This window comes from Delphinus delphis, chromosome 3 (genome assembly GCF_949987515.2).
Source record: "Delphinus delphis chromosome 3, mDelDel1.2, whole genome shotgun sequence".
NCBI classification, from domain to species: domain Eukaryota; kingdom Metazoa; phylum Chordata; class Mammalia; order Artiodactyla; family Delphinidae; genus Delphinus; species Delphinus delphis.
Genome location: NC_082685.1, coordinates 6,278,490 through 6,331,041, shown reverse-complemented (window position 1 = coordinate 6,331,041; position 52,552 = coordinate 6,278,490). Strand labels below are relative to the sequence as shown.

The 52,552-nt window shown below is 47.6% G+C and overlaps 1 protein-coding gene across 1 annotated transcript; it reads right to left on the bottom strand.

Annotated features, from left to right (window-relative positions):
* Nucleotides 1–21,071: 21,071 nt before the first annotated feature.
* ACSBG2 (acyl-CoA synthetase bubblegum family member 2) lies at nt 21,072–51,811 on the bottom strand. The gene is made up of 13 exons (XM_060007555.1): nt 51,650–51,811; nt 47,847–47,935; nt 46,892–47,012; nt 44,525–44,611; nt 39,674–39,823; nt 34,820–34,996; nt 30,321–30,502; nt 29,955–30,188; nt 27,519–27,736; nt 25,535–25,674; nt 25,200–25,446; nt 23,773–23,948; nt 21,072–21,502 (listed from the first exon to the last, which is right to left on the bottom strand). The coding sequence occupies exons 1-12, from the start codon at nt 51,794–51,796 to the stop codon at nt 23,875–23,877; spliced, it is 1,866 nt and encodes a 621-aa protein (XP_059863538.1). The 5' UTR covers nt 51,797–51,811; the 3' UTR covers nt 21,072–21,502; nt 23,773–23,874.
* Between the last annotated feature and the right edge of the window lie 741 nt (nt 51,812–52,552).

Genomic DNA, 52,552 nt, shown 5'->3' with positions numbered 1-52,552 from the left:
CCTGATGTCATCCCCTACCCCAGCCTTCCACAATCTCAGTTAAACGGCAGCTCCATCCTGCAAGTTGCACAGGCCAGAAATCTCAGCCATCCTCCGCGCCTTTCATTCTCTCAGACACCCGATCCGTCAAGGCTCTGCCTCCAGAATCTGAGCGCTTCTCATCCCCTCCCCCACTACCATCCAGGTCCAAAGCATCTTCATCTCAACCTCAACTATGTTTCCACCCGGTCTGTTTTCCCTGAAGCCACAGAAGGGCGCCTGTGAGCACCTGAGTCAGGTTCGGTTCTGGGCTGCCCACAGCCCTCCAGGGCTCCCTCGGGGTAAAAGCCCCAGGTCCTCCCCTCACCTGCCCCCGCAGCCCACAAGGCCGTGTCCCCTTCCTGCCCTCACCTTCTCCCACTCCCCCACCCCCTCACTTTGCTCCAGCCAGAGTGGTCTCCTCTCTGTTCCTCCAACTTGCCAGCCAGGTTCCTGCCCCAGGGCCCTAACACTGCCCCATTACCTCTGCCTCGAGCACCTTCCACCAGATACGTAGCACCCTCCCCCACCTCATTTAAGTCTTTCTTGAAATTTCTCTCTCATAGAGGTTCTCCTTGGCCACCATATGTTAAAATTTCAAACCCCAGCCCTGACTAGTCCACCCCCTTCCTGTTTCAGTTTTCTCTGGATCACTGTGTACTCACTGGATACTTTATTATGTTGACCGGACAAGCCCCTGGAAGTCTCTTATGCCCTGTCTGAATCTGGAAAATGGGCATTTATTCATTGAACACACACCTGAGGGGCCAGTGCTCTCCTAGATCCTGGGGCCCACGTGGAACAAGGCAGTCCAGCCCCTCGCCCTATGGAATTGACCAACTAAACAAATAAATGATACAACCATGGTCGCAGGGGGCCAGTAGGGCCGGGCAGAAAATTTTAAAAGGGTGTGTGATAGAGAGTGAGTCTGGGTGGTGAGTTTGGGGAGTCAGGGTGATCAAGAACGACCTGGCCGTGGATGAGAGTCGCTGGAGAAGAGACATAGTTAATAACAGCCAGTGTAAGAAGAATAATTAATGCTAATGCAATGCTTCGTGTGCCAGGAGCTATTTTTTAAAAAATAATTAATTAATTTATATTTTAAGAAAGACTTCCTGAGTCTTTTGTCTTTTTTGTTTTTAATTTTTGGCTGCGTTGGGTCTTTGTTGCTGCGTGTGGGCTTTCCCTGGTTGCGGCGAGCGAGGGCTACTCTTCGTTGCGGTGCGCAGGCTTCTCACGGTGGTGGCTTCTCTCGTTGTGGAGCATAGGCTCTAGGCGTGTGGGCTTCAGTAGTTGTGGCACGTGGGCCCAGTAGTTGCGGCACACGAGCTTAGTTACTCCGCAGCATGTGGGATCCTCCCAGACCGGGGATCGAACCCGCGTCCCCTGCATTGGCAGGCGGATTCTTAACCACTGAGCCACCAGGGAAGTCCAGGATCTATCTGCTATGCGTAAACTCACGGAATCCTTGTAGCAAATCTTTGTGCTAGGTGCTATTATACATTTTAATATATTTATGTAAAAATGCCAGTATAAGAAATACATTTTAAATTTAAACTATAAAATGGATCTGTTCACATATAAATTTAAAAATTTTAATATTATTTATATCTATCTATAATACCCCATTTTACAGATGGGGAAACTGAGGCACGGTGATGCTAAGTAGGTTTTTTTTGTTTTGCTTTTTGTGGTACACGGGCCTCTCACTGTTGTGGCCTCTCCCGCTGCGGAGCACAGGCTCCGGACGCGCAGGCTAGGCGGCCACGGCCCACGGGCCCAGCCGCTCCGCAGCACGCGGGATCCTCCCGGACCGGTGCACGAACCCGTGTTCCCTGCATCGGCAGGCGGACCCTCAACCACTGCGCCACCAGGGAAGCCCTGTTTTTTTGTTTGTTTGTTTGTTTGTTTTGCGGTATGCGGCCCTCTCACCGCTGCGGCCTCTCCCGCAGCGGAGCACAGGCTCCAGACGCACAGGCTCCAGACGCAGAGGCTCAGCGGCCATGGCTCACGGGCCCAGCCACTCCGCGTCATGTGGGATCCTCCCGCGCCAGGGCACGAACCCGTGTCCCCTGCATCAGCAGGCGGACTCTCAGCCACTGTGCCACCAGGGAAGCCCCTAAGTAGGTTTTTTTTTTCCACAAAAAAATCACACGAATTTAATGTACACATGTTGATGAGCGAAGCTAAGTGATTTGAGCAAGAATACGCGGGTAGTGGTGAAGCTGAGATTCAAACCCACGAATTCAGGAAGCCTTAAAGAAACCGGCCAAAGACACAGAGGGGAACGAGGGACCTGTGCGGGAGGGAAGAAATGGTGCGCAGGTGCAGGAAGGAAGGAGCAGTGCGCAGGCGCAGCAGGGACGAAGCGGCGCCAAGGAGTGGCGCGCAGGCGCAGGAGGGGAAGAGGGCGGTGCGCAGGCGCAGGAGGGCACTTTGAGGAAGGCCTGGTTAGCGCGCTGCCGTTCCTCGTGGTACCTGATGTGGGCTAGCAGGTGCCAGAGTGTTCCTCTGCTTGGAGCCAACCGCTATGTAGTTGGCGTACTTGATGGCCGTGCCAGAGACCACCACAGTGATGGGTGCCTCTCTGACGAAGGAGACCTCTTGCCAGCAGGTACACCCCGCCATCCCGCTTTGTGGTTCAACGGCGGTGGTGTGAGGGCAGGCCCAGACCCCAGGTAGGTGAGAAAGACGGGGGAGGACGGGCACAGGGGCGGGGGTGTGGCACTGATGGTGTTACCAAGCAGGGATCTTGGCTTCCTTAGTCTACAGAAATTGAAAGGAGGCGTGAGGAAGATTCAGGCAAGGCTTTATTGCGGCCCCTGCTGCAGCAGGAAGGAGCAAAAAATAAGTCACAAGTTCTCTTGCTTGCTGGTTCCTTATATGGTGTGGGTCCAGGGGTCGGGCGCGAGTGGTGGCTCAGGCGGTCGGCCCACCCGCTTCGTGGTGCTGTGAGGGGTTTTGGTCTTTTTGTATCTTGTTGTTTATAATTTGCCCCACCTGCTTATGCACGCAGTTTTTAGTCCCATATGGCTTCCTTGTATTTTGTTGCTCAAAGAGAGGTGTGTCCAGGTGCAGGCACTGCAGCAAAGGGTCCCAGGTCCCAGCCTGTCTCAATGCAGGCAGAGAAAGTCGAGGGAGAGTGGGGTGAGGGGAGAGGCGTGAGGGATACAGTGAGAAAGACAGGGGCTCGCTGATGGCGAAAGGACACAGGGACAGGTGGACAGACAGATGCACTGGCCCAGAGAGCAGAGGACAGCAGCAGACCCACCAGCAAGCAGGCAACTCAGTCCAACTGTTGGTCCTCTAGACCCCTCCCCTCCGGGACCAGGCGCCTCTGACAGCGAGTGACCACCTGCACACACACAGACTCCCAGCCTAGCGTCCAGGCAGAGAAACAGTGTCCCCCTATCCAAAACAAAAAATCTTGACTGGACCTCAGGGATCCCAAAGCCGGCTCAGAGACCCTGGGTCGCCTCTGCGGGGCCCAGCCCTCAAACTGGTCTGTCTGGGAGCCTCACCAACCACAGCCGGGGCCCAAGGAGCCCGCCACCACTGGCTTTCATTACTGGCGGGTGAGGTCTCTCCTTCGTTGAGCTCAGCATCTTGGGCGAGGACACGGTGTCCAGGTGACTTTCACATCTGTTCGCACTTGTCTGCGGGGCACCTGGTCCCTGGGACTGGGCAGACAGATACTCATACAAGCAAGGTTGCAGCAGAGTGGAGGGCGGGGAGTGACCAGCGATGGGGAGGCACTGGGCTCCCCCCGGATCACGGGGTGGTCGGGGAAGGCTTCTCCGAACAGTGGGTAGGAGTTGACCAGGCAAGGGGAGCGAGAAGCATCTGAGAAGAGAGTGATGTGACGTAGACGGTTGGGCTGGAGGATAAGGAAAAGTGGGTGGTGTGGAAGGAAATGAGACAAGACAGGGGGTGCGGGCCAGATCACGTGGGGTCCTGTTGGCCGTGTTAGTAAAGAATTGTTTTCTGGTATTTTCGGCGCCCTCCCCCCAACAACCCACGTGCAGGGATCCATCCCTGGTGGAAGCTGAAAGAGCTGGGCTCCCAGCCCCCGCCTTCCACCCACAACGCACTTTCACCCCTCTGTCTGTGGGTTCCGCAGCCCGCATCCATCCTGGCAACACAGCCTGCTGCGCCTTGGCAGAGGCCAGTGTTGGGGGCAGGGGTCCACCCAAGAAGCCCCTTCACCCTGTGCCCCTACAGCCCATGGTTCCCAAGGTGACAGTCTCCAGGGAGGAGCTGGTGGCAGAGTCTTGGGTTCCAGTGTGAAAGCTAGAGGGATTCCAGAGTCACTGCTCAGCATTCATTGTTGGCTTTCAGAGAAGGAGTTCACAAGGGAGCCTGAAAAAGAGTAGGGGGATGGAGGAGGCAGGCTCGGAAGGTGTGATGTCATGGAGGCCAAAGAAGCAGAGGGTTTCCAAAAGCAAGGCAGGGTCAGCAGGACCCAGGGCTCCCAAAAGGTCAAGGACTTTGAGTCACTGTGCCTGGGGGTTCATGAATTCATTTGCCCACCAGGCATGATCTATAGATAGTCTCCTGTGTGTGTACAGCTGCATTTTCAAATATTGTTGGATGCTGTTGAGATTGATAAACTAAGAAATCATTTAAAAGCCTCTCTGGTTCCTCAAAAAATTAAATAGAATTACCGTATGACCCAGGAATCTTATTTCTGGGTATATATCCAAGAGAATTGAAAGCAGGGACTGGAAGAGAGATTTCACACCCATGTTCACAGCAGCATTATTCACAGTAGCCAAAAGGAAGCAACCCATTGTCCGTTGACAGATGAATGGAAAAACAAAATGTGGTCCCATGGAATGTTATTCAGCCTTCAAAAGGAGGGAAGTTCTGACACATACTGTGATGTGGATGAACCTTGAGGATATTATGCTCAGTGAAATAAGCCAGTTGCAAAATGATACATATTCCACTCTTATTATGTACTTAAAATTAGTGGCATTCATGGAGACAGGAAGTAGAATGGTGGTTGCCAGGGGAGAGGGGGTGTGGGGAGTTGTTTAATGTGAATAGTGTTTCAGTTTTGCAACGTGCACAATGATCTAATCTACTTAATCACACTGAACTATGTATTTTTAAATGGTAAATTAACATGAAATGGTAAGTTTTGTGTTTACCACAAATTAAAAAATAAGTTAAAAAAAAAGCCTTTCTGGGCTTCCCTGGTGGAACAGTGGTTAAGAATCCGCCTGCCAGTGCAGGGGACATGGGTTCGATCCCTGGCCCAGGAAGATCCCACATGCCGCGGAGCAACTAAGCCCGTGCGCCACAACTACTTAGCCTGCGCTGTACAGCCCCTGTTCTGCAACAAGTGAAGCCACGGCCATGAGAAGCCCGTGCACCGCAACGAAGAGTAGCCCCCGCTCACCACAACTAGAGAAAGCCCGTGCACAGCAACAAAGACCCAACACAGCCAAAATTAAAAGCAAATAAATAAATTTATATATATATAGAAAAGCCTTTCTGAACTTAGTAGCCTGTCATTTCTTAAAGAACAGCTGTTAAGAGAACAGTGAGGCCAGGATGAGAACCGTTGAGAAAATACATGTATTTCTCTACTGAGTTTGAGCATTTTTTGTACAATATAATCAGCTATATGTATTTCCTTTATGCAGGATAAATATTGAAAAGTAAGTAAAAAAATACTGCTGAAGATATATGCTCATCTCTGTAAAAAAAAAAAAAAAGCCGATATGTTTTCAGAAATACATTGACAGTGAAGTGTCTAGTTATAATATTAACAGAAAAAACCCCAGCTTTCCCATATATCAACACTAACCACCTAGAAAAAGGGAGAAATCACATCCACGATGGAAACACAAACTATAAAGTAGAATTAAGTTGACCAGAAATTATACGAGATAATTAAAGATAAAATTATTAACATTTAGGACATTCCCTGGCAGTCTAGTGGTTAGGACTCTGTGCCTTCTCTGCAGGGGGCATGGGTTCAATCCCTGGTCAGGTTACTAAGATCCCACAAGCCTTGGGATGCGGCCAAAAAACAAAATTATTAAGGTTTACTAAAGAAAAGACATGAATAAATTGAAAGAGACATCATATTAATGAATGAGAAGGCTGGATCAACATTGTAGAAGTTATTCTTCCACAGATTAATCAATATAAATGCCATTTCATTAAAAATCCCAACAGGAATTTTTATGGAACTTAGGTTGGTTTTAAAGTTTACATAGGGGGACTTCCCTGGTGGTCCAGTGGTAAAGAATCCACCTTTCAGTGCAGGGGATGCGAGTTCGATCCCTGGTTGGGGAACTAAGTTCCCACATGCAGTGGGGCAACTAAGCCCACGCACCACATCTACTGAGCTCACATGCCCTGGAACCTGTGCACCACAACTAGAGAGAGAAAACCCGCATGCCACAACTAGGGAGAAGCCTGCACAGCACAACGAAAGATCCTGCACGCCTCAATGAAGACCCCACGTGTGCTTCAACTAAGACCCGATGCAGCCCCCCCAAAAAAAAGAAAATAAATAAATATTTAAAAAATAGTTTACATAGATAGTAAATTGCAAGAAAAAAATAACAAAAGAGGTCTTGTCCTGCCAAAATCAAAACACCTTATAAAGCTATAATCATTAAAACAGCATGAAGGACTTGTAATCAGAATATACAAAGAACTCTTGTAAGCCAACAATAAAAAGACAAAGAACTCAGTTCAGAAATGGGCAAAGAATTTGAATGGACGTTTCTCCAAAGAAGATATGCATATGGATATATGTGGTACATCCAGGTAATGGAATACTACTCATCCATAAAAACAAACTATTGATATGCACAAATGAACTTATGCTACCTGAGAGAAGCCACTAGGACAACCACTACTGCCTGGAGGATGATGGATCCCAACCCCATTCTAACAGTCGGAAGCTAGAAAGCTAAAAACTGTATTCCCCAGAATCCCATGCAGGGAAATTTCTGGACATAACTTGGGTTCTGCTAATCATGACTGATTTGGAAGTGCCACAGGGAGAGCCAGGTTGGTTGCCAAGGTGCTTCTGGGGCCAGCAGCAGTGGCATCAGCTTTCTGTCTTGGCCGGCAGTTTCCTGACTCAGCGGCCTCTTGAGTATAAGCAGTTTTCCTGGTCACAGCAGATACAGTGTGATTCCACTGTCAGCTGCTGTAGAGATGATGGAGCCTTCTGGACTGATGAACTAGGGCTTGTTTTCGGAACATACTCTTCCAGCCCCACCGATGATTTTTTTTTTTCAGATTTAAAAAAAAAATTTTATTGGTTTATATTGGCTGCATTGGGTCTTCGTTGCTGCATGTGGGCTTTCTCTGGTTGCAGCAAGCGAGGGCTACTCTTCGTTGCGGTGTGCGGGCTTCTCATTGCGGTGTCTTCTCTTGTTACGGAGCATGGGCTCTAGGCTTGCGGGCTTCAGTAGTTGTGGTGTGCGGGCTCAGTAGTTGTGGTGCACGGGCTTAGTTGCTCCATGGCATGTGGGATCTTCCCGGACCAGGCATCGAACCCGTGTCCCCTGCATTGGCAGGCAGATTCTTAACCACTGTGCCACTGGGGAAGTCCATCTCCCAGATTTTTTGAGCTATGATTTACAAACTGTAAAATTCACCTCTTGTAACAGTACAACGACTTTTAATAAATTCATACAGCATGAAACCATCACCACAATCTAGTTTGGGGACACTATCACCCCAAAAACTTCCCTTGTGCCTGTTGAGATCAGTCCTGCTCCTAATCCCAGCCTCAGGAAACCGCTGATCTGTGATCTGTCAAGGTAGTTTTCCCCTTGGTAGAAATTTCACATAAATGAGATAATACAACATTGTAGTCTTTTGTGTCTGGCTTTCTCTACTTAGCACAAGTTCATTCGCATGTATCAATAGTTCATTCATTTTTATGGTTGATCAGTATTTCATTATTTCGATGTATCATGTTTATCAAGTCAGCAGTTGATGGGCATTTGGACTTTTCCACAGCATTTGGTGATTATGAATAATGCTGCTACGGACATTCATGTACAACTTTTTGTGTGTGAATATGCTTTCATTTCTTTTGGGCATATATAGGAGCTGAATTGCTGGGTCATGTAGTAACTCCATATTTAACATTTTAAGGAATTTCTAAACTGTTTTCCAAAGTAGCTGTGCCATTTTACATTCTCACCAGCGATGTGTGAGGGTTCCAGTCCCTCCACATCCTCAGCCACACTTGGTATTATCAGATTTTTTATGTTAGCTGTCATAGTAGGTGTGAAGTGGTGTCTCGTTGTGGTTTTGATTTGCGTTTCCCTGATGGCTCATGATGTTGATCGTCTCCTCATGTGTTTATTGGCCATTTGTATGTTTTTAGAGAAACGTTCATTCAAATCCTTTGTTCATTTCTAAGTTGAGTCATTTGTCTTTTTACTATTGAATTGTAAGCGTTCTTTGTATATTCTGGCTACAAGTCCTTTAGCAGATACATGATTCTTAAATACATTTGTCTTCATTTTCAAAGCTGACATTTGTTTGACAGTATAGTTTGAAGGGCAAGAATTTTAAATTTTGATGAAGTCCAGTTTTGTCATTTCTTTTATTTATCGTTTGTGTTTTGGTGTCATGTCTAAGAAATCATTACCTAAGCTGGAACATAGAGAGTGGCATTGACAAATATACACTACCAAATGTAAAGTAGATAGCCAGTGGGAAGCAGCCGCATAGCACAGGGAGATCAGCTCGGTGCTTTGTGACCACCTAGATGGGTGGGATAGGGTGGGTGGGAGGGAGACGCAAGAGGGAGGGGATATGGGGATATATGTATATGTATAGCTGTTTCACTTTGTTATACAGCAGAAACTAAAACACATTGTAAAGCAATTATACTCCAATAAATATGTTAAAAAATGAAATAAAATGTGGTTTATTTAAAGTGTATAAAATTTGAAGATACTGTCATAAAAATTACATACTAAATGTGAAAAATCAAAAATTAAAATTATTTTCACATTTGTTTTCAAATATTATCTTTTTTCCAAACTGTTGAAAATTATTTATAAAATTAAAAAAGAGTATACAAATTGTAATTAACAAATACCAAATTTTAAGTAAAATAATAATAATAAATAAAAAAGAAATCATTACCTAATCTGAGGGCACAAAGATTTTCCCTTATGTTTTTTTCTCTCCCAACACTTTTGTAGTTTTGGCTTTTATATTTTAGGTGTATGATACATTTTGAGTTAATTTTTGTATATGGTATGAAGTAAAGGTCTTAAGTTTTCTAAGTTATTTATTTATTTGCGTATTATCCAACATTGTTTGTTGAAAAAGCTATCTTTTTTGCATTGAACTGCTTTGACAACTTTTTTTTTTAAATATGGTTGATTTACAATGCTGTGTTAGTTTCAGGTGTACAGCACAGTGATTCAGTTATACATATATTTTTCTTTTTCATATTTTTTCATTATAGGTTATTAAAAGGTATTGAATGTAGTTCTCTTTGCTATACAGTAAATCCTTGTTGCTTATCTATTTTATGTATAGTTTGTATCTGTTAATCCCATACTCCTAATTTATCTCTCTCCCTCTCCTTTTCCCCTTTGGTAACCTGTGCATCTGTTTCTGTTTTGTATATAGATTCATTTGTATTATTTTTTATTTATTTTTATTTTTTGATGGTTCATAAATATTTATTAAAATTCAAAGTTGGAGAATTCCCTGGTGGTCTAGTGGTTAGGGCTCTGCGCTTCCACTGCAGGGGGCACGGGTTCAATCCCTGGTGGGGGAACCAAGATTCTACATGCTGTGCAGCATGGCCAATAAATAAAATAGGCTTTAAAAAAAATTGAAAGTTGTTTCCTCTCCTATCCCATGAGCATCCATCCAGCTGCCTGTCAACTGTTAAGATGCATGACTGCTGTCATAAATGCCCTTTGCTTAAAACTTCTTGCTCCCTGCGTTGTAGCCAGTACCTCTCTTGACACCTTTATATAAAAGATATCCAAAACTTGCACCCCAAGCAAGCCATCCATGGATAAAAACGTGTATCCAGGATCAAAAAGTTGGCCCGGACAGGTCAACGATTCAAGTCCACCCCTTCAGCTTTCAGCTTAGTACCTACATAGTGCTTAACTTCCTGCATAGTGCCTGTTTGCCCATGGATACAGCATTAAGCTTGTGCTTTAAGACCCCAGCAGCAGTTCTCATCCCTTTGGTACACAACTGTCCACCAGAAGCCATCAAAAGCCACATTGCATTCATGCCTGGGACCCATGCCTGGCACCGTTCCAAGAGCCGTCTCATACCTTCTAAAGCTGTATTATTTTTTAGATTCTACATAAAAGTGATATAATATTTGCGTTTCTCTGTCTGACTTGCTTCACTAAATATAATATTCTCTAGGTCCAACCATGTTGCTGCAAATGGCAATATTTCATTATTTTTTATGGCTCAGTAATATTCCATTATATGTGAGATGTGTGTGTGTGTGTGTGTGTGTGTATACACACATGTATATATATATATATAGTCACATCTTATTAAGCCAATCATCTGTTGATGGGCACTTGCGTTGTTTCCATGTCTTGGCTGTTATAATTAGTAGTGCTATGAACATTGAGGTGCCTGTATCTTTTTGACTTAAAGTTTTTGTTTTTTCCATATATATACCCAGGAGAGGAATTGCTGGATTATATGGTAGCACTATTTTTAGTTTTTTAAGGACTCTCTATACTGTTTTCCACAGTGGCTGCACCAATTTACTTTCCTACCAACAGTGTAGGAGGGTTCCCTTTTCTCCACACCCTCTCTAGCATTTGTTATTTGTAGACTTTTTGATGGTACCCATTCTGACCCGTGTGAGGTGGTACCTCATTGTGATTTTGATTTTTATTTCTCTAATAATTAGCGATGTTGGGCATCTTTTCATGTGCCTGTTGACCATCTATATGTCTTCTTTGGTGAAATGTCTGTTTGAATCTTCTGCCCATTTTTTTGGATTGGGTTGTTTGGGGTTTTTTGACATTGAGTTGTATGAGCTGTTTGTATATTTTGGGTATTAACCCTTTGTTGATTGCATTGTTTGCAGATATTTTCTCCTATTCCATAGGTTGTCTTTTCGTTCTGTTGATGGTTTCCTTTGCTATACAACAGCTTTTAAGTTTGATCAGGTTCCATTTGTTAATTTTTGCTTTTATTTCTTTTGCCTTGGGAAACTGATATAAGAAAATTTATGTCCCAGAATGTTTTGCCTATGTTCTTTCTGGGAGTTTTATGATGTCCTGTCTTACATTTAGGTCTTTAAACCATTTTGAGTTTATTTTTGTATATGGTGTGAGAGAGTGTTTTGATTTCATTGATTTACATGTAGCTATCCAGCTTTTCCAACACCACTTGTTGAAGAGACTGTTGTTTCTTCATTGTATATTCTTGCCTCCTTTGTCATAGATTAATTGACCGTAGGTGTGTGGGTTTATTTCTGGGCTCTCTATTCTGTTCCATTGATCTATATGTCTATTTTTGTGCCAGTACCACACTGTTTTGATTACTGTAGCTTTGTAGTATGTCTTAAGTCTGGAAGGGTTATGCCTCCAGCTTTGTTCTTTTTGCTCAGGATTGCTTTGGCATTTCTGAGTCTTTTGTGTTCCCATATAAATTTTAGTATTATTTCTTCTAGTTCTGTGAAAAATGTCATGGGTATTTTGATAGAGATTGCATTAAATCTGTTGGTTGCTTTGGGTAGTATGCCGATTTTAACAATATTAATTCTTCCAGTCTAAGAGCATGGGATATCTTTCCATTTATTCGAATCATTTTCAGTTTCCTTTATCAGTGTTTTACAGTTTTCAGTGTATAGGTTTTTCTCCTCCTTGGTTAACTTTATTCCTAGGTGGGCTTTTTGTTTTTGTTTTTGACACGATTTTAAATGGCATTGTTTTTTTTAAAATTTTCTCTTTCTGATATTACATTGTTAGTGTAAAGAAATGCAACCCCATTTCTGTATATTAATCTTATATCCTGCTATCTTGCTCAATTCATTTATTCTAATAGTTTTTGTGTGGAGACTTTGGGGTTCTCTATATATAGTATCTTGTCATCTACAAATAGTGAGTTTTATCTCCTTCCTTCCCATTTGGATACCTTTTATTTCTTCTTCTTTTCTGATGGCTGTGGCTGGGACTTCAAATTCTATGTTGAATAGAAGTGGTGAGAGTGGGCATCCTTGTCTTTTTCCTGAATTTAGCAGAAACGCTTTCAGCTTTTCACCATTGAGTATTATGTTGGTTGTGGGTTTGTCGTAAGTGGCTTTTATTATGTTGACATATGTTCCCTCTGTACCCACTTTGGTGAGAGTTTTTTTTATCATGAATGCATGTTGAATTTTGTCAAATGCTTTTTCTTTGTCTATTGAGATGATCATGTGATTTTTGTTTTTACTTTTGTTAATGTGGTGTATCACATTGATTGGTTTGCATATGTTGAACCATCCTCGCAACACTGGAATGAATCCAACTTGATCATAGTGTATGATCCTTTTTGTGTATTGTAGGATTCGGTTTGTTAATATTTTGTTGAGGATTTTTGCATCTGTGTTCATCAAAGATAACATCCCGGGGGCTTTCCTGGTGGCGCAGTGGTTAAGAATCTGCCTGCCAATGCAGGGGATACGGGTTCAAGCCCTGGTCTGGGAAGATCCCACATGCTGCGGAGCAACTAAGTCCATGTGCCACAACTACTGAATCCCACGTGCCTAGAGTCCATGCTCTGCAACAAAAGAAGACACCACAATGAGAAGCCTGGGCACCGCAACAAAGAGTAGCCCACGCTCGCCGCAACTAGAGAAAGCCCGCACCCAGCAAGGAAGACCCAATGCGGCCAAAAATAAATAAATAAAAATAAATTTAAAAAAAAGATAATGGCCTGTAATTTTCTTTTTTTGCAGTGTCTTTGTCTGGTTTTGGTATCAGGGTGATGGTGGCTTCATGGAATGAATTTGGGAGTCTTCCCTTCTCTTTAATCTTTTGGAGTAGTTTGAGAAGGATGGGTATAAGTTCTTCTTTTATGTTTGGTAGAATTCCCCAGTGAAGCCATCTGGTCCTGGGCTTTTGTTTGCAGGGAGTTTTTAAACTACAGATCCTATTTCACTTCTAATGATCTGTCTGTTCAAATTATCTGTTTCTTCTTGACTCAGTTTTGGCAGGCTGTATGTTTCTAGAAATTTGTCCATTTCTTCTAGGTTGTCCGGTTTGTTGGCATAAAACTGTTCATAGTATTCTCTTGTGTATTTTTGTTGTTGTTGTTGTATTTCTATTGTATCAGATGTTACTTCTCCTCTTTCATTTCTTAACTTATTTGGGTCCTCTCTTTTTCTTCTTGGTGAGCCTGGCTTGAGGTTTGTCAATTTTGTTTATCTTTTCAAAAAAACCACCTCTTGGGTTTTTTTAATCTTTTCTGTTTTTTTTTTTGATCCCTATTTTATTTATTTCCTCTCTGATCTTCATTATTTCCTTCCTTCTGGTGACATTAGGTTTTGCTTGTTCTTTTTCTAATTCTTTTAGGGGGTAGTTTAGATTGTTTATTTCAATATTTTTCTTGTTTCTTGAGGAAGACCTGTATTGCTATGAACATCCCTCTTAGAATTGCTTTTGCTGCATCTCACAGATTTTGTAAGATTGTGTTGTCATTTTCAATTGTCTTTAGATATTTTCTGGTTTCTTCTTTGATTTCATTGTTGACCCATTGGTTTTTTAGCAGCATGTTGTTTAGTTTCCATGTGTTCATTCTTTTCCGGTTTTTCTTTCTGTGGTTGATTTCTAGTTTCATACCACTGTAGTCAGAAGATGCTTGAAATAATTTCTGTCCTCTTAAATTTGCTGAGGCTTGTTTTGTAACCTACTATGTGGTCTCCTAGAGAACATTCAGTGATCACTTGAAAAGAATATGTATTCTGGGTTTTTTTTTCTTTTTGGATGTAGTATCCTGTAGACATCATTTAAGTCCAACTGGTCTATTGTATCATTTAGGACCTCTGTTGCCTTATTGATTTTCTGTATGGAAGATCTGTCCATTGATGTCAGTGGGGTGTTAAAGTCTCCTACTATTATTGTATTCCTGTCATTTTCTCCCTTTATGTCTATTAGTATTGGTTTTATATATTTAAGTGCTCCTACGGTGGGTGCATATATATTAACGAATGTAATATCCTCTCTTGTTTTGGTCCTTTTGTCATCATATAACATCTTCATTGTTATTCTTTGTGGACTTTTTTTTTTTTTTTTCTGTACGCGGGCCTCTCACTGTTGTGGCCTCTCCCGTTGTGGAGCACAGGCTCCGGACATGCAGGCTCAGCGGCCATGGCTCACGGGCCCAGCTGCTCCGCGGCATGTGGGATCTTCCCAGACCGGGGCACGGACCCATGTCCCCTGCATCGGCAGGTGGGCCCTCAACCACGGTGCCACCCGGGAAGCCCTGGACTTTGTTTTAAAGTCTATTTTGTAGCCAGGTCATGGAAGCAACCTAAATGCCCATCGACAGACGAATGGATAAAGAAGATGTGGTACATATATACAATGGAATATTACTCAGCCATAAAAAGGAATGAAATTGGGTCATTTGTAGAGACGTGGATGCATCTAGAGACTGTCATACAGAGTGAAGTAAATCAGAAAGAGAAAAACAAATATCGTATATTAACGCATATATGTGAAACCTGGAAAATGGTACAGATGAACCGGTTTGCGGGGCAGAAACTGAGACATAGAAGTAGAGAAAAAACGTATGGACATCAAGGGGGGAAGGTGGCAGGGGTTGGGGGTGGTGGCGTGATGAATTGGGAGATTGGGATTGACATGTATACACTGATGTGTGTAAAATGGATGACCTGCTGTATAAAAAAATAAAATTTAAAAAAGATAATAAAATCTATTTTGTCTGATATGTATATTCTACACCCACTTTCTTGTCATTTCCATTTGCATGAAATGTCTTTTTCCATCCCTTCACTTTTTTTTTTTTTTTTTGGCTGCGTTGGGTCTTCACTGCTGCCTGCGAGCTTTTCTCTGGTTGCGGCGAGCGGGGGCTACTCTTCGTTGCAGTGCATGGGCTTCTCATTGTGGTGGCTTCTCTTGTTGCAGAGCATGGGCTCTAGGCACGCGGGCTTCAGTAGCTGTGGCATGGGGGCTCAGTAGCTGTGGCTCGCAGGCTGTAGAGTGCAGGCTCAGTAGTTGTGGCGCACAGGCTTAGTTGCTCTGCTGCATGTGGGATCCTCCCAGACCAGGGATCGAACCCGTGTCCCCTGCATTGGCAGGCAGACTCCCAACCACTGCGCCACCAGGGAAGCCCCCCATCCCTTCACTTTCAATCTGCGTGTGTCTTTTGCCCTTAAGTGGGTCTCTTGTAGACAGCATATTGTAGGTTCTTGTTTTATTATCCAGTCTGCCACTCTGTGTCTTTTGATCATAGCATTTAGTCCATTGGCATTTAAAGTAATTATTAGACACAGACGTAGAGAACAAATGTATGGATACCAAGGGGGAAAGGGGTGGGGTAGGAGGAATTGAGAAACTGGCATTGACACATACACGTTATTGATACTATGTGTAAAGTAGACAACTGATGGGAACATACTGTATAGCACAGCGGAACTCTACCTAAATGCACTGTGGTAACCTAAATGGGAGGGAAGCCCAAAAGGGAGGGGATATCTGTATGTGTATGGCTGATTCCTTTTGTTGTGCAGTGGAGGCTAACACAACATTGTAAAGCAACCATACTCCAATAAAAGTTAATTTAAAGAATTAAGTAATTATTAATAGGTATGTACTTAACTGCCATTTTAAACCTTGTTTTCCAGTTGTTTTTGTAGTTTTTTGTTCATTTTGTCTTCTTTTTGTTTTTCCTTTTTTGGTGTGATGGGGTTTTTATGTATGGGGGGGAACGCTTGAGTTCCTTTCTTTTCGTTTTTTGTGAATCTGTTTTTGATTTGTGGTTACCCTGGATTTCAAGTACGTTGACCCATAACTGTATCTACTTGCTTTATACTGATAGTCATACAAGTTCAAACATATTCTACAAGATCTACATTTTTATACTCTCCTCCCCCACATTTTGTGATCTTGATGTCCCATGTTACGTCTTCATGCTTTTTCTTTTTTTTTTTTTTTTTGCGGTACGCGGGCCTCTCACTGTTGTGGCCTCTCCCGTTGCGGAGCACAGGCTCCGGACGCGCAGGCTCAGCGGCCATGGCTCACGGGCCCAGCCGCTCCGCGGCATGTGGGATCTTCCCGGACTGGGGCACAAACCCGTGTCCCCCGCATCGGCAGGCGGACTCTCAACCACTGCGCCACCAGGGAAGCCCCATGCTTTTTCTTTTGCTGTTAACTGTAGTTAGAATCACTTCTACAAAACTTTTTGACTTTTAAAAAATCCGTATACTGGCTTAAGTGATTTTCAATCCTTTTCTATATCTGCCTTTCCTATTGTGCTTTTCCCTTTCTTATAGAGTCTTGTTTCCTTTCTATTTAAAGAAGCTCTTTCAATATTTCTTTTAGGGTATGTTTAGTATTGCTGAATTCTTTTAGCTTTTGCTTGTCTGAGAAATCCTTTGTCTCTCCTTTTTTTTTTTTTGGCCGCACCACGCAGCATGCGGGATCTTAGTTCCCCAACCAGGGATCAAACCCGCGTCCCCTGCAGTGGAAGCGCGGAGTCTTAAACACTGGACTGCCAGGGAGGTCCCTCTCCCTCTATTTTATTTTGTTATTTTTAATTTTTTTAAAATAAATTTATTTTTTATCTTTGGCTGCGTTGGGTCTTTGTTGCTGCGTGCAGGCTTTCTCTAGTTGCAGCGAGCAGGGGCTACTCTTCGTCGTGGTGCGCGGGCTTCTCATCGCGGTGGCTTCTCTTGTTGCGGAGCACGGGCTCTAGGTGCATGGGTTTCAGTAGTTGTAGTTCATGGGCCCTAGAGTGCAGGCTCAGTAGTTGTGGCGCACGGGCTTAGCTGCTCCATGGCATGTGGGATCTTCCCGGGCCAGGGATTGAACCCGTGTCTCCTGCATTGGCAGGCGGATTCTTAACCACTGTGCCACCAGGGAAGTTCCTCCCTCTATTTTAAATGATAACCTTGCTGGGTAGAGTATCCTAAGTTGCAGGGTTTTCCCTTTCAGGACTCTGAGTGCATCATGCTACTCCCTTCTGGCCTGCAAAGTTTCTGCAGAGAATTCATCTGATAGTCTTATGGGGATTCCCTTATAACTGACTCTGTTGTTTTCTTGCTGTCTTTCGAATCTTCTCTTTATCTTTAACTTTGGCCATTTCAATTATGATGTGTCTTTGTGTGTGCCTGTTTGGCTTCAGCTTGTTTGGACCCTGTGTGCTTCCTGTACCTGGATATCTGTTTCCTTCTTTAGCCTTGGGAAGTTTTCTGCCATGATTTCTCTTTCTTTTTTTTTTTTTGCGGTACGCAGGCCTCTCACTGTTGTGGCCTCTCCCGCTGCGGAGCGCAGGCTCCGGACGTGCAGGCCCAGCGGCCATGGCTCACGGGCCCAGCCGCTCCGCGGCATGCGGGATCTTCCCAGACCGGGTCACGAACCCGTGTCCCCTGCATCGGCAGGCGGACTCTCAACCACTGCGCCGCCAGGGAAGCCCCTAGATTGCTTTTTATCTCACCAGTTGAATTGTCTAATTTTGACTGGTTCATCTTTATAGTTTCTACTTCCTTGTTACAGGGATCTGCATTTCTATTAATAATCTTTCTTAATTCCTTTAACATTGTTATTATCTCTTTCTTGAACTTGGGGTCTAGTAGACTGGTGACGTCTTTTTCGTTATTTGCTCTTTCAGGGGATTTCTCTCATTCTTTCAGTTGGGAGTAGTTCCTCTGCTTTTTCATTTTATTTAAGTTTCTCTGTCTCCATGAATTTAGGACAAACAGTTATCTACTGTGGTCTTGAAGGGGAGTTTTTCTGTGGGAGCGTCCCTGTGTAGAGTGTGTTGAGTCCGGTACTTTTGGCGCAAGGGCTGGTTTTGGTATGGACACCAACCACATCTTTCCTCGGGGTATGCTAGCAGCTACCCCCTTGATAGGGGCTTTGGTTGGTGGTGTGGTATCCAGAGCCTGTGCTGGGTGTTGGGCAGGACTTCCTCTTTGCTCCATGGCTGTCACCACCCTGCTGGGGTGGGGTCTGCTCCCCAGTTATTGGGGTAGAAGTCCTGAGGGTTGGGTTTGATGAGGCTCCCTTGCCCTTGAGTGCCTGCCCTCAAGGAGGTGACCGCTGAAGCAAGTGAGGCCCTTGTGGTCACAGCAATGCCCGGAGTGTAGCCCAAGGTCACCTCCCTTTCTCCATCGTGTTCATCCCAGACCTAGTGCCGGGCTATGTCGTGGAGTAGACCTGGGCTGCCTCGTGGCAGGCCTCTCCCAAGACCTGTCCGCCTCAGCTCTGACTCCAAGCTGCTGTGTAGAGTGGGTGGAGCTGGGGTGCTCCCGCTGGAAGCGAATCACCACCTACTCCTGCCCAGGGCCTTTCTGCCTGAGACTCAGCGCCCAGCCGCTCTGTGTTTCCGTGCCACCGTTCGGTGTGCAGGCCGACAATGCCAGACCCCCTTTGCCGTGTGCGTGCTGACAGTGGGCTCCACGGTTCCCCCCCCGGATGAGACCCCAGGCCTTCTGGGCTGTCCCCTGCAGGTAGATCAGGGCCTGTCTGCCCGAGATTCAGTGCTTCATGGCTGTGAATATTTGTGGCCCCGCCCCATGTGCACACTGACAGTGTCCGCCCAGTTCCATCCGCCGCTCCCGTGCGTGTGCGGACAGTGGTCTCTGTGGTTTGGCCCGGATCACCCCCCAGGCGCCCCGGTCTGTCTCTGCGCAGCTAGACTGAATCTCTGCCCTGATCTCACACCAGGCTCTGCGGTGGAGTGTGTGAGGCCAGGACACTGGGTCCTTCGGATTGGAGAAGTGCAGCGAGGCGGCAGCCGCCAGCCCTCTGATTGTCTCTCCCCACCCTGACTGTTAGCAATCCGGCATGCATGCCCTCCTCGTGAGTGGAGTCTGGGCTTCTCCAGCCCCTCTATCTGTCCCAGCGAGTTTCCCAGCAGGCAGCGGGGCTCCCCAGGGCGAGGGTCTGCCCGTGTGGACCTTTTCTTCCTTACAGATCCTTCCCAGGGTTGCCGGTCCTGTCCTGATGCTTTTTTTTTCTTTCTTGTCCAACCCAGTTATAGAGAGATCTTTCCTGCAGCTTTGGTCGTATAGGGGTTCTTCTGTCAGTTTCCAGTCGGTTTGCTGAGAGAATTGTCCCACGTGTAGATGTATTTATTTATTTATTTTTTTGCGGTACGCAGGCCTCTCACTGTTGCGGCCTCTCCCGTTGCGGAGCACAGGCTCCGGACGCGCAGGCTCCGCGGCATGTGGGATCTTCCTGGACCGGGGCACGAACCCATGTCCCCTGCATCGGCAGGCGGACTCTCAGCCACTGCGCCACCAGGGAAGCCCCCCGGTCACAACATTTTTATCTGCTGATCAGTAATGTGTATTTCTGTTTGGGAACACCTTAAGGTATATTGATGATTCACTAGCATTGAACTCATGGCCAACAGCGCTATAATTCGTGCCTGAATGGGGCTTATTTAACACGTGTATAATCTTTCCATAAGGCACCTCACAGCCTTCTTGTACTCAAGACCACTAGTCAGTACTTCAGCACTGTACTTGGGGGCCATTTTCAACAGTGAAATCACCAACAAAAATGCAAAAACACAGAGCACTAAACAGACCCCCAAAAGACACACGTTAACAGTCTGAGCCGAAGCGAGGAGGCACCTTCTTCGACCTTCAGCCGTGAACGTGCACGTTGGGTCATTAGACTTTGCCGGTGCTGTGAGCATTTCCAGAGGTGACTTCAAAAGCACCACAGGCGTTCATTTGGGGGGTTGCAAGTAACGTTAGTGAGCAGGCAAGCTTGTTAATATGGGCCCTGCAGATAAAGAGGGTCGACTATACTTACATATTCAAAAACATAAAGACTTGCCAAATTGAGGAGGCGGGCTTTAAGCCTTATCTGCATCAAATGCTTTTTGCGAGGAGAACGTCTTCATACATTTCTTACCGATTTATAATTTGATGTTTGAAACTAAAAGAAAAGGGGTGCCTCTGGATATCTAGAACCTTAAGGGACACTGAAGGGTTTCTTCCTCCTGTCCTGATGGGCTGACCCTCCCTGCTCCTCCCGCCGATACCCTTTCAGGGCCAGATACTGTGGACGTGCAGGATCAGCTTTTGTCTGTCCATACACGGACTGTTGGATGAGAGAGGAAGAAAGTTCTGTCTTCTTTCAAACTGCTGCTGTCTTGGACCTTATGACAACAGCAAACTCATCTTTCCCGAAAGATGGAATTCATCAAGAATCACAGCTGCTGGACTTCCCTGGTGGCGCAGTGGTTAAGAATCCGCCTGCCAATGCAGGGGACACGGGTTCGAGCCCTGGTCCGGGAAGATCCCACGTGCCGCGGAACAGCTAAGCCCGTGCGCCACAACTACTGAGCCTGTGCTCTAGAGCCCGCGAGCCACAACTACTGAGCCCGCGAGCCACAACTGCTGAAGCCCGCTCGTCTAGAGCCCGTGCTCCGCAACAAGAGAAGCCACCGCAATGAGAAGCCTGCACACCACAAGAGTAGCCCCCGCTCGCCGCAACTAGAGAAAAGCCCACGCACAGCAACGAAGACCCAACGCAGCCAAAAATAAAATATAAATAAATTAAATTTATATATACAAAAAAAAGAATCCCAGCTGTTAACTGGGACCAACGGGGTGCTGTGATGATCACTTAACGCGTGAGGGGCTTTGGGGCATCAGACACTGCCCCCTTCTGGTCATCTTGATGCCCCTCCACGGCCACCCTGTGAGATGGGGGTCTGTTTTTACAGATAACGTCCCCTCCCAGGACTCAGAAGGTTGGACTCACACAGCCAGTCAGAATTTGAACCCAGAACTGATTTTAGAGTCTGAGCTTCTCAACAAAGGACAAGACGTTCGCATCTGGCCAAAAATCAGAACACGGGGTGTTGAAGTGCTTTATTGTCAGAACTTAGTGGAAGGGTTTTCAAGTTGCTCCCAGGAAGGCAAGTAGGTTCGGGGGCCCAGTTCTTCTTCACACGTGTGAAAGCTTTTCTTCTCTGATGTCTCAAGTCAATCCTCCGAAGAGGAAAAAAAGCCAGTTGGAACCCACAAGGTCAGATCTTTCTTTAAAACAGGCAGTTCTTCAGAGACCTCCCCATCAGCTTTCCCAGGATCACGCCCTGAAGGTTCATGGGAATTCAGAGGTCTGTGATGGCCCTGTCGCTTCAAGAGGCATGGCAGGTCTGAGAGGGGGGTACCTCTTCAACAGGTGGATGACAAAGAGACTGACCCATGGGGAATCTGACTTCTTAAAAACACGAGAGACTCAAGTCCCTGCCCAGAGCAGCAAATCACGTCGTGATGGGGTCTTCCTCTTGGAGGCTAGAGAGAAGAGAAAGACAAGTTATCACATGGGGATCCTTGGTACATGTATTATATGTTCATTCCCTGAGACCCCACAAGGTGCTGTAAGATGGAAATATTCCAGAATGAACGGATCCACTTAGAAATGAGAAAAAAAAAAAAGAATCCTTCTCCCATGAACTTTAGAGTGGCACTCGCCAGGAGGAGTATCACGTGAGCCACCGAGGTAACTGAAAAATTTCTAGGGCTTCCCTGGTGGCGCAGTGGTTGAGAGTCCGCCTGCCGATGCAGGGGACACGGGTTCGTGCCCCGGTCCGGGAGGATCCCACATGCCGCGGAGCGGCTGGGCCCGTGAGCCATGGCCGCTAAGCCTGCGCGTCCAGAGCCTGTGCTCCACAACGGGAGAGGCCACAACAGTGAGAAGCCCGTGCAAAAAAAAAAAAAAAAAAAAAAATTCTAATAGCCACACAAAAAAGGAACTGGTGAAATTGACTTAGGTGCTATATTTAACGTAACCTGGTATGTCCCAAAGAGCATCATTCCAACATTCAGTCAGTACTTTAAAATATGAACAAGGTGTTGTATGTTCTGCATTTCGTACACTGACTTGGAAGCCCAGTGTGGGTTTTATACCCACAGCACATCTCAGTTCAGACGGGCCACACTGTGGGCCAGTGGCTGCCATACTGGACAGCACAGGTGCAGAGAGGGTCCACCTCCCACCCCCACGTCAGTGTCGGATGACCTCTTACCCAACCACAAAGTGAAATCTGAAATCTTGCAAAAGACGCGGAATGATGAGTGTGATGTGTTTAGCTGCTGGGCTCACCCACGGCACTTTGACAAACAAAGGTGTGGAGAAGTTGAATCGGTTAACAATGAAGAAAAGAAAATGGATACAGTGGTGTCATGGGCTGGATTGTGTTCCCCTCCACAGATTCGTATGTTGGAGTCCTCACACCCAGGACCTCAGGATGGGAGTGTCTTTGGAGATGGGGTCTTTACGGAGGTCATCAAGTTAAAATGAGATCATTAGGGTGGACCCTAATCCAATAGGACCAGTGTCTTTATAAGAAGGGGAAATTTGGACACAGATGCAGGGAGAAAACGGCCATCTACAAGCAAAGGCGAGGGACCTGAGAAGGAACCAACCCAGCCGACACCTTGACCTTGGAGACTTCCAGCCTCCAGAGCCTTGAGAAAAAAAATTCCTGTTGTTGAAGCACCCTAGTCTGTGGAACTTTGTCCTATGGTAGTTCTAGGAAACTAATACAGGTGGGTAGGCTGTGGGCATCAGAAGAGAATGATTTGACCACTAAAGGGTTACAGGTGACCCTTGGGACAACCGAAGCTGCATCCTCCTCTCTGCCTGGACTGTGCCTCTAGCTGGGGTTCTAAAATCCTATCAGTGACTCCTGATGTCATCAGGGCTCCCTGTGAACAAGACTTGGGGGAAAAGGGGGAGAAGAGGGGTAGGTGGGAGGAGCTCAAGTCTCTGTCCTTTACCTCCCCGGGTGGGTCGACACACCTCATTCCTTGGGTTCCCGGCTAGTAGAACTTCTCCCACCCACAGTTGTTTTTTTTTTTTAATATATAAATTTATTTGTTTATTTTTGGCTGCGTTGGGTCTTTGTTGCTGCGCACGGGCTTTCTCTAGTTGCAGTGAGCGGGGGCTACTCTTCGTTGAGGTGCGCGGGCTTCTCATCGCAGTGGCTTCTCTTGTGGTGGAGCACGGGCTGTAGGCGTGCAGGCTTCAGTAGCTGTGGCCCGCGGGCTCAGTAGTTGTGGCTCGCGGGCTCTAGAGTGCAGGCTCAGTAGTTGTGGCATGCGGGCTCAGTAGTTGTGGCTCGCGGGCTCTAGAGTGCAGGCTCAGTAGTTGTGGCTCACGGGCTTAGTTGCTCTGTGGCATGTGGGATCTTCCCAGACCAGGGCTTGAACCCATGTCCCATGCATTGGCAGGCGGATTCTTAACCACTGCGCCACCAGGGAAGTCCCCCACCCACAGTTTTTGACAAAAGGGCTTCTCCAAATAAGTCACAATGAAACATTTGGGCATTTCACCAAAAGCTCTGGTCCTGGATGGGAAGGCTGCCCTGCTCCCTCTACGAGACAAGTAAAAGGCAGGAAGAACAGCTAACAGAGTTGGTGGCCAAGCAGGAGGGAGTTTGCGTGCCCTGCTGGGACCCAGGAAGAGCGTGAGTTGAGGGCAGACACTACCTAGAAGCCGCGGCAGCCGCGCGTGGGTGTGCGTGCACACGAGGCCTCTGCGGTTCTGCTCAGGGACCTACCTGCCGCTCGGGGGAGACCAGCTGTGTTGGACTCATCTGAGGCACAGCCCAGCGAAGCCAGTCTCACCATTGGGGCAGCCGGGAGCAGCTCTGCCAATGACGTCACTGATAGAAGTTGTCGATTTGCTTTTTGTATTTCTGCATTATGAAATGTCTTTTAATCTTTGTCGTTGGACCTGCCGAGGAAGGAGAAACCAGTTCAGACGTGGGGATGCAATAAGAGTCCACGTGCCCCAGGCGTGACCAGGAGACAGGGTCTCATGGCTGGGGCCGGGCTGGTGGCTGGCTGTGCCCTTGACTTCCTGGGGGCACCCCCTTTGCCATCCGCCGGGATGAGAGGACCCCTCCCCACCCCCGCCTTGTCCTTGGGCCGCGGTGAGGATTCCATGAGCCGGCAGGTGGAGAGCACAGTGAGCTCTGTGCCTGACAGGGATGCTGCACCCGACCACGGAGGGACAGCCCCTGACCCTCTGATTTAATAGGTGAGGCTCAGGGCCAGTTGCTCCAAGGTCACCCAGCAAGTGCATGGCAGGGTGAACACTCGAACTTGAGACTTGTTTCATATGCAGCCCAGGACGCCCTGTAGGCTCCGGTCACCAGGGGGTGTGGGCTTCCCTCCAGATGTCCTAGACACACACACACACACACACAGACACACACACAGACACACACACACACACACACACACACCTGACCCTGGATCACATTTCCAACTCATAAATAAAAAGACCAGGGTTTGGAGGGACAAGTCCCAACTCTGTGTGGCGGGCACAGGATTTGAACCCAGGTTGTTAAAGACTGCATGCTTGCCATGCTCCCAGCTCCCTGCGGTCCACGCTGTGGAAGTACAGCCGAGTGCTGAAAGCAAGCCCCAGGGGGGAACCTCAGGGGAAGGCAAGACCCCCCCACCCCGACCCCTCCCCTCTCGGCAGGGAGATAGGCAAAGCTAAACTAATATGTAGGGTAGTTTCAGACTCTGACGTATTAGGGAAGCAAGAAGACAGGGCGGTGCAGTGGGTGTGACGGTGGACTGTAGGGTCAGTGTGTTAGGGGGGACGGCAAGCTGCCTTAGCCAGGATGGCCAGGGAAGGCTGCTCTCAGGAAGTGGCCTTTAGAGTGAGACCCGGACAATGAAAAGGAGTCTTTCGGGCAAAGAATTGTGGGGGAAGAGCAGTCCAGGCAGAGGGAGCAGCAGGTGCAAAGGCCCTGGGGAGAAGGGTGTGTGTGTGTGTGTGTGTGTGGCCGTGGGGAGCTGGATACCAGTTAGCTGGAGGCGGCCGTATCCCCCTCCCGGTCCACAGCTGGTCCCACAGACACTGTGACTCCCAGAAAAAAAGATGCGTCTCCTCAGAGCCCACAGTGGCCCTGGACACTAGCAAGGGACCAGCCTCCAAGTTTCAAGGCCACTGGCTCTCCAGGCCACTCACCTAGCTCCCCGCCACTGATGGAAAAGTCCTTCTCCAGGATGACCCACTTCTGAATCTTCTGCGCGTTGGAGATGGTACACTGATTCACGGCATTTATGCCTTTCTGGATGGCCGTGTAGACCAAAGGGTCTCGCAGCTCCAAGATCTCGGACACGGTGGTCGCCTGGCTGCCTGCATCCCGGCAGAACCTGATGGCCTCCCAGGTCAGTCTGTCCAGCGGCTCTCCAGTCGTCTTGTCGACCTCACACTGCCCCGAGACACCCCTGTCACAACGCCTGGCACCCGGCCCTGAGGACCAAGAAGCGGATCCCTCTCGCCTAGAACACCCACGTTACCTTCAGCGTCAGGAGGACACTCAGAAACTTGGCCTTATCTCCCACTAACATGGCATTACTGATGATGGGAATCTTCTCCTTAACCAGGTTCTCGATGGGAATGGGGGCCACATTCTCGCCGCCAGCAGTGATGATAATTTCTGAAACAAATCATGGTTGGGGGTGGGTTCAACCATGACAGTCCAAAAGCCCTGCCCCTCTGTGGATCAGAGGGGACAGAGGTTGGCACCAATGACCGCTCACCTAGAAAACCCCAGAAGCAGAGGAAGACCTCCGCCCATGGCCAGGACTCTCTCTCTGTCCTTCTCCAGGACACAGACCCAAAGTCACTCTGCCCTTCATCCCCCATCTTCAAATTTCCATTAAGCATCCAAGTCCTGGGCATTCCACTTGGACAGCGTCTTACGAACTCCTTGCCTGTTTCTTGGTCCCCCATACCCTGCTCCAGGCCCTCCAGCATGTCTTGCTTGGAAGATAGTCAGGTGTTTCTGACCACACCCTGTCTCTCTGATTCCTCCTTCTCCCATCATTTGGCAACTCCCAAAGACTCTAAGTCCATGCTCTCCCTGGGGTGGGGGGGGGGGCGTGTCGCACCCCTAATTTTGGCAAGCTCTAAGAGTTGTGTCACTTTCTCTCGCTGCCTCTGAAATTCTTCAGGAGCCCCTCCTCCTGCCCCAGACACAATCTTTACTTGTTCTTTCACCCTGGGATGCTTGCTACTTCCGGTGCCACCCACCCAAACTCTCTCCTTCCCATCCCACGATCTCACAGTCACCCTCGCCGAGGTGGTTACAGCACTAGTAATAATCAGTTTGATCCCATAATGGACATCTCTGATATCATCTGCCCAGTGACGACTCCTTTGGGTTTCTTTAGGGAGCTACTCTCCATTTTTGTGTGGTCTTGGGGGGGTTGGACTGCCGGCGTGAGCATGTGACCGGGTCTGACCAGTCGGCATATTCCATCCTCTACAGTGATTCATTCTGAGGTGTGATAGCGACCCAAGAAGATGCAGCGAGAATCAGGCCTAAAACTTGCCGACACGACTGGGAATAATACACGCTTACTCGTCCCTTGGGTGTTAGGATGAACCTAGACCGTTGGCAGCCATCTCGTCACCAAGTTGGAAAAGCCTCTTTAAGAACGGCGTCAGCACGGAGGACAGCATGGTAACAGAAGGATAGGGAGATTCCTTGTGATGTCATTTTGGCACCTGGATCCAGCCATGCCGGAAGCGTGACCTGTTGGACTCTTCTGGTTTTGAGCCAGTAGCATCCCTTTTTCACTCAAAGCTGCTTAAGAAGGGTTTTCTGTTGCTTATCCTGGAAATAATGCTAACACAGCCCTCTAATTGTATAATGACTGCCTATGTCAGGCTCTATGCCAAATGGTCTCCCTCAGAGGTTGGTAACCTCCAGCCTGTGGGCTAACTCCCACCGTCCGCCTGTTTTTGTATGGCCACGAGCTAAAAGCGGCTTTCACATTTTTTAATGGTCGGAAGGAAATCCAAAGAAGAATAATATTCGTGACACATGAAACTCCTGTGACGCTTGTGTTGGCAAACAGCCATGGCCGTCGGTCTGCACGTCGTCTCCTGCTGCAGCGGCCAAGTGGAGCAGCTACGACAGAGACCCTGCGTCCTGCAAATCCAGAATGTTTACGAGTGGGCCCTTGATGGGAAAAGTTGTCTGATCCCTGCTCTACGTCATTTCAGTTAATCCTCACTGAATCGTTACAGCTCTGTAGTTATTGTTATCCTCGATTGGCAGGGGAGGGAACAGAGGTTTCAGGCCCAGAATGGGCTTCTTCTCTGGCTCCCTGCCGAGGGCCACAGGCTGGGCACAGGGACAGAGCTGGGATGCGCGGACTGGGGTGTCCCTGTACATCAGTGTAAGCCCGCCCCGTGAAAGGCGGGGGCTGGGAGCCTTCAACGTTCAAGGTGAGCCTGCTCCCAGGAGGCCCCTGCAGAGCCCAGCCCCAGTACCTTTGATGCGGCCTGTGATAAAGAGGAAGCCCTGGTTGTCCATGCGGCCGAGGTCCCCAGAGTGAAGCCAGCCCTCCTCATCGATGGCCTCCACGGTCGCGTCCTCGCTCTCCAGGTATCCCATGAAGACATGCCGGCCCCAGAGGCAGATTTCCCCAACGCCGTCCTTGGTCTGCTGGTACAGCATGTTCTTACACCCAGTCGTGACTTTGCCGGAACTGCCAGGGGACAGGAGGGAGGAAAACTGAGGCTCGGGGAGACGAGGTCACCCACCCAGGTGGGCCTGGGTCTGTGGCCCAGGCTCCTGACGCTCTGCTCAGCTGGCCTGGGCTGGAACCTGCTGCCGCACCCTCCCCAGGACCCGGCGGGCATGAGAGGTGTTGACCGAGTGGAAGGAGGGCTTGTTCAGTCAAGTGAGCCAACTTCCCAGACACTTGGCGAACTGGGAAACCCAGCAGAGTTGTAGATTGTTTCATTATTACTATTTTGGGGAATTAAAAAATTTTTTTTATTGGAGTATAGTTGTTAGTTTCAGGTGTACAGCAAAGTGAATCTAGATTGTTTTTATCTTCACATAAATGGGAGAAGGACAAAGTGCTCCCGGGTTAAAAACAGCAACAGGGAATTCCCCTGTGGTCCAGTGGTTAGCACTCCACGCTCTCACTGCCAAGGGCCCGGGTTCAATCCCTGGTCAGGGAACTAAGATCCCACAAGCCCCATGGCACGGCCAAAAAAAAAGGAAGCAACAAAACCCCCTCTAGAAAACAGGTATGTCGACCTGAACGCAATGACCAGGACAGCTGATTTTAAGTAAGTCAACGAACCAGAATCTCTTTAGAGGTTAAAGTTACTTCCGCAAGACAGAATAGCACCGGCTGATATCTGGATTTTCGTGGAATTCCTTTCACTAGTGATACTACTCGGGAGGGTGGTTTTAAGATGCAGAAAAGGAAGTATTTTCTTACTGCCTTGCTGAGGTCTTTTTTACTGGCAGTTAGAAGGGCCAGTGGTTTTAGGTTTAAGTGTAGGGATTCCCTTAGTAAGAGGAAAAAGAAGGCCGTCCTGTGAAGCTTAAAATTTATAAAGAGCCTCCTTACGACCTCCGTTAAAATCTTTTCTAGGGCTTCCCTGGTGGCGCAGTGGTTGAGAGTCCGCCTGCCGATGCAGGGGACACGGGTTCGTGCCCTGGTCTGGGAAGATTCCACATGCCGCGGAGCGGCTGGGCCCGTGAGCCATGGCCGCTGAGCCTGCGCGTCCGGAGCCTGTGCTCCGCAGCGGGAGAGGCCACAACAGTGAGAGGCCCGCGTACCGCAAAAAAAAAAAAAAAAAAAAAAAAAAAGCTTTTCTAGGGGGACTTCCCCAGTGGTCGAGTGGTTAAGACTCCACCGCAGGGGATGAGGGTTCGATCCCTGGTTGGGGAACTAAGATACCACATACTGCATGGCTAAAAAACAAAACAAAACAAAACCAAAAAACTAACTTGATTTCAATGTTTATCAACAAGGTATCTCATTTCCAGGATCTACAAGAGGTCCTTTCTGAACACCAAAACTTAAGAATTAAGATTAAATCTTTAAAAAAAAAAAAAAAAGCTTTCCTAGGAATATGGAAAAACTCAGAAGCTATACAAGTTTCATGAGTTCAACCAGGTAAAGATAAAAAAAGTTCTGCACAGCGAAAAACACTCTTTTAGGAAGGACCACTCTTTGGTTTTGGAAGAAAACTCCAGTGGGCGTTTGGGTTCTGCAGAAAACAGACCCAGATGGGATTATGGACTGGAGAAGGGGAGATACTGATGTGCAAGGTAAAGTCAGAGGCAGCAGATGGTTTTGCCAGATTGGGAAGACTGAATTTAGTTTTCGCTAAGTTCAGAGGCAGCCGGAACTCGGCCGAGCATGAGAGGAGAGCCAGCCTTGCAATATGGCGGCAGGGCGGGGGTCAGGGAGCGGCACAACCAGGAGGCCCTGTGTAGGAACACGGTTCTGAGACTCCACGTGGAGCTTGGCTTGGATGTTCTTACTGTGTCAGTGTCACTGGGCTCCATCCTGCAGCCCGAGGGGAGCTGAGCTTGGGAGAAAGCCAGGAGGGGCCTGGGGACGTGCTTGAGAGAAAGCACCGTGGAGATGAACTGTCCCGAGGTCTAGGGAGGTGAACCTCGGGTGGGTGAGCCCGGGGTGGGCCGTCTGGAGGCAGAGCTAGCAAATGGCAAATAGGGAGAGTCCATAGCATGTCTGAGAGCCCTTCCCCTTTGTCCATGGGCTCTCGTTCAAACTGGGGCTTCCCACGGTCACGAAAATTTGAGGCTTGGAGGCTGGAGAACAGGGGTCATTCTGGAGACACCAAGTCAGGATTCATCTTAGCCCAGAGGCCTGTCGACCCTCCCATCTTCATCCCTTTGACCCCAGAGGACCCAGAGGCTGCCCAGGAGGCCAGTACCTTAGAATCCGGTAGTTCTCCGGGCTGGACGCGGAATGGGGTCCTGAGCTTTCACTCATACCGTACGCCTCACCTATAGGTACGTCCAGACTTAGAAAGAACTCAGCAGTCTCTTGGTTGAGGGGTGCGGCCCCGCTGATAAAAATGCAGCAGCGATCCAGGCCAAGGGAATTCTTGATTTTGGTGAACACGAGGGCCTTTGCCATGCGGTAGCTCATGGGATTGTCATGTCCCCTATGAACATGAATGCCAAGGAGAGCTCTATAGCCATGGGGCCACAAGGGGGCTGATGGGACCCAGCTGGAGAAGGCTGAGCCCCCTCACCCACTGCCCTGTATGCCTGGCCCCGCTGGACCCGCCACTTACCCTTGCATCCTTTTTGAGTTGACCTTGAAGCCTATATTTCTTGCCCATGAGAACACCTTTCTCCTCAAGCTTGAAGATTTGCCAACAGTTTCCTTTATCTTCTCATGCATCTTTTCCCAAATTCGGGGCACCCCCAGGAAGGCGGTAGGCTTTACCTCCTGCAGAGTGTTGACCAAAGTGCCCTGCAGGGCGCAGAGCTGGGTTAGCCACACCTGCAACCCAGATGTCCATCTCTCCTCCGCCGCTCAGCTCAGCCCAGGAGAACCTTCTCTTGGCTTATTGGACCAGGGTGAGCTCCTGACCCAAGGGAGCCAATCCATTGGCTGGCCAGTGGCCAATCCGATTATCACGCTCTCTCTGGGGATTTGGTAGAGAGCACAGACCGGTAAAATATTTTTGGAAGGCAGCGTGAGAGTACTATTAACGTTTTAAATGCAACTTGGCAACTTCACTTCTGTGGGTGACAGAATTCAGCTGAATGCAAGATCAGGTACACAGAGAAGCACGTGTGAGATATTCTTTGTGCATCATTTTGTAACAGGATGGAAACAGACTTCATGGCCAATGATGGGGGATTGGCTAAAGAAACTGTGGTCCAAGAATGCAGTGGAGTATTATGCAAGATTCTCCCCCAAATTGATCTATAGGTTCAATGTAATCCCTATCAAAAATAGGCAAGCTGGGCTTCCCTGGTGGCGCAGTGGTTGAGAGTCCGCCTGCCGATGCCGGGGACACGGGTTCGTGCCCCGGTCCGGGAGGATCCCACATGCCGCGGAGCGGCTGGGCCCGTGAGCCATGGCCGCTGGGCCTGCGCGTCCGGAGCCTGTGCTCCGCAACGGGAGAGGCCACGACAGTGAGAGGCCCGCGTACCGCAAAAAAAAAAAAATAGGCAAGCTATTTCATACAAATTGACAAGCTGATCTTAAGATTTATATGGAAATGCAGAGGATCTGGAATAACCAAAGCAATTTTGAAAAAGAAGAACAAAGTCAGAGGGCTTGTTACCTGATTTTGAAACTTACTACAAAGTAGGGTGATCAACTGTCCTGATTTGCCCAGAACCGGAGGCGTTCCTGGAATGTAGGATTTTCACTTATGAAATCGGGTAAGTCCCAGGTAAACAGGGACAAGGTGGTCATACTACCATAAAGCCAGAAAAATAAAGTCAGTGTAGTTTTGGTGTAAGGATAGACATAAAGTTCAGTGGATCAAAACTGAAAACCTGGAGATGAATCTTCACGTTTATGGTCAATTGACATTCAATAAAAGTGCCAAGGCAATTTAATGCAGGAAAGGATATCTGTATACAAACAAACAAACGAGGGCTTAGCTAACTTAGAGCCTTCTTGCCAAACGCAAAAATTACCTCAAAATGGATCACAGACCTAAAAGTAAGAGCTAAATCTAAAAGCCCTCCAGAAGGACACATAGAAGAAAATCTCTGTGACCTTGGAGTAGGCAGTGATTTCTTACAAATGACACCAGAAGCATGAAAGAAAAAAATCAGTAAATTGGAGAGTCAACACTCATTAGAGGTAAACACGTTTTGCTCTTCAAAAGACACTAGTAAGAAAATGAGAAGACAAGCCACGGAACTGGGAGAAAGTATTTGCAAATCATATATTTGATAAAGGATTTGTATAAAGAACCCTTAACATTCAACAATAAGAAGATACACAACCAGATTTTTTAATGGTTAAAAATTTGATCAGACATTTTTCCAAAGAAGATATACACACGGCCAGTAAGTCGGGAAAAGTTGCTCACCGCCATTAATCATTCGAGAAATGCAAATTAATATGGGAGATACCACTTCGCATCTACTAGGATGGCAATACTAATAAAAACAAAAACAAGTGTTGGTGAGGATGTGGAGAAATTGGACCTCTCGTACACTTCTGGTTGGGAATGTAAAATGACACAGCCCTTTGAAAACATTCTGTCAGTTACTTATGATGTAAAGCCAGGGTCCAGTGGTTAAGACTCCGCGCTTCCGCTGCAGGGGGCGCGGGTTCGATCCCTGGCGGGGGAACTAAGATCCCACGTGCCGCGCGGTGCAGCCAAAAAAAAAAAGAAACTGTTAAGACAGCTTCGTTTCCTGGTTGACAATTTAAAATTTTTTTGACAGTACTAGGGGTTGATAAGGATATTGGAGACTGGGAACTTCTCAGGCCCTGTAGGCGAGTGTGTATACATTATGTTTTCAGCCGGAAAACAAAGTATTCATTTACGGAGTGTCTAATGTGTCTCAGATACTGAGCATGGGGGATGTGAGAGTGACCGAAAGGGGTCAAGGAGATACTTAAGCAGGGAACTAAATGACATGGAGGAGCCAGCCATGTGAAGGACAGGAGAATGAACCCCGTGGAAGGAATTACAAAGGCCCTAAGACTTAGCCTAGGGGAGATTATCCTGGATTTTCCAGGTGGGTCCAGTGTCATCACTGGATGACATAAGGGGTCCTTATAAGAGGGAGGCAGGAGGATCAGAGAGGTGTGACAGTGGGAACAGATGTAGGGGTGTGTGTGTGTGTGTGTGTGTGTGTGTGTGTGTGTGTAAGAGAGAGAGAGAGAGATTTGAAGATGCTGTGTGCTCCTGGCTTTGAAAATGGAGGAAGAGGCCACAAGCCAAGGAACACAGGCAGCCTCTAGAATCTAAAAAAGGCAAGGAAACCAGTTCTCCCCAAGAGCTTCCAGAAAGAACACAGTCCTGCTCATGTCTTGGTTTTATCCGATTGAGACCCATTTTAGACTTTTGACCTCCAGAACTGTGGCATAATATATTTATGTTGTTTTAAGCCACTAAGTTTTGTGGTCTTTGTTCCAGCAAGGATAGTAAGCAAATACAGAGGATGTAGCTGAGGAAAGTGCAGAGTTCTTTTCTGGCTCTGTTAAGTCTACAAGGTCAGGACATACAAGAATACTTTCACTTACTTAACATGAAAAACCTCCCAAAGATGAACTCCAGCTAAATGAAGAGGTAACCCCCCAAAAAAGAACACAAAGACCTTAGAAAACAGAGGATTCAGCACAGGAGTGGGAGGAAGGGATATCCCTGCATGACAGCTTGTAGAAGCTACTGTTGATGTCCTCTTCAGACCTCTAATGGTCCACAGCTTCCCTCTTTTTCAGAGAACTGCCCTTATTCAGAAATGCCTGGGAAGTTACGCACCCACATGAGTGCGTAAGCCTATCGCCAATGACTCTCTGAGATGGGGGTACAAAAGCCCAGACCCCTTGCCTCAAAACAGTACCACTGTGGTGCCATTCATGCTTCAGAGGTTCCCATGGGATTGGTTTGCGTAAGGGCAATTCCACTCGCACGCCAGCTGAACTTACATCCTCTCTTCTCCCCTTGCCGTATCTTGCTCCCCTCACTCCCTCCCTTACAGTTTTCACCTGAGAGATCCTACTCAATTAATTACAAAAACCTCCATCCCATCTCAGGTTCTGCTTCTAGGGGGCCCAATCTAGGACAACTTAAAACAACAAACAGTCCTACTCAGGGCAGAAGGATGGAGGAGAAAATAATGCAGTAGGTATCAGAACATTTGGAAAATCCTGATAAGCATGTGACAGCTGAGATGGAGCAACCGGACAGGTATACAGAAAACTTCCACCAAATTGGAAAAGAAAGGCAACTATTAACTCTGGGGAAAACAAAAGGTTGTACCAGACAGGCAACGTAATCACGTAGTAAACTGCATGGCTCCGTTAACTAAGAAATCTTTTCATTGAGAGGGTGGGCAAAGGGGAAGCAAGTGAAGATGGGGGTGTAAGAGGATTAAATCCTTGCCTACTGCAATGGAAAAGTAAGAGATAATATTTAAAAGTGCATGAATCAAGAAAATTATTACATATTTTTTTAAAAACTGGAGGTGAATGCCAGAAGAAATCTCTTGAAAATTCTGGAGAGTTTGCCGCTGGAGGGTGGTTAGGACATTGCTGTTTTTCAAAAGCGGTCCAAAATCCCTTATCTCAAACCCTTGGGGCCAGATGTGTTCTGGAATTGAGGATTCTCCGGCCTTCAGAAAGGTAATATGGTGCTAATCTCATTTGTAATATGAATCCCACGGCGGTGTCTTGGCAAGCCAGCTGAAATCCTTCACGTTAATATTTCTGCAGATACACATATTCCCAATAAGTGGGATAAAAATGAAGACTCCAGATAGCTTCCCATCAGTTTAGGTCAGATTTTACTGCCAAAAACGTTTGGTGTGGGGAGCTTTTTGGAGTTGGGAATACTGACTTGAAAAAAACTACACACGTACACACACGTTCTGCTTTCAATACCATTCCCATCTTAGTCTTAGGTTGTTCAGTGTACAGTCTGCACAGCCATGGATACCACGACTTGGATAAAGATAAAAACTAAAAGAAGGCGGCTGACTGTTTCAAACGCTGCTACCTGGGAGCGTTAGATGAGGATGGAGAAGGAACCCCCAGATCTGGGACTTGAAGGAACCATCCACACCTCCGGGCTGCCCTTAGCCTTAATACCTTGAGTGCATCTGGTTGAGCAAAGTAGATGAAAGCCCCGACCTTCATGGGTATCCAGACATCCATCATCTGAGCTGCGATGTGGCTGAGAGGAAGGTAGCTGACCACCACCTCCTGCTTCTCAGGAGGGTAAGCCAGATGGAAGTCCCTCGCCACCGACCCCGCCGTCCACGTGATCTAGAACACACGTCGAGCTTACAATCCAATACCCTTCAGCGCGCCTCATCCTTGCCCGAGGGCCATTTAAATACAATTATTTAACAAACACAAAGCATCTGCTTAGGCACCGCTCTTGTACTTTACAAACATTGAGTCCCTTAGTCCTCATCTGCACACACTGGGGTTGATAACTGCGATTCTCCCATCTTACAGATGGGGAACCAGAAGCACAGAGAGGTTCACTGACTTGCCTGAGGATGGAAGGAGCAGTAAAATTCGATGGGAAGCTTTGGGGGATTACCAGACGCCCTAGGATCCAGCAACAGACCCTAGAGTCCGAATGTCTATCGGGGATAGTCAGAAATCTGAAGGATTCAGTAAGTGTCCCAGAATCAAATCCTGACTCCACCATTTACTAGCTGTGTGACCCTGAACTATTTGCTTAAAAATCCTTTGCAGCCTATATTTGCTCATCTGTAAAAGGGGCACAGAGGTTCCTCGTGCCCAACATAAAACTATAAAACCAACACTGTCCAACAAACGAAAAGGCCACCCATAATCCCGTGGCATTAATACCCCAACAATTAGTATGTTAATGTTTTTCTTTCTCTGGTGCATACGTTGATGGAAAGTTTTAGCGTACCTATGATTTTGCAATCTATATTTTTTACTGGTGCCATAAGTCTCTGGCAAACAGTCGTCTCGTTAATGCAGCCACACGGGCCTCTGCACTGTTCCTCCAACACATTAGGCAAGGTCCCGCCTCAGGGCCTTTGCACGGGCTGTTCCCGCTGCCTGGGATGGGCATCCTCTAGCTGTCTCCACAACTGACTCCTCAAGATGTTATATTCTGGTTAAATGTCGCTTCCTTACGGAAGCAGTCTCACATCACCCAAACTGAAGTTTCCAGCATCTTTCTAATCCGCTACGTACTACTTGCCACAGTCTGAGTGGTTTCATTTGTTCATTCCCTGGCTGTCTTCCCGAGCGCCACCATTGGGTCTGTTTTACTCAAAGCGGTTTTCCCGGCACATAGTAGGTGCCCAGTAAATTTTTGTTGAATGAATGAATGAATGAAGAAAGAAAAGTTACATTTAAGTGTAATGAAATATGCAAAGCACTCGCCCTGTAGTAAGCCCTCAAGATTTGTCCCTCTTCTTTCTCTGGGCCTCAGGATGGAGGGATTTTCCGTCTGTACCCATAAGCACTGTCACCCACAGTGACCCAAGGAACCCAGTGCCCATTTGTTGAGAAAAGGGGCTAGGTGTGTGTAGACCGTGATTTACAGTGGTTTAGACACTCCTGGGTTCAGATCCTGGCTCAGACCTTTCTACACTCTCTGACCTTATGCAAGTCATTTCCCCTCTCTGAGCCTCAGTTTCCCAATCTCTGAAAGGGGTTAATGACACATCTTACCTTGTGGGGTTTCTGTTAGGGCTTAGTGCGTTTACCTCAGCATGGCATAGTACCCTATAAACGGGAGAAGCTTTGAGCTGTTGACATATGTTGAGAACATGGGACTAGCTTTGACTTCCTGCTGTAAAGATGATGATGATTTAAAAAATAATAGTCGACAGGGATTATTTTTTAATCCCAATATGCAAGGCTTTGCTCTGAGCATTTTATGTCTGTGTGGTAGGTTAAAGACAGCTGCAAATTCTCTGCTACCCCTGCCATTCAGAGCTGAAGTCTGTTTTCCTTTCCCTTCACAGAACTGCTCTAGTGACTGGTTTTGACCCACAGAGTGGAGCACCGTGTAAACTTCTGACATTGAGTCCTAATAGACTGCAGCTTCTGCCTTTGTATCAGGGCATGCTTGCCCTCGGAGGAGCCAGCGCCACGTTGAGAAGTTCGACAGCCTCGATGCCCCCATGCTTTGAGGAAGTGCAAGCCCCGTGAAACACGTGAGTGAAGCCCTGCTTGGACCTGCCAGCCCAGCCTGGGCACCAGCTGAATACAGCTGAGTGACCCCAGCTGACACTCTGTAGGGCAGAAAAGACACTTTGCCAAGCCCTTCCCAAATTCCAGACCCAGAAATAACACACTCTTGGTGTTTTAAGTTGCTAAGTTCTAGAACGGTTTGTTACACGGCAGTAGCTAACTGACACAGTATAGGAAATAATTTAACCTTCATAGCAACTCTGAGAGGTAGCAACCATTCTTGTCTCCATTTTACAGATGGGCAAACCGAAGCCCAGAGAAGTTAAGGAAATCTTCTCAGGTCACAAAGTTAGCAAGTGGGGGAGCCAGGATGCAGATCCAGGCAGACTTGCTCCAGGGGCTCGGCTTTTGTCTGCCCTCTGTGAGGACATGATCTCACTAGACATGAAGCCACTGGGAGCGTGGACGCTGGCCAGGGTTGGGTAGGCGCCTCATCAGACTCCATTCATTCAGTCCACAAAATGGATTGAATCCTCCTGTACACCAAGCACTGGAGACACAGCAGTGAACCAGACAGATAGCCCCTGCCCTCAAGGAGTGTTGTTCATGATAAACATGTGACTGTATAATATGGCAGTGCAAGACAAAACAGTAGCCAAATGGGGCTTGGGGGCTAATGGGATGGTTTATTTTTCTTTGCTATTTTAAACGTGGAAGTCAGGGAGGGCTTCACAGAGGCGGTAACACTTGAGCAGGGACCCGGAGGAGGTGAAGGAGCAAGTCATGTGGGTCTCTGGGAAATAGTATTCCTCGTAGAGGGAACAGCCAGTACAAAGGCCAGTGTGTGCTGCCAGCTGTTAAGCTGGGCGGGTGGGGAAAGCCCTTATAAAGTAGAAACGCTTCATTTGAAAACTAGCAGTCTTGGGGCTTCCCTGGGGGCGCAGTGGGTGAGAGTCTGCCTGCCGATGCAGGGGACACGGGTTCGTGCCCCGGTCCGGGAGGATCCCATATGCCGCAGAGCGGCTGGGCCCGTGAGCTATGGCCTCTGAGCCTGCACGTCCAGAGCCTGTGCTCCGCAGTGGGAGAGGCTGCAACAGTGAGAGGCCCGCGTATCGCAAAAAAAAAAAAAACAAAAAAAACTAGCAGTCTTTCTGACTCACAGAGCGGAGCGTGTTGGGTGCATGTCCTGCCAGACACTTTCCTGCTTTTAAAACTTACAAACTTACTCGCCGCCATTTTTCAGTTTTTAACAAAATTGCGTTGTGCTCTGTGTACTGTTCTTCAACCAGCTTTAACATATTTGTAACGATTGCATCTTTGGACATTTTTACACCTTAGCCCCATAGACCTACAGTGTAGTTGAAAATGTGGATTGTGGCGCCTGCCTGCCTGGGTTTCAGCTCCTGGCCCTGCCATGCTGCTTGCTGTGTGACCTGGGCCCAGCAGCTTAATCTCTCTGGGTTTCAGTTTTCTCATCTGTAGAAACAGCGTCCACCTGATAGAACAGATAGAATCATAGAATCGCTGTGAGGATTTACAAAGTGTAAAATTCTCGGGATGGCCTCTGGCCCCATAGTAAGTGTGCAACAGAAATGAACTATCACTGTCTTTCTTGTTTAAAAAAACACCAGGGCTTCCCTGGTGGCGCAGTGGTTACAAATCCGCCTGCCAATGCAGGGGACACGGGTTTGAGCCCTGGTCCGGGAAGATCCCACATGCCGCAGAGCAACTAAGCCAGTGTGCCACGACTAATGAGCCTGCGCTCTAGAGCCCGAGAGCCACAGCTACTGAGCCCGCATGCCACAACTACTGAAGCCTGCGTGCCTAGAACCCTTGCTACGCAACAAGAGAAGCCACCGCAATGAGAAGCCCACGCACCACAATGAAGAGTAGCCCCCGCTCGATGCAGCTAAAGAAAGCCTGCATGCAGCAACAAAGACCCAACACAGTCAAAAATAAATAAATAAATTTATGGGGAAAAAAACCCAACAACTTTATCGAGCTGTAATTGACATACAGGGAACCGCATTTGAAGTGTACAATTTGGCACATACGGACTATGTCTGCACCCGTGAAGCCAGCCATCACCACCATCGAGATGGTGGACATTTCCATCGCCTTTGTAATGCCTCTCTCTTGCCCTCCCCAGGCAGCCACTGATCTGCTTTCGGTCCCTGTAGATAAGTTTGCGTTTTCTAGGGATTGAACCCGGGCCCTCAGCAGTGGAAGCACGGAGTCCTAACCACTGGCCTGCCAGGGATGTCCCCCATAAACAGGATCTTTTAGCATGTATTCTCCTTATTCTTTCCTAACAGTGACCTAAATAACCATCAGATTTGGACTCCACCCACACATGAGTAAGTTTTCCCCAAGCATACGGCCTTCCTCAAGTAACTAAAACAGCTTCTGCTTTACCTCTGAAACACAATGTGTATACTGCCCTTTCATGTATTTATTTTATCAAACACGGTTCTGAGCTCAAACAACCCATGAGGCAGGGACTGTTCCATTGCACCCATTTTACAGATGAGGAAACTGAGGCTTGGAGGTGTCAGATGCCCTGCCCAAGATCACAGAGCCAGGTCTGCCCCAGAGTCCCTGATCTCAACCCCCGCACTATGCTGCCCCCAGCCTTGGAAGCATTTGCATAACTCTCTATGACCCACAGATCAAGGATCCCCCCATGTGCTGGGCCCCTAAACGCCACTGTGCCCCTGTGGGTCAAGAACAAAACTAGCCTGAAGACCACTGCCCCGGAGTGACGGGACCCTGGATGCTGCAAATTTCGTCCGTGTCAGCAGAGACAGCACTTACGTTGTCATGGCTAAGCATCACCCCCTTGGGATAGCCTACGGTCCCAGAAGTGTAGATGATCACAGCACACTGATTGGCCTTCTGGCTCTTGATGATCTGGTCCAGCTGGGACTCGGGGATGCTGTTGCCAAGCTCCATGAAATCATCCCACTGCGGAGAGAAAAGACAAGCGAAGACCTAAATAGACATTTCTCCAAAGAAGACACAAAAGATGGCCAAGAGGCACATGAAAAGATGCTCAACTTCACTAATCATTGGAGAAATGCAAATCAAAACTACAATGAGGTATCACCTCACACCTGTCAGAATGGCCATCATTAAAAAGTCTACAAACAGTAAATGCTGGAGAGGGTGTGGAGAAAAGGGAACCCTCTTGCACTGTTGGTGGGAATGTAAATTGATAGAGTCACTATGGAGAACAGTATGGAGGTTCTTTAAAAAACTAAAAGTAGAATTACCATATGATCCAGCAATCCCAATACTAGGCATACACCCTGAGAAAACCATAGTTCAAAAAGACACACACACTCCAGTGTTCATTGCAGCACTATTTACACTAGCCAGGACATGGAAGCAACCTAAATGTCCACGAACAGAGGAATAGATAAAGAAGTTGTGGTACATATATACAATGGAATATTACTCAGCCATAAAAAGGAACGAAATTGGGTCATTTGTAGAGTTGTGAATGGCCCTAGAGACTGTCACACAGAGTGAAATAAGTCAGAGAAAAACAAATATCATATATTAACACATATGTGTGAAATCTTGAAAAATGGTGCAGATGAACTTATTTGCAAAGCCAAAACAGAGACAGTGTAGAGAACAAACGTATGGATGCCAATGGGGGGGAAATGGGAGGGTGGGATGAACTGGAAGATTGGGATTGACATATATACACTACTATGTATAAAACAGATAACCAATGAGAACCTGCTGTATAGCACAGGGAACTCTACTCAGTGCTCTGTGGTGACCTAAATGGGGAGGAAATCCAGAGAAGAGGGGATCTATGTATGCGTAGAGCTGATACATTTCACTGTACAGCAGAAACTAACACAACATTGTAAAGCAATACTCCAAAAAACAAACAAACAAAAGAAATGGAGGGTGGGGACTCAGGGTGTGTGAGTGGGGTCCTCAGCACCTAGGAGTTCCCTTCCCCAGTCAGATCTTGCCCCACCAGCTTCTCCCGAAGCATGATTCCCAGCAGGAGGAAAGGCACCTCTTACAAAAGCCCTAAGACGTTTGCTTCTTCTCCTCCACTTCCCAGGCAGGCTACTCAAGCACCGGTGCCTCAGTTTCCTCATAGGTAAAATGGGAATGACGTCAAGACCCAACTGCTTGGGTTGTTTTAAGCAGTAAATGGGTTAATATATGTACAATGCTCAGAACAGCAGAGTTCAATATTATTTGTGCTGTGCCTTCCTAGATGCCACTCAGCACCTCAAACTTATTAGTTACCAGATTGATGTGGCTGAGGGCCACTGTGATTGGTTTAAGCTAGAAGGTCCCATCTGCCTGGGCCCCAGTGGTTAGACTGGGTCTGGGCATGTGACCTCAGGTGGTCCGATCACAGTGAAGGTCGGGGCTTTTGCTGGAAGTGCTGGGACATGAATGCGTCATCTGAATGTGAATAAGATGTAGCCATAGGAGCTGCTGGACCATCTCAGGACTAGGGGGAATCAAGGCTGGCATGGAGCCAAGATATGAAGAGCGCAAAATGGAGTCTCGGTCACATTATTTGAGCCCCTGGTTCCAGCCGTGCCTGAAATCCACACCCTAGGTTGCGGCTATGAGCCAATAAATGGTCTTTTATGCTTAAGCCATTTGGTGTTAGGCTTTTGTCACTTGCAACCAAAGACATCCTTACTGATAAGAGATACATCATCTCCCTATGGCAGATGAAGGAGCTGAGGCTCAGAGGTGGTAAGTTACCTGCCCAGGGTCACACAGCAGGTAGACAGAGGAGCTATCATTCTAACCCAAGACTGTCTGACTCCAGAGCCTGTGCTCTTAATTAGCTTAGAATTTGGTGCCTCAGAAGGAACTGTTGGGCTGTGTGAACCAAATTTCACCTGGGACCTGCAAAAATTCTACCTCTGAGCCCCTAGTGAGGCCCTGGTTGAGGGTAATGTCCTGTCTGCAAGACAGAGGGCACTCCAGGTCCTCCAGAAATGGCCAGTATTGCCTGTAGCCTGCCAGGGCAATGCTGGCCCCATCTGCAAGGGAAGAACCTTTACCCAGACCATCTCTAACAGGGTAGGGTGATGGTGAGAGGAGCAGCACACAGAAGCCTTTTGCAGGACCCTGTCCTTTCTCTGAGAGATGCCTCAAGCCCTCCCCCGCAAAGGATGCTCCCCTAATCGCTGGTGAAGACCTCATTCTCCCATGGCCACAAGTGATTGGATTAGGTAGACCCCAGACCCAGTCCTGTCCAATCCAGTCCTCTCTCTTGGCAATCTGGAATTGGTCCCGGGTCCAATCCCAGGCATCGTAACCTACCCAGTTAATTGTCTTATTCTGCCATCCCCCTGCCCCCGAATTTCACCTTCTGATTTCCCAGGCGCTTTCTTTTTCTCTCAGTTGTAATGACTGTCTTCCTAAACTGAACCTAAAAACGGTAGGTCCTACTCACCCTTGCAGAGAAGTAGATACTAATCTGTGTCACAGAACTCTTCCCTATAAATCATTGTCCTTAACCAGGGGTGATTTTGCCCCCGAGGGGACTTAGGCAGTGTCTGAGGATAGTTTTGATTGTTTCAACTGGGAGGGTGCTATTGGCATCTAGTAGGTGGAGGCCAGGGATGTCGCTCAACATCTTACAATGCACAGGATGGCCCCCACGATGAAGAATTATCCACCCCAAATGTCCAACAAGGCTGAGAAACCCTGCTGTAAATACTATTTCTAACAAATGAGTTGATTTAACTTATCCAGGCTTCAGATATTGTTTCTGTGTTGGTCATTTTTAACCTCTGAAAGGTCTGTAATTCTGATCGGTTGTCTTACTTAATTAGGCATTGTCCTGGTCTTAACATTTAAATGTTTTCTGAAAGGTGCACGAGCTGGTGAGTGTTTTGGCCAGAAAGGATCATTGACATCTTTCCTCCCGCTTGCGTGGAGGGCAAACCAAATAAACTCCATGACATTTTAGGACTTCTGATTTGGGACATGGGTTTGCTGGCCTAACAGTGGCTCATCCTGGCCCCTCACAGACCTCCTGCCCTGACTTCTGTGAGTTAACTCATTGTATCCTTAAAAACAAAACCCAGGACTTCCCTGGTGGCGTAGTGGTTGAGAATCTGCCTGCCAATGCAGGGGACACGGGTTCGAGCCCTGGTCTGGGAGGATCCCACATGCTGCGGAGCAACTGGGCCCGTGAGCCATGGCCGCTGAGCCTGCGCGTCCGGAGCCTGTGCTCCGCAACAAGAGAGGCCGTGACAGTGAGAGGCCCGCACACCACGATGAAGAGTGGCCCCCGCTCGCCGCAACTGGAGAAAGCCCTCGCACAGAAACGAAGACCCAACACAGCCAAAAATAAATCAATAAATAAATAAATTTAAAAACCAAACAAACAAAAAAAAGCAAAACCCAAACCACCTCCTTTGGCTTAAGTGGGTTTCTGTTGCTTGCACCCAAGCATTTTCTGATTCTAGAAGACCCTGAGGCAGAGTGAATTTGCAAAAAAATGACTGCGACAGCATTTACGGTGTCACCCACTCTTCAGGGGCCCCGCCCCTCCCTCAGTAAGAGCTGAAGTCTGGGCCCTCATGCAGCTTGGCCTTGCTGGGCAGTGTGTTACTTCCAAGAATAGGTCGTTAAAGGCAGGACAGCTTCCACCTGGATATTTCTCTCCCTCAAAACATTCTCTCTGGAGATCTGAACCACCAATAAGTCCAGAGGTCCTGAAGTCATCATGCCGGAGACAGCATATGGAGACACCACAGAGAGACAGGGAAATGTGCTGGAGGAGCCCCAGCTGTAGGGTTGGGACCAGAGTGAGGACCAGGGGCTTCTCCTTGAGTGCAAAATTTTAGCGGATGCGGAAAAAAAAAAAAAAGCTTGTAATCAAGATAAATAGTACTTTAATGCAATAATTTAAAAGTCACTATCAAAGCAGAGCAAATTCATTATGAATGAAACATCAAAAGTTTAAAAAAGGCTCCAGCAGTGCTGTTGGTCCGAGCCATTGCAGATATGTGCACCCCTATATCCCTATTTGTATATATTAAAACTGGCTAATTGTTTTAATAAAAATGTTGATGACTTTGCATCTATGAAAACCAGGAAAGTAAATTTATAATAAGTTCTGGTTTGAATACAAATTAAATATTTAAACTTAATGTTGTGAGTTCCAGCACATCTAATTTTCAGTGATGCAGTATTTTTTCAGTTACCCTAATGGTCTGAAAAGCAACTAATGATAAAATGATTGGTATTGTCTTATGCCACCAATTTTGGGGGCGATTTGTTACACAGCAATAAATAACCAGAACAGACACCTTCTGGTAAATCAGAACCTTCATGCCAGAAAAAAATTATCTCAAAAGCCTCACCCCCTTCCCTTGTGAGGCCCCTTCCTCTCCCTCGCTCACCACCCACTTCCTTTGAGAGTCCCCGCCCACTTCCCTGGTTTGGCCCCGCCCTCCCCTTTCCTCACCACCCACTTCCTTTGAGAGTTCCCGCCCACTTTCCTGGTGAGGCCCCGCCCTCTCCCTTTCTCACCGCCCACTTCCCTGGTTTGGCCTCACCCTCTCCCTTGCTCGCTACCCACTTACTTTGGGAGTGCCCTCCTTCCCTTTCAAGGCTGTGCCCTCCCCTTTGCTCAGTGCCCCCTCTCACACTTACAGAGTACAGGTTGTTATATTTGCTCTCCTTCACTGGCAGCCTGTACTGAACGATTGCTTTTAGGGTCTCCATCTTGGTCTTTGGAATCTGAAAGAAAGTTGTGTACGGACCTCATGGTAACGGGGCCCTGGAAGAGCGCATTCTAAGCTCTCTCCCTCAGGGACCTCAGCCTCTTTCCCTCCCCCTGCCCATGCAGTAAAACTTTTGCTCTTTGTCTTGACTGACAGGTCGGTATCAGTAGACTGCAACCATCACAGAGAGTTGAGGGCAACAGCCTCCTGAATTCTGCTGTACAGAGCTGTGGTTTGGGTTGGTGAGTCGAAGGAGGCCCTCCCGGCCCTTTGTCTCCTGGCACCTTATGCTCCACGGCCAAGATCCAGCTAACCTTCTGGTTGGAGCAGGGCTACAGAGATCCTCCATGAAGGTGGCTGGAACTGGCGGGGGTTCAGAACGCTCTTCCTAAACCTAGACCTGTAAGGTTCAGGTACCCAGGCCTGTGGGATTCTTGCCCCCCTGTTTGTGCAAAGGAAGGAGTGTGCCTGTGTGACATTTCTAGCCAATCCAGTGAAGAAGTCACTTCCAACATCCAGAACGCTCCTTACAACCAAGCCTCTGGCACGACCTGGAGGGAAAAGATGCCAGAAGTGCTTGTAACAGCTGGACAAGAGTTTTCCAGAGAGAGAAGAAACAGACATCCAAAAAGCCTGAAGCAGGTAGTAGCCGGGGTGTTGGAGGGATATAAAAAGTCCAGGCTGGCTGGAATGGGGATGGAAGGGAGAAGGCCGGGGGAGGATGCAGGAAGCGGTGGAAGGGCCAGGTAGGCCATGCCTTGGAGGTGAGAGCAGGAGTTTGCAGTTTATTCTAAAGGAAGAAGGGAAGCACTGGAGGGTTATGAGCCGTGACCGTCCCCCAGAATCAAAGATTTCCAAGTGGAGCTGAATGTCCAGTTTGGGAGGAGAGTATCAGAAGCCTGGCTTTGAATCTTCCATGCAGAGGAACCAGAACAAGAAATCTCCCACAAACTGCATCTTTGATGAAACTAAGAGATGGAAATAATTCATGCCTGTGAGGTTGAATATACCAGAACGAGGACAAGAAGCCATAGCAATGAGGTGGCTGCAGGGGAAAGGGTGGGGCACGTGACCTCTTCTAACGCTGGAAAAACCCAAATCGGAAACCGGTATTCACGGCAAGAAGGAGAAGGGCCCCACCCGTCACCCACCCCGCAGTGTGTTCTGCTGCGAACAGGACAGACAGGGCATGACATGAGTACCAGGGACCAAAGAAGCATGCCTTCAGAAAGCAATTTCAGAAAGTGGACGTCCGTCCTCACTGAACCAGCTCAGGAATTAGGTGTCGAAGGAGGCCTGGTGGCACGAAATATCCTGTTTCCCCGAGTCTGGCTGGATTCCATTGAGGCTGGCAAATGTGCCCAGATTTCAGAGAAGTTAAAATGTGGGGAAACGCATGGCCCACGGCGTTCAGAGGATGCCACCCACGGCGAGACATCTCCACTCGAGAAATAGCAAAAAGTAACGCAGGAAAGATGAAATATGGTGTTAAAGAAACAGTCGCAGGAATTCCTTGGTGGTCCAGTGGTTAGAACTCTGCGCTTCCACTGCTGGGGTCCCGGGTTCCATCCCTGGTTGGGGAACTAAGATCCCACAAGCTACGCGGTGCAGTGGCTCTTGGGGTGAGCCGTGAATCTGGCCATCGAGGCTCACCCCTCCCAAGGACTCCCCTCCCCTCAGGATCCTTCTGCCCAAAGCTGGTTCAGGCAACTGCAGCTCATTCAAACACAAGTCATCGGAGACGTTTCTTGCAACATTACAAAGATAACACAAGGGGGGGTAAAAAAAAAAAAAAAAAAAAAAGGAATAAGAGAGGGTCAGATTTCACTGTGCGCAAAAAGTCACTGCAAAGCAAAGGAAAATTGCCCCCTAACCTTCCAACGTAAAACCTAGGACGTAATGGGGTAAACGCAGCTGGGAAGGAAGAACACAAAGCAAACATACAAGCCCTGAGGGGAGAGCCAGACATCAGAAAGTAGTGAAACAGGAAGTGGTCGGACTTAAGAAAGAAACAGAAAAGAAAGACAAAAGCATTCCCGAAAGGAGGACAATTCTAAGAGGTGAACATAGCAAGGATGACAAGGTTCAAAATAACTGTTTCTGAAAGAAAACTGGTAAGCAGTGAAAGGTATATAAAATAACACACAAACACATTTTTAAAAACAGAGGCTGAGTAGGAAATGAATACGCATTGGAAATTAAACTCATCCACTCCACGCACATCCACTCCACACGTACACAACCCCCTCCTTCCCCCAGTGACTGGCAGGCAGCAATGGGGGGCGGAGGGGTTTACCGAAAGGATTTTCTGCAGCTGTAGGTCATTTTCCACCAGCAGGATGTTCACTTTGGCGTGAGCAATGATATGTTGACAGGCTTCCGCAGAGTTGGTGGCATAAATACCAACACAGAAGCCCCTGGGAAAAGAAAACACATGCACGAGTGTGCCCCACACACCTTAAGTCGAGAACGAACGTCCTGGAAGGTGGGGGGAGGGGAAGCGTCTGCGGGGGAGGGGGAGGGTCTGCAGGGAAGGTCTGAGTTTGCAGCCTCAGCACCAGCTTCCCTCCCTCCACAGCTGGACAGTGATGATGAGAGAGGATGGGCTCCCGGGATGTCATTATGACCTGGAACCCTCACAGTACCCCCATTTTACAGATGAGGAAACTGAGGCTCAGGGCAGGGAAGTCACTTGTTCAGGGTCCCACAGCAAATAAGAGGTGGGGTTTGGACCCCCCCACCCCTCCACCCGTTCCCTTCATTCGCAACCTTTCGTTCTTGCTTTGAACCATTCTGCTGTGGGTTCCCTTTGTATCTCCCTGCTGGCTGATGACATCACGGATCTTTCCAAGTGCCTATTTGCTACTTCCCTTAGTGATGTTTCTGTGCAAGTCTCTTGCCCATTTAAAAATCTTCTTTTTTTTTTTTTTTGGCCGCACTGAGCAGCATGTGGGATCTTAGTTCCCCGAACAGGGATCGAACCCGTGCCCCCTGCAGTGGAAGCGCAGAGCCTTAACCACTGGACTGCCAGGGAAGTCCCTCTTTTTGTGTCTTTATTCCTGAGTTGTAGAAGTCCCTTGTGTATTTGAGATACTAGTCCGCTGTTGGACGGGTGTGTGTGTCTATCTCGCCGGCTCGCCTGCGGCGGCTTCTACAACCCCCATTCACATCTCCGTGGGAACCAGCCTGGGGCTGCCAGTCTCGGAGTAGCACCACCCAACATCCACAGGGACCCGGGCCCGAGGTCTTACCTCGCGAAGATGGCGCCAAGAGCCGCAAGGAACCACTCGACGGAGTTAAACCCAAGGATGCCGACTGAGTGGAAAGGCTCCAAGCCCAGCTGGGAAGGCAAAACCAGACAGACAAACAGAAAACAGAAGCAACAGAGGTGGTTTGCTTCCGGATGGGATCTGCTCACTGGCAGGTGAAAGCAGAGCCCACGGAGTCACAAGGGGGACAGCCCGTGTTGAGATGAAAATCCGGAGTGTGATTTTTTTTGTGTGACTCTTGGGAGGCCGGTTTACCTCCCTCTCTGTAATACCCCCTTTATTTATTCTAATTTTTATGTATTTTTTCTATATTTATTTATTTTTATTTGGTTGCACCAGGTCTTAGTTGTGGCAGGCAGGCTCCTTAGTTATGGCTTGCTGGCTCCTCAGTTGTGGCATGCAAACTCTTAGTTGCGGCATGCATGTGGGATCTAGTTCCCTGACCAGGTATCGAACCTGGATCCCCTGCCTTGGGAGTGTGGAGTCTTAAACCACTGTGCCACCAGGGAAGTCCCCTATGTATTTTATTTTTTAACCATTAACCAACTTTAAGTGCACAGCTCAGTGGCATTAAGCACATTCACATTGTTGTGCAACCATCCCCACCATCATCTCCAGAACTTTCTCACCTTCCCAAACGGAAACTCTGTCCCCATGAAACACTGACTCCCCACCCCCTCCCCCAGCCCCTGGCCTTCACCATCTACTTTCTGTCCCTATGGATTTGACTCCTCTAGGGACCTTTTATAAGTGGAATCATATATTTGTCCTTTTGTGTCCGGCTTCTTTTAACGTCCCCTAGTTCATCCGTGTTGTGACAGGTGTCAGCATCTCACTCCATTTGAAGGTTAACGTTCCATCGTATGGACGGATCACAATTTGGTTATTCATCCATTGATGGGCACTTGGGTCGCTTCCACCTTTTGGCCGTTGTGAGCAATGCTGCTGTGAACGTGGGTGTCCAAATATCTGTGCGAGTCCCTGCTTTCAATTCTTTTGGGTCTGTACCCAGAAGTGGAATTGCAGGATCATATATGGTGATTCTAAGTTTAATTTTGTGAGGAACCGCCAGACTGTCTTCCAGGGTGGCTGGACCATTTTACATTCCCGCTGACAGTGACTGAGGGCTCCAGTTTCTCCACATCCTCACCAACACTTGTTATTGTCTGTTTTTTTTTTTCTTAATTAGCCATCCTAATGAATTCATTTTTAGTTTTAATCATAACAGTACTCAAAGAGTGATACCCTATAGTGGTAATAAATTGCACTTTTGAAGGCGTAGCCCTGATCTGAACGTGGTTGAGGATGAATCAGGAGACCTGGATGTGAAAGTGATCATGCTTGGTGATCGCCCCCCTTTTGTCCTGGAAACTCCAATTTTGTTGGCTGTTTTAGTCACCTGGGCAAGGCTGGCAGTGACCCTCTGTCCCCGGGGAAAACCTAAGGATTTGGAAGGCATCTGCCTGCTGATGCTTCAGAACGTGATGCAGCATGTTTGTGCTCAGTGGCAGGAAGGCTGTCTTCACTGTGGACACTGTCTCCATCAATGTGTAGATAAAGTGACTTCTTTCTGATTGGATCCCTGAGATTTAGGAGAGCAGGGGTCCTTGAAGTCCAGAACTAAGGGCAGAGGGAAAGAGGACCATCTTTCAGGAAGGGTGAACTAGCTACAGCACTATGGCATGGGGGTAAGGGCAGCCAAGAAGAAATCCAGCCCAAGCAGGTGGTTCCTAATTCCGACCTCTCACAGTCTCTAGATGAAGACACATGGGCATCAGAGGAGGGGAGAGAGGAGCTTGGGTCTAGGTCAGAATGCGATCGGATTTCCTGTAAATCAGAACCATCGGGAGGTGCCCTTTTACAGTACGAGATGTCTGTTGCGTTCATTATCTGTGGCTGCGTGACCCATCGTCACAGATGTAGCAGCTTAAAAGAGCACACATTTATTATCCCAGTTTCCACAGGTCAGGAGTCTGGGGGGTGGCACGGCTGGGTTCTCTGCCTAGGATCCCCCAAAGCTGCAGTCAAGGGATCGGTGGGGACCATGACCTCCCCCGAAGCTTGGGGGCCCCGCACTTGGAGGTTGTTTGCAGAATTCATTTCCTTGTGGTTGAATGATTGAGATCCTCTTCTCTTGCTACCTGCCAGCTGAGGACCGCTCTCAACTCCTAGAGTCTGTATGCCATCCCCTGCTACATGGCCCTCTCCAAACATGGCAGTTTGCTCCCAGGACAGCAGGAGAATCTCTCTTAATGGTTCACCCCATTAAGTCAGGCCCACCCAGAGCACCTGCCCTTCCTCATGAACTCAAAGTCAACAGATTAGAGACCTTAATGACATCTGTGAAATCCCTTCACCTTGGCCATCTCAGGAGGGAAATCCCATCATAGCCCACAGTCACAGGGAGAAGATTATACAGCACAAGTACACCAGAGGTTGGGAATCTCGGTGGAGTCACCGTAGAATTCTGCCTAACATGCCTATCAAATAGGCCCAGATGAACAGTTTTGATAATATGATGTTGACAATACCATAGGTAAACAGATTCTCTCATACATTGTGAGTGGGCTTAAAGGGCATTGGCTTTGTAGGAATTCACTGTACAAAGAAGGTTCAATATGGCACCACGTATCGTAGCAAAGGCTGGAAGCAACTTAAATGCCCACCCGTAGGGGGCTGATTAAGTCAATACTGTTACATACGTATTTGCAGTTGTTGAAAAGAATATGGATTTAAAAAAAAATAAGTAAATCAATATGGAAGGATCTCAGAATGCAGCAACCAGCCTCCAGGATGAGTTTCATCTCCTGGTATTTGTGTTCTACTATAATCCCTTCCCATATCGTATCAAGGTCTGCTTAACCTTGTGAAAGAAGTGATAGTATGTCATCGCTGAGATCAGGTTATAAAAGATATCACGGTTCCCATCTGGTTCATTCTCTCTTTTGGATCACTCATTTTGGGGGAAGCTGGCTGCCATATTGTGAGGACACTCAAGCAACCCTACAGAGAAGGCCATGGAGCAAGGAACTGAGGCCTCCTGCCAAGAGCCAGCCATGTACAGAAGCCATGTACAGATGATGCAGCCCAGGCTGACAGCTTGACTACAGCCTCATGAGAGATCCTGAACCAGCAACATCCAACTAAATCACTCCTGGATTCCTGACCCACAGAAACCAAGAGATAATAAAGCTCTGTCATTTTTTTTTTTTTTTTTTGCCGTACGCGGGCCTCTCACTGTTGTGGCCTCTCCCGTTGTGGAGCACAGGCTCCGGACGCGCAGGCTCAGCGGCCATGGCTCACGGGCCCAGCCGCTCCACAGCATGTGGGATCTTCCCGGACCAGGGCACGAACCCATGTCCCCTGCATCGGCAGGCAGACTCTCAACCACTGCACCACCAGGGAAGCCTGCTCTGTCATTTTGAGTTACTAAGTTTTGGGGTAATTTGTTATGCAGCAGTAGCTAACTAAAACACACATATACTGTGCTAACAGAAAAAAAAGCAGGTTGTAGACTCTTGAGTATGCTACCATGTGTGTAAAAATGTACTTCTATAGAATTATATAACATGTACACATAATTTATTCCACAGAATAGCATAGAAAGAACTGAAAATGATGGCTACCTCCATAAGAGAGGGGACAAAGATTGGAAGGAAATTTTTCACCAGTTAACCTTGTATCTTGGGGTGCCTTGTGCATTTTGTCCCATATGTATGTATACATAAAAGGAATGATTTACTACATGATGAACGAATGAAGGAATGAATGAATGACTCATTTACCTTGAGTAAGGCTCTTGCAGCTTTCCGACAAGCCTCGTAGTACTGGTTGTAATTCAGAACTTCCCACTTTCCATTCTTCTTTGATGCGAGGGCTGGATAAGTCCCAAATCGGTTGACTGACTCCCGAAAAAATTCAGGGATGGTCATGGGGGTCTCATGGCCTGGCCCGTGTTTTGAAAGCCTCATAAGGACTTCTCCATCTCGGTGAATGGTCCACAGCCCAGGAGTAACTGCAAATAGTCACCAGGGTTGGGTGGCAGACTTTTTTTTATTCATTTAATAACTCAGGAGTTGCGGGGGGGGGGGTGCTGTCTTTTTGAACCTGAATTAATCCCACACCTTGAGTGAAGTCACATGGTCAGTGCTGGTCTACTCAAGCTTCCTCTTTCATTTATTTCTTCCTTACCCTCTCAACAGTTTATTATGAAAATTTTCAAGCATACAAAAAATTGGATTGTATAGCTAATGACCTCTACCCACCACCAGATTCTACAACTTCTAGCATTTTGCTGTATTTGCTTTATCACATCTCCATCCAGCCATCCCTCTGTTGATCCATCCATTCCTCCATCTTACTTTTTGATACATTTCAAAGTAAACTGCAGCTGTCCATCCATTTCACCCTTCAACATTTGAATCATTTTAAAACATTTTATTGAGGTATAGTTGATTTATTACAACGTGTTATTTTCTGCTGTACAGCAAAGTGACTCAGTTATGCACATATATATTCTTTTCCATTGTGGTTTATCACAGGATATTGAATACAGTTCCCTGTGCTACACAGTAGGACCTTGTTGTTTATCTGTTCTATATATAATAGTTTGCATCTGCTAATCCCAAACTCCCAATCCTTCCCTTCCCTACCCCCTTCCCCTTGGCAACCACAAGCCTGTTCTCTAT

What these genes read in the sequence shown, in the direction of transcription:
- ACSBG2 (XM_060007555.1), bottom strand. Translation starts at nt 51,796, where the DNA reads ATGACCATCCCTGAATTTTTTCGGGAGTCAGTCAACCGATTTGGGACT. An exon ending in CTGCAAGAGCCTTACTCAAG is followed by an intron (nt 47,936 to 51,649) that starts GTAAATGAGTCA and finishes TTGCCTTCCCAG; the next exon opens with CTGGGCTTGGAGCCTTTCCA. An exon ending in CATCAGTGGCGGGGAGCTAG is followed by an intron (nt 23,949 to 25,199) that starts GTGAGTGGCCTG and finishes CTTCCTCGGCAG; the next exon opens with GTCCAACGACAAAGATTAAA.